This window comes from Aegilops tauschii, chromosome 3, assembly GCF_002575655.3.
Source record: "Aegilops tauschii subsp. strangulata cultivar AL8/78 chromosome 3, Aet v6.0, whole genome shotgun sequence".
Lineage (NCBI taxonomy): Eukaryota > Viridiplantae > Streptophyta > Magnoliopsida > Poales > Poaceae > Aegilops > Aegilops tauschii.
In genome coordinates, this window is record NC_053037.3 from 444,146,913 (window position 1) to 444,219,001 (window position 72,089).

Consider the following 72,089-nt stretch of genomic DNA (forward strand, 5'->3'; position numbering starts at 1 on the left):
CCTGAAGTACTGAGTGTCTTCAACACATCAGTGATGGTAGAAAGCCGCTCGCGAAGTGAAAACACTGCTTTCTGCACTGTTGTCATCACTGTAGTCATCTCATCCTGCTTGGAATTTGTGCCCTGTACTTCTTTCCGCAACAAATCCACTTCGCCACGGAGATCTGATGTTTCTTCACGATTTGCGAGCAATCTTCCTTGAGTTGCATGATTTCGGCCAGATCTGCCTCATCGATGCTTGGCTTCGAACGTCCCATGTTCAAATCACGCGAAGAAGAATTTTACCACCGCAAATTACGGCAACCCGATCCACGCAACCGAACCAGCCGCCTCCCACAAGATCGCCTCCAAAATAGCACCACTCGTGCACGTACCTGGGATTTTACCATTGAGACAGGATGTCCCAGTAACCAGCACTGTCGTCCGAGCTGCCGTCGAATTTCACCGCCGCCTGCGCCACCGGTAACCGCCGCCGCCGAATCAGGGTGGGAAAGGGAGGGAGAAAAAAAATCACCTACACCGATCGATCTCGCCGCCGAGGAAATGCCTTGCTCATGATACCAATTGTCACACCCTACTATCAGATCAGGGGGATTTGGGAGATGAACACGAACTAGGGTTTCGATCTGATCTGTATTGACTCGAATATGCTAGGTATATTCCTCACAGAGGGAGGTTTAATGTATACAATATTTTGGATTGATCTTAACTGGAATGAATCCTTACAAATGCACTGCGCTGGCTTATATATAGCCTTCTCAGAAATGGAACAGTAACGGCGACAAATGAAACGGTACAGTAACGGTGAGCGAATGCGAGCCGTTAGATCTTCATGGCTTGAGCTGCTTTCGACCGTACGATAACTGAACCCACTTGTGCTGAATCTTCTTAGGTCCTGACAGGCCAGGGAGGAGGCGCACAGGAGGAGGAGCTCGGGGTCGGGCGCTGGTAGTGGCGGCGGCACTCGGGCCTGGGCGGGCCAGATCTGGGCTCGAAACGTTTTTTTCTCACTTTAAAAAGGACCGCGGGTTGAATATCAAAAACCACAGGTGAAAGAACATGCGGTGCCCCCATGTTTGGTTTTGGTAATTGATGACAATCTCTATGGACTAATGGTTGCCTTGAGTTATATTTGAAGGATTTGTCCATAGGCATTTCTTGAAGTCCATGTGTTGGTTTCAAGGAGTTTATGTGGTGACCAAGGTGTTATTAAGGAATTATCCAAAGATTGGTCATGTGAGAGTAGAACTTATTGCAAGCATGTCTTGAAGAAGAAGATTGTGTGATCATTCATGTTTACCTTCAAGACATCATCCAAATGAAGAGAGTTGGAAAGAGTCAAGGTTGATCAAGACTAAGTCAAGAGTGAATCAAGTTGATCAACACACAAAGCGCACAAGATGTACCGAGAGGGATCAAGCGATCCCATGGTGTGGTAAGCATTGTCGATTACGCTTTGTGTACTAACCCATGATCTTCGTGAGAGTTCTTTGTGGGGTTAGGTTGCGGTGTGCAAGTTCAAGTGAAGCATCATGAAGAGATCAAATGCTTGAAGCTTGCCGTCCATTGTGGCGACAATGGACTTGTGAAGATGTTGCGGTGTGCAAGTTCAAGTGAAGCATCATGAAGAGATCAAATGCTTGAAGCTTGCCGTCCATTGTGGCGACAATGGACTTGTGAAGATGTTGCGGTGCGCAAGTTCAAGTGAAGCATCATGACGAGATCAAATGCTTGAAGCTTGCCGTCCATTGTGGTGACAATGGACTGGTGAAGATGTGCGGAAGACTGGCTCACCCATAGTGGAGTATGGGGGAGCAATCAACTAGTCTTCATCGAGCCAACACAACCAAGAAAGGTGGTCCAACTTGAGGGAGTCAAGATCGTCATCATCTAGCTCAAGTGGACCATGTGCAAGGCAAAGGTTTGCTCTTGATAGGTTTTCTATTTTACCGGTCTCATGATGGTAGTTGGGAGACCGGGTTATAGGATCGATTGCCGTACTATCAAGGGGGGCTCTCGATGAGTAGCTTGATCGTATCGTTCATAGAGAGCTCAAACCATTGCATCCTTGCATCATCTTTGTTGGTTCTTGTTTGGTTCTTCTCTTTGTGAGTTTTGGAGCTTATGGTCATCTTGATGACAAGCTCGAGTTCATCGAAAACGGAGTTCACTCGCATCTTCTATGATGTTTTCGATGTTGGAGGTTATGCCGGTTCTTCTCGGTTGGAGGTTTCACTCCTCTATTTTTTGGCATACCTCCCCTGCCTTCGCTGTTTTGATGCTACTCATCTTTCTCAATCCAACAAGCTTGAGTTTGCTCAATTCGGAGCTCATATGCAGAAGTTATGGCAGTTTTGGTTACCTAGTGGTAGTACCGCGGCAAGAGCGGCAGTACCGCTTATCACCCCAAGCGGTAGTACCGCTGTCCAAAGCGGTAGTACCGCCTATGGCCATAAGCGGTAGTACGGCTACGGTTCCGCGCTGGTACCGCCTCGATTTTGGGTCTTGCATTTTTCTTGTCGAGTTTTGCAGTAGTTGCACGGCAGTAAGGCACGACAGTTCCACCTATAAGCGGTAGTACCGCCTATAAGCGGTAGTACCGCTCCGGTCGGGCGGTAGTACCGCTACTGTTTTTTGGTCCCGTGTTCTGCTCCTCCAGCGGTAGTACTGCTGGGGTGCGCGGTAGTACCGCTTATAAGCGGTACTACCGCCCCAAGGTTCATGTTTGGTTGCTCCTATTCCCTGCTTCTTCCGCCAGAGCGGTAGTACCGCTCGTGGAGCGGTAGTACCGCTCGTGTGCGGGCTGAGCACATAACGGTTGGATTTTTCCCCTTCTATAAAAGGGGGTCTTCTTCCCCATTGAACCTGATCTCTTGAGCTCGTGTTCTTCCCCCATTGTTGACCTTCTTCGAGCTTGCTAACTCTCAATCCCTCCATGGATTCTTGCTAGTTTTTGAGGGAAAAGAGAGAGGAGATCTAGATCCACATTTCCACCAATCACTTTCTCCTCTATGTGAGGGGAACTCCTTGGATCTAGATCTTGGAGTTCTTGGTGTTCTCCTTCTTGTTCTTCCTCTCATTTTCTTCCCTAGCATTAGTTGCTTCGGTGGGATTTGAGAGAGAAGGACTTGGGCACTCCGTGTGCCCTTGCCATTGCATTTGGTGCATCGGTTTGAGTTCTCCACGGTGATACGTGGAAGTTACAAGTTGAGAAGCTTATTACTCTTGGGTGCTTGGTGCCCTTGAGCTTGTTCCTCTTGGGTGCTTGGGCGCCCTAGACGGTTGGTGGTGTTCGGAGCTCAATCATTGTGGTGTAAAGCTCCGGGCAAGCATCGGGGTCTTCAATTAGGTTGTGGAGATCGCCCCGAGCAATTTGACGGGTACCGGTGACCGTCCCCAAGGGTTGCCAAAGTGTACGGGTTCGGTGACCGCCCCCAAGGGTTGCCATTTGTACGGGTTCGGTGGCCGCCCTCAAGGGTCCCTTAGTGGAATCACGGCATCTTGCATTGTGCGAGGGCGTGAGGAGATTACGGTGGCCCTAGTGGCTTTCTGGGGAGCATTGTGCCTCCACACCGCTCCAAACGGAGATTAGCATCCGCAAGGGTGTGAACTTCGGGATACATCGTCGTCTCCACGTGCCTCGGTTATCTCTTAACCGAACCCTTTACTTACGCACTTTACTTTGTGATAGCCATATTGTTTCTTGTCATATATCTTGCTATCACTTAGTTGATTATCTTGCTTAGCATAAGTTGTTGGTGCACATAGGTGAGCCTAGTTGTTGTAGGTTTTGTGCTTGTCAAATTAACCGCTAGGTTTATTCCGCATTTGTTCAAGCCTAAACCGTAATTATTTTAAAGCGCCTATTCACCCCCCCTCTAGGCGACATCCACGATCTTTCAACAGGGACTTTTCTGCAAAATTGGCACGACGTACGACCAGAAGCAATAGCTGGTTTATTATTAATTAGGGGAAGATTAGGTAGAGATTTATGCTGTAAATATTTTACACACACTAGCAAAAGAGCCCGAGCGTTGCAACAGGAGAGAAAACATAACACACGCTCTTAACCCAACAACCATCACTCAATAGGTCCATCTCCTTTATTTTTGTGAGGCATCATATTTGTGTTGCCGCTTATCCTCCTTCTCACCCTCGCCGACGATGGCCTCGGTGTTCACACAAAACAATAAAAAACGTGTTTGAATATAGATAATCCTAAGGCGCCTCTCTCTCTCTCTCGCGATGAGAAATCTGTTGTTTTCCCCTACGACATATTTCAGAGGTATGCATGTGTAGTTATCGATATTTTCTTTTTCCTATATGGTTATAGTGGGGTGTTTATTTGCAATCCGAATCGCCGCCGGTACGAAAAAAAACGGATCTTGCGCTATAAATTATAAGTTTGCTTTCAAAATAATATTTTAAAAATATTTAACAGGTAAAATTAACATCATATTTAGATTCCACACATTTTTCTAATAAAATTTCATATATAATATGTTAAAATCGAAGTTACGCTTTAAAAGATACGGATAATTTAGAAAATCATTTGTTTGATTTAAATATATTCAAAATAACATTTAAAAATACTTAACAGGTAAAAATAATCTCATATTCATATTCTACATATTTTTCTAATCAAATTTCATATATAACATGTTCAAATCGGAGTTACGGTTTAAAAGATATGGATGATTTAAAAAGTGTTTGTTTGGCTTAAATATGATCCGCGAATGAATTACCTAAAACGTCAGGGAGGGTTTCGAAAAACGTAAAATAACGGTTGGGGTGTGACTTAAATCCGGACGGCGGGTTGATTTTAAGAAAACACAGGGACTTTTGTGTAAAATATGAAAAAACGATTCGTTTTGACTTAAAACAGGACTGCGGGTTGAATTCTCTGAAATAGAGGGACTTTTTTGAAAAATGCCATGACGGACGAACAGAAATCCAATTTGCTTTATTATTAGGTAAAGATTGTATAGTTTTCATATACTACATCTAAATCATTTTTATACACATTTATTATTGTTTCAAATACATGATAACTTTAAAAAAATATATGCTTTGGTGTCTACTTTTTTTTCATACACATTGTAGTTTTTGTATACACTCAAAACATTATTTTTATACATGTTATCACTTTTCATATTGACAATAATATTTTTTCAAATAGATGTTTTAATCATTTATCCTATTTTGTGTTAAAAAATTTCATATACACGTGTAAATATTTAGTTAATGCTACGAAATCTTAAAAATAATAATAATAAAGTAATTAGTTTACAACTTTTCTTGAAAATGTCACAAATATATTTTGAATCCTGCGAACATTTTTTGAATTGCGCATATATTTTTTGAATCATACATTTTTTTATTACGTGATTTGTTTTTCATTGAATAAGCTTTTTAATCTCACTTAGATTTCTCTTATATTGTGAACATTTTTTAAATTTCACAAACATTTTGTATGAATTTTATCAACATTTTTTATAAATTAAATTTAGGTTTGGAATATATTTCTTTAGTATATGTTTGGAAATATGAAGAAAAAATAAAGGAAAAAACAAATTAACCCGCCATACTACTTGGGCCAGCCATTAGTAGCGATGTTGATGCGACACGCTCCCGTTTTTACTCTTGGATCTGAGGCTCATGGTAACCAACTATAGGTGGACGGCATGTGGTCTGATTAGGCCCATATACTATTTCTGCTTTTTCTAAATTTGTAAAAAAAGATCTTAGGAAGTGTGTAAATATAGCAAAAGAAATGTTCTCAAAATCGTACTAGAAAAAAAATTATATTCATCACATATGGTAAAAGTTTTTTTTGTGGAATCACATATGATAAAAATTCATACAAAGTAGTCTTGTACACATCACATTTCAACATAAACATATGTCACAAACTTGACATTAACATGGGCTTTTAGGAATGAACACATTTGAAAAGTTCAAACATTCGCATCAAAATCATCTACGACTTCATAAATAATTAAACACCCATTGCACATACACACATATAATCTACATTGATTTCACACTAACAAATCAAGTGAAAACACACAAAATAAACTATACCTCCAGACCAGATGTCAAGGTTGTTACAGGGGACACAGTGGGGGAGATGGCATGGACAAACAAGGCTAGGAGGGCTTGGGGCGGCCAAAGAGGCAACGTGACTGCTGCGGAGATCAAGACAGGCACAAGGAAATGGGCGGCGAGGGAGGTCAAAGGGGAGGCGCAGAGGGTGTGGGATGGTAGTGGCGGTGCGAGTGTGCCACTCCGTTCTAGGGTTGGTGCAATGACAGAGGAGGCACGGGAAGCGGGATCAACTTCTTATCTTTGAAGAATCCTACATCTACACTTTCAAAATATTCAGTTAAAGCCTCACCATATTGTTTCGTCCTCAACAATTGTTGTGTGATGTCGATCTCATATTCAACTGACAAAGATCTCTACCTGCCGCTTCATATCAAGGGATTGACCTAGTCGACGTTGATCTCCGATCCAACAACCACCACTCATTAGTGGGTCACTATTCAAAATCCGACAACATCTCTTGTTCCATGTCTTGTTTTTCCCTTGCTTTCCTTCGTGGTAATGGCTAAAGCCTCGAATCCTTATGGGGAGCATCATCTGTATTATAAGTGGGTTCAAACCATAGCCGCCTTTGCCCTGACTAGCTTATAGGCATGTCTTAAGTTGCCAAAACCCTAGCTAATTCTCCTTCCAAAGGTCATACATTCAATCTGTATTCGCTTATCTACAACTTAACTCACAGTTCAGTAACTACACACCTACCAAAAACATGTAAGATATACTCCCCAGTCCCAAAATAAGTGTCGTGGGTTTAGTTCAAAAGTAATTGTCTCGAAAGATATACTCCCACCGATCTCCGACTTTCTAGACGGAGGGAGTACCATCTCTTACGAGAGCGTGCTAAGGGCATCTCCAACGCCGACCCGTAAATCTCCGGCAACCTCCCGGACGGGGCTGTTCGGACTGTGAAAGCCATCCAACGCCGACCTGTATCGGTCTGCGGGACGGTCCGTACGCGATTTCTCCCGCAAATTGGAGACAAAAGTGGGGGAGGTTTGCGGGAGTCTGGACACCCGAAACGTAGGAATCCGACACCCCCGGCCCACCCAATCCCCCCTCCCGGTCCCATTTCCTTCCACTCCGCTCCTTCTCCCCCCTACTTTGCATCCGCATCCTCCACCTCCACCACCGCCGTTGTTCGTCTCTGGCCGCCACAAAGGCATTGCCGGACATCCGCAACCAGCACTGACATGCCCACTTGCCGTTTCGACGGAGCTTTCAGCCCTGAAGCCGTTTGTACCCAGGTACACTCCGTCCCCTGCCGATGACCTCCATGGCAGACACCACGCCCGGCAGGTGTTCGGTCAAATGTCATTGAGCTTATTTTCAAATGCTATGTCGTTTTTAGAGTACGAAGGATGGTGAGCTACTCGACCATGGAGGATGAGTTGTTGTGCGATGCGTGGCTGGTCGTATTCGCGGATTTCATAGGCAGGATCAGAGGGCCGCCCTTCTGGGGCAAGTGCATGAAAATTTTCACGCAGGAAAGCACACTGCGCCCTACGATGTGTACATCATATAACAACGCAACGTGAGGTTGTTGTCGTATCGCTGGCATGCTATCCAGGCCAGTGTCATCAAGTACTGCAATTTGGTCACTCAGCTCGAGCCAAGGTGGCCATTGCACGCGGCATGGAGGAGATGGTAAGTTTTACTTCCTCTTTCTAAACTTATTGATTGATTCATTTACTCAATGTTGGTCTACACATTATATGTAGCCCGCACGCGCCGCCGTGCTGTATCATAGGTCGATGGGACGCCCATTTACGTGCACACACTACTAGGTGAAGCTGAAGGGAAAGCATGTGTGAGAGGACATGATCCCTTTCTGACAAATTGCTGGACATCCGGGATCTAGTCGAATCTGAGACCTTGTTATACTAGATTTAATTTGCATGCTATGTATGGATGATTTATGTTATTTTCTATCTGAATTTTGATGAACATCAGCCGGTTTACATGAATTTCATCTGGTTAGTTAAAATGTGGTTTGAAATGTATGCGGCTAACATTGGATAGCCGCATCCCGCATCCGTTTCCGCGGATTGGTCCCTCTGTTCGCGGATGGCTGCGGGAGTTTTTTACGGAGATGCCCTAACACACCGTGTGCATTGAGTGAACTAAACAAAGAAAAAACTTCGAAAACTAGATAAATTTGCGATATTAGTGCCACGAAGAATCCTATCGTGGTCAGAGGGCTGCAGGCAGGCAGTCAAAGCAGGTGTGATAGAGGATTAGTTTAAGAGCATGCAACGGAACAGAGGGAGCAACTCCCCCGCGATCCGTGCACCAAGGTTCCATGATCCGTTGCCACTTGCAGCTTGTGTTGATCGGGCAGTTCTCAAATCCTGTGGTTCACGTCCGTGTATCTCATATCCGATACCTTATATTTATACTAAGCATGCAACGTAAATAAAAACAACGTAGATCGCCGACGGACGTTCAAAAGATCGCCAAAATTCACATAATTCACATACACGACGGATAAGTTTAAACTAGATTACTAAAAACTTGAAATTGAAGATGGAGACAGCGGACACTTCCTCGCCGACACTTTGCCCTTCCGGTCGCCGGCGCAGCTGTAGGTCTCGGCGGCTGGTGGCGGATCGTTCGAGTCGTCGGACGAGGAGCCGTGGTCGTCGTCGTCGTCGAAGGTGTCGGAGAGGATGATGAGCCCTTTCAACTGCCGGACCTCCCCATCCTGTTACCGCTTGAGCTTCACGAGCCGAGCTGCCTTGTGCTCGGACTGCTCAATGGCAATCCGCAGTGCCTTGACGTTCTTCCGGCGGAGCCGTTGCGCGTCCGTCTCCGCGGTCGTAAGCGACTGGCGGTAGACCCATTCGAGAAGCCGCGCGTCCTCATCGGGCTCCGCCTGCATCCCACGGCGGCGGCACACGGATTGCTCTGCCTCCTTCCTCTCCCTTTCCTGCCGCCTCTCGCGGCGGGCGGCGCGCGCCTCTGATTCTGGCGTGCGCATCCGGACCGGTGGGCCGGGCACAAGCACCCACCGCTGCCACGTGGGGGAGCAGCGGCCGGCGGGGGCAGGGGACGACGTAGGGGAGGCGCGGATTGCGCATGCCGCCTGTCGAAACTGCGCACGGGCCAGGAGGTGCCAGCGCCGGCGTCCGAGCTGCGCCGACGGGGAAGCTGCGTCAGCGGCGACGTTGCAGATCCGGAGTTGCCCCCGGTCTCCACCTTGGACCGCTCCAAGGCGATGCGGAGGGCAAGCTCATAGTCCGTATCCACCTTGGAGTCGAAGCGGCGGCCGGAACTCGACATTGTGCCGGATTCGGTCGGAATTGATGCGGGGAGAGGAGAGTGTGAGTGAGCTAGGGTTTTGGAGCGATTAGCCGGATGGGGTTTTTTGTGGGACAACCGTGGGGTCGATGGTGGGCCAGGCTTGTGAGACGGGTGCGCCCGGGCGTGCCCGGGCCACCCCATATCCGACCCATATTTGTACTGGATATGAAAGGTGCCGGTCAGCCTGGGCGTTTGAGGCCCGTTTGAGACTTCCTTCTGGGTAAAAAAATTGTGATTGGTCAGTGACCGGACGGGCCATCCGGACGTTTGAGGCCGGTTTGGGGCGTCCGGCTGTAGATGCTCTTACCAGGTAAATTCGCTGCATGAAATTTCTTTCCTTTTTTTAACACAGTACACGCAAGCGTTCATATACACGCGCATACACTCACACCTATGAACGCACACACGCACACCCTACCCTATGAGCACCTCCGAAAGACTGAGCCGGCATATCATCTTAAAATTTATGAAGTCACCGTAGGCACCTTGTCATCGACGGAAACGTCTCCTCCCACTGAATGCGCATCGCCGAAAATTCTGAAATAAATCCATGAATAAATGCGAGCACCAGGATTTGAACCCTAATGGCTGGGGATACCACGGTCCCTTTAACCATTCAACCATAAGTTGGTTCGCCATGAAATTTCTTTCATGGGCCCTTCAGAAAGAGTCACCGGCGTTTCTGAAACTCTAGAGCTATATAACTTGAGTTACTGTGCTAAAAAGAAAAATATAATTAGACTTGTTCCTTCAAAAAAACATGTAAAAAAGATAGAAGTCTGGACTAAAGAATAACTCTCTGTTTTCTTCTTCTTACTCCAACGCCTAAATTTTCTCACTTCGTTTGCACTATAATGCCAAAGCTATCGTCGATTACCGCGCAAAACCAAAGTGATCGTCGGTTAAGCCGTGTCTTCAAACTGTCAGTGGAATCCTCGCAAAGAAAAAAAAATGTCAGTGGAAATTGTTTAGGGCATCCGTAGTGTACGCGTGAAAGGCAAGGTCTACTGCGACGCACGTGCATGCGCACGTAGCACCCCTTGTCCTCATGTCCATAACAAATCCATGTCTTTCCTCAAAAAATAAAAAAACAAATCCATGTCTTGGTGAACTTTTATCTCCATCTCATATTACCAGCCCCCACGCGACGTATTGCTATTCCAAGAATTACCCGGAGTAGTAACTAGCATGGGCAGGCCTAGCTAGGACTCACGAGTCACGACCCAGGTGTGGTGTGCTTCATTTATGTTCATGATCAGTAATTCCATTTCGGTTCTCCGTGAAGAGTGGTATCGCAGACATGGAGTGGGTTCAGATCAGTGGAGAATTGCATAAGCAGGAGAACTTTTTTCTTGTCAATTTTGTACAAGAGACTATACTGAACGTCTCACTGATGTTCTCAGCGAGCACAAAAACTCCAAATTTTACGCTGGAAACACGCAAGTCAGCTGACGCAGAGGCTAGTGGATATTCTTCTCTCTTTTTTTGTAAAAAAAAGGATAAAACTCCTTCGTAGGACCTCCTCCTCCACCAATGAGGATGCTGCCTCCTCCACGACCTCTGCCATAGCGGGAGGATATCTGGTGCTACGAGAGCACCTAATCTTAGGTGTGTTGGGTAACGTAGCAGAAATTCAAAATTTTCTACGCATCACCAAGATCAATCTATGGAGTTTACTAGCAACAAGAGGGAAGGAGTGCATCTACATACCCTTGTAGATCGCGAGCGGAAGCGTTCAAGAGAACGGGGTTGATGGAGTCGTACTCGTCGTGATCCAAATCACCGATGATCCTAGCGCCGAACGGACGGCACCTCCGCGTTCAACACACGTACGGAGCAGCGACGTCTCCTCCTTCTTGATCCAGCAAGGGGGGAGGAGAGGTTGATGGAGATCCAGCAGCACGACGGCGTGGTGGTGGAAGTAGCGGGATTCCAACAGGGCTTCGCCAAGCGCCGCGGGAGGAGAGAGGTGTGTCACGGGAGGGAGAGGGAGGCGCCAGGGCTTAGGTGTTGCTGCCCTCCCTTCCCCCCACTATATATAGGGCCAAGGGAGAGGGGGCGGGCGAATCCTTGGCGCTTCCTCCAAGGAAGGGTGCGGCCAGGGAGGAGTCCTTCCCCCCCAAGGCACCTCGGAGGTGCCTTCCCCCTTTAGGACTCTCCCTTTTCCTTATCTCTTGGCGCATGGGCCTCTTGGGGCTGGTGCCCTTGGCCCATATAGGCCAAGGCGCACCCCCTACAGCCCATGTGGCCCCCCGGGGCTGGTGGACCCCCTTGGTGGACCCCCGGACCCCTTTCGACACTCCCGGTACAATACCGATAAAGTGCGAAACTTTTCCGGCGACCAAAATAAGACTTCCCATATATAAATCTTTACCTCCGGACCATTCCGGAACTCCTCGTGACGTCCGGGATCTCATCCGGGACTCCGAACAACTTTCGGGTTACCGCATACTAATATCTCTATAACCCTAGCGTCACCGAACCTTAAGTGTGTAGACCCTACGGGTTCGGGAGACACGCAGACATGACCGAGACGACTCTCCGGTCAATAACCAACAGCGGGATCTGGATACCCATGTTGGCTCCCACATGCTCCTCGATGATCTCATCGGATGAACCACGATATCGAGGATTCAATCAATCCCGTATACAATTCCCTTTGTCTATCGGTATGTTACTTGCCCGAGATTCGATCGTCGGTATCCCGATACCTTGTTCAATCTCGTTACCGGCAAGTCTCTTTACTCGTTCCGTAACTCACATCATCTCGTGATCAACTCCTTGGTCACATTGTGCACATTATGATGATGTCCTACCGAGTGGGCCCAGAGATACCTCTCCGTTTACACGGAGTGACAAATCCCAGTCTCGATTCGTGCCAACCCAACAGACACTTTCGGAGATACCTGTAGTGCACCTTTATAGTCACCCAGTTACGTTGTGACGTTTGGTACACCCAAAGCATTCCTACGGTATCCGGGAGTTGCACAATCTCATGGTCTAAGGAAATGATACTTGACATTAGAAAAGCTCTGAGCAAACGAACTACACGATCTTGTGCTAGGCTTAGGATTGGGTCTTGTCCATCACATCATTCTCCTAATGATGTGATCCCGTTATCAACGACATCCAATGTCCATGGTCAGGAAACCGTAACCATCTATTGATCAACGAGCTAGTCAACTAGAGGCTTACTAGGGACATGGTGTTGTCTATGTATCCACACATGTATCTGAGTTTCCTATCAATACAATTCTAGCATGGATAATAAACGATTATCGTGAACAAGGAAATATAATAATAACCAATTTATTATTGCCTCTAGGGCATATTTCCAACAGTCTCCCACTTGCACTAGAGTCAATAATCTAGTTCACATCACCATGTGATTAACACTGACACGTCACATCACCATGTGACCAACATCCAAAGAGTTTACTAGAGTCAACAATCTAGTTCACATCACTATGTGATTAACACTCAATGAGTTCTGGTTTGATCATGTTATGCTTGTGAGAGAGGTTATTAATCAACGGGTCCGAACCTTTCGGATCCGTGTGTGCTTTACGAATATCTATGTCATCTTGTGGATGCTACCACGCGCTATTTGGAGCCATTTCAAATAATTGCTCTACTATACGAATCCGGTTTACTACTCAGAGTCATCCGGATTAGTGTCAAAGTTCGCATCGACGTAACCCTTTACGACGAACTCCTTTTCACCTCCATAATCGAGAAAATTCCTTAGTCCACTACATACTAAGGATAAGTTCGACCGCTGACATGTGATCCATTCTCGGATCACTATTGTACCCCTTGACCAACTCATGGCAAGGCACACTTCATGTGCGGTACACAGCATAGCATACTGTAGAGCCTACGTCTAAAGCATAGGGGACGACCTTCGTCCTTTCTCTCTCTTCTGCTGTGGTCAGGTCTTGAGTCTTACTCAATACTCACACCTTGTAACACAGCCAAGAACTCCTTCTTTGCTGATCTATTTTGAACTCTTTCAAAATCATGTCAAGGTGTGCGTTCCTTGAAAGTATCATCAAGCGTCTTGATCTATCTCTATAGATCTTGATGCCCAATATGTAAGCAGCTTTTATCCAGGTCTTCCTTCGAAAAACTCCTTTCAAACAACCCTTTATGCTTTCCAGAAATTTTACATCATTTCGATCAACAATATGTCATTCACATATACTTATCAAAAATGTTGTAGCGCTCCCACTCACTTTATTATAAATACAAGTTTCTAACAAACTTTGTATAAACCCAAAAACTTTGATCACTCCATCAAAGCGTATATTCTGACTCCGAGATGCTTGCTCTAGTCCATGGAAGGATCGCTGGAGCTAGCATACCTTTTAGCATCCTTAGGATCGACAAAACCTTTCTGATTGTATCACATACAACCTTTCCTTATGAAAACTGGTAAGGAAACTTGTTTTGACATCCATCTGCCAGATTTCACAAATGCAGCTAATGCTAACATGATTCCGACGGACTTAAGCATCGCTACGGATGAGAAAACCTCATCGTAGTCAACTCTTTGAACTTGTGAAAATACTCTTTGCCACAAGTCGAGCTTCATAGACGGTAACATTACCGTCCACGTCCGTCTTCTTCTTAAAGATCCATTTATCTCAATGGCTTGCCGATCATCGGGCAAGTTCACCAAAGTCCATGCTTTGTTCTGATACATGGATCCTATCTCGGATTTCATGGCTTCTAACCATTTGTCGGAATATGGGCCCACCATCGCTTCTCCATAGCTCGTAGGTTCATTGTTGTCTAGCAACATGACTTCCAAGACAGGATCACGTGCCACTCTGAAGTAGCACGCATCCTCGTCGTCCTACGAGGTTTGGTAGTGACTTGATCCGAAGTTTCATGATCACTATCATAAGCTTCCACTTCAATTGGTGTAGGTGCCACAGGAACAACTTCCTGTGCCTTGCTACACACTAGTTGAAGTGACGGTTTAATAACCTTATCAAGTCTCCACCATCCTCCCAATCAATTCTTTCGAGAGAAACTTTTCCTCGAGAAAGGACTCGTTTCTAGAAGCAATTACTTTTGCTTACAGATCTGAAATAGGAGGTATACCCAACTGTTTTGGGTATTCTATGAATATGCATTTATCCGCTTTGGGTTCGAGCTTATCAGCCTGAAACTTTTTCACATAAGCGTCGCAGCCCCAAACTTTTAAGAAACGACAACTTAGGTTTCTCTAAACGGTGTCGTCTCAACGGAATTGCGTGGTGCCCTTTTTAAATTGAATGCGGTTGTCTCTAATGCCTAACCCATAAACGATAGTGGTAATTCGATAAGAGACATCATGGTATGCACCATATCCAATAGGGTGCAGTTATGGTGTTCGGACACACCATCACACTGTGGTGTTTCAGGCGGTATTAATTGTGAAACACTTTCCACAATGTCTTAATTGTGTGCCAAACTCGTAACTCAGATACTCATCTCTATGATCATATCACAGACATTTTATCCTCTTGTCACGACGATCTTCAACTTCACTCTGAAATTACTTGAACCTTTCAATAATTCAGACTTGTGTTTCATCAAGTAAATACACTCAGCATCTACTCAAATCATCCGTGAAGTAAGAACATAACGATATCCACTGCATGCCTCAGCACTCATTGGACTGCATACATCAAAATGTATTACTTCCAACAAGTTGCTCTCTTGTTCCATCTTACTGAAAACGAGGCCTTTCAGTCATCTTGCCCATGTGGTATGATTTGCATGTCTCAAGTGATTCAAAATCAAGTGAGTCCAAACGATCCATCTGCATGGAGTTTCTTCATGCATATATACCAATAGACATGGTTCGCATGTCTCAATCTTTTCAAAAACGAGTGAGTCCAAAGATCCATCTACATGGAGCTTCTTCATGCGTTCTACACCAATATGACTCAAGTGGCAGTGCCACAAGTATGTGGTACTATCATTACTATTTTATATCTTTTGGCACGAACATGTGCATCACTGCGATCGAGATTCATTTTAGGTGCAAGACCATTGAAGGTATTATTCAAATAAACAGAGTAACCATTATTCTCCTTAAATGAATAACCGTATCGCGATAAACATAATCCAATCATGCTCAACGCAAACACCAAATCTCGATGGTAGAGGGAGCATGCGATGCTTGATCACATCAACCTTGGAAACACTTCCAACACACATCGTCATCTCACCTTTAGCTAGTCTTCATTTATTCCGCAGCTTTTATTTCATGTTACTAACACTTAGCAACCGAACCGGTATCTAATACCCTGGTGCTGCTAGGAGTACTAGTAAAGTACACATTCATATAACGTATATCCAATATACTTCTGTCGACCTTGCCTGCCTTCTCATCTACCAAATATCTAGGGTAGTACTGCTTCAGTGACCGTTCCCCTCATTACAGAAGCACTTAGTCTCGGGTTTGGGTTCAACCTTGGGTTTCTTCACTAGAGCAGCAACTGATTTGTCGTTTAATGAAGTATCCCTTCTTGCCCTTGCCCTTCTAGAAACTAGTGGTTTTACTAACCATCAACAATTGATGCTCCTTCTTGATTTCTACTTTCGCGGTGTCAAACATCACGAGTTGCTCAAGGATCATCATATCTATCCCTGATATGTTATAGTTCATCATGAAGCTCTAATAGCTTGGTGGCAGTGACTATGGAGAACCATCACTATCTCATCTGGGAGATTAACTCCCACTCGATTCAAGTGATTGTAGTACTCAGACAATCTGAGCACATGCTCAACGATTGAGCTTTTCTCCCTTAGTTTGCAGGCTTAAGAAATTTGTCAGAGGTATCATACCTCTTGACGTGGGCACTAGTCTGAAATCCCAATTTCAGTCTTCGGAACATCTCACATGTTTTGCGACGTTTCAAAAACGTCTCTGGTGCCACAATTCTAAACCGTTAGCATTACACACTGAACTATCACGTAGTCATCAAAACGTGTATGTCAGATGTTTCGTAACATCTACAGACGACGCTGAGGTTCAGCACACCGAGCGGTGCATTAAGGACATAAGCCTTCTGTGCAGCAACGAGGACAATCCTCAGTTTACGGACCCAGTCCGCATAATTGCTACTACCAACTTTCAACTAAATTTTCTCTAGGAACATATCTTAAACAGTAGAACTAAAGCGTATGACATAATTTGTAAAGACCTTTTGACTATGTTCATGATAATGAAGTTCATTTGATTAATGAACTCCCACTCAGATAGACATCCCTCTAGTCATCTAAGTGATACATGATCCGAGTCAAACTAGGCCGTGTCCGATCATCACGTGAGACGGACTAGTCATCATCGGTGAACATCACCATGTTGATCGTATCTACTATACGACTCATGTTCGACCTTTCGGTCTCTTGTGTTCCGAGGCCATGTCTGTACATGCTAGGCTCGTCAAGTCAACCTAAGTGTTTCGCATGTGTTCCGAGGCCATGTCTGTACATGCTAGGCTCGTCAACACCCGTTGTATTCGAACGTTAGAATCTATCACACCCGATCATCACGTGGTGCTTCGAAACAACGAACCTTCGCAACGGTGCACAGTTAGGGGGAACACTTCTCTTGAAATTTTAGTGAGGGATCATCTTACTTACTACCGTCGTTCTAAGCAAATAAGATGCATAACATGATAAACATCACATGCAATCAAATAGTGACATGATATGGCCAATATCATTTTGCTCCTTTGATCTCCATCTTCGGGGCACCATGATCATCTTTGTCACCGGCATGACACCATGATATCCATCATTGTGTCTTCATGAAGTTGTCACGCCAACGATTACTTCTACTTCTATGGCTAACGCGCTTAGCAATAAAGTAAAGTAATTTACATGGCGTTATTCAATGACACGCAGGTCATACAAAAAATAAAGACAACTCCTATGGCTCCTGCCGGTTGTCATACTCATCGACATGCAAGTCGTGATTCCTATTACAAGAATATGATCAATCTCATACATCACATATATCATTCATCACATCTTCTGGCCATATCACATCACATAGCACATGCTGCAAAAACAAGTTAGACGTCCTCTAATTGTTGTTGCATGTTTTTACGTGGCTTGTATAGGTTTCTAGCAAGAACGTTTCTTACCTACGTAAAACCACAACGTGATATGCCAATTTCTATTTACCCTTCATAAGGACCCTTTTCATCGAATCCGTTCCGACTAAAGTGGGAGAGACAGACACCCGCTAGCCACTTTATGCAACTAGTGCATGTCAGTCGGTGGAACCTGTCTCACGTAAGCGTACGTGTAAGGTCGGTCCGGGCCGCTTCATACCACAATGCCGCCGAAACAAGACAAGACTAGTAGCGGCAAGAAGAATTGACAACATCGACGCCCACAACTACTTTGTGTTCTACTCGTGCATAGAAACTACGCATAGACCTAGCTCATGATGCCACTGTTGGGGAACGTAGCAGAAATTCAAAATTTTCTACGCATCACCAAGATCAATCTATGGAGTTTACTAGCAACAAGAGGGAAGGAGTGCATCTACATACCCTTGTAGATCGCGAGCGGAAGCGTTCAAGAGAACGGGGTTGATGGAGTCGTACTCGTCGTGATCCAAATCACCGATGATCCTAGCGCCGAACGGACGGCACCTCCGCGTTCAACACACGTACGGAGCAGCGACGTCTCCTCCTTCTTGATCCAGCAAGGGGGGAGGAGAGGTTGATGGAGATCCAGAAGCACGACGGCGTGGTGGTGGAAGTAGCGGGATTCCAACAGGGCTTCGCCAAGCGCTGCGGGAGGAGGGAGGTGTGTCACGGGAGGGAGAGGGAGGCGCCAGGGCTTAGGTGTTGCTGCCCTCCCTTCCCCCCACTATATATAGGGCCAAGGGAGAGGGGGGGGGGCAGCCTTGGCCCTTCCTCCAAGGAAGGGTGCGGCCAGGGAGGAGTCCTTCCCCCCCAAGGCACCTCGGAGGTGCCTTCCCCCTTTAGGACTCTCCCTTTTCCTTATCTCTTGGCGCATGGGCCTCTTGGGGCTGGTGCCCTTGGCCCATATAGGCCAAGGCGCACCCCCTACAGCCCATGTGGCCCCCCGGGGCTGGTGGACCCCCGGACCCCTTTCGGCACTCCCGGTACAATACCGATAAAGTGCGAAACTTTTCCGGCGACCAAAATAAGACTTCCCATATATAAATCTTTACCTCCGGACCATTCCGGAACTCCTCGTGACGTCCGGGATCTCATCCGGGACTCCGAAAAACTTTCGGGTTACCGCATACTAATATCTCTATAACCCTAGCGTCACCGAACCTTAAGTGTGTAGACCCTACGGGTTCGGGAGACATGCAGACATGACCGAGACGACTCTCCGGTCAATAACCAACAGCGGGATCTGGATACCCATGTTGGCTCCCACATGCTCCTCGATGATCTCATCGGATGAACCGCGATATCGAGGATTCAATCAATCCCGTATACAATTCCCTTTGTCTATCGGTATGTTACTTGCCCGAGATTCGATCGTCGGTATCCCGATACCTTGTTCAATCTCGTTACCGGCAAGTCTCTTTACTCGTTCCGTAACTCACATCATCCCGTGATCAACTCCTTGGTCACATTGTGCACATTATGATGATGTCCTACCGAGTGGGCCCAGAGATACCTCTCCGTTTACACGGAGTGACAAATCCCAGTCTCGATTCATGCCAACCCAACAGACACTTTCGGAGATACCTGTAGTGCACCTTTATAGTCACCCAGTTACGTTGTGACGTTTGGTACACCCAAAGCATTCCTACGGTATCCGGGAGTTGCACAATCTCATGGTCTAAGGAAATGATACTTGACATTAGAAAAGCTCTGAGCAAACGAACTACACGATCTTGTGCTAGGCTTAGGATTGGGTCTTGTCCATCACATCATTCTCCTAATGATGTGATCCCGTTATCAACGACATCCAATGTCCATGGTCAGGAAACCGTAACCATCTATTGATCAACGAGCTAGTCAACTAGAGGCTTACTAGGGACATGGTGTTGTCTATGTATCCACACATGTATCTGAGTTTCCTATCAATACAATTCTAGCATGGATAATAAACGATTATCGTGAACAAGGAAATATAATAATAACCAATTTATTATTGCCTCTAGGGCATATTTCCAACAAGGTGCTCCAGGAGCTTTTCAACCGTTAGATCTGAGATCCGAAGGCCGAGGAGAGAGCTCACGCTTTTATTCAAAGAACACCCCCAGAAATTTGGTATTGCAAATTAGGTCCAGCGCATCTATAGATGACCGTTGGATTTCAGATCCAATGGCCGAGAAGCTCTTGGAGCACCTAAACTTAGGTGCTCCCGTAGCACCTGATATTTTCCCCTGCCATAGCCATCAGGTCACCCTGCCCCTCCTCCTCTGAACTCGGTTGCATGAGCTCGGAGGCAGGGACGGAGCCATGAATTTGATATTGGGGGGGGGGTGAGTTCCACACTTGAATTTTTACAGACTAATGGGGCATCGATCCAGGCATAAAACATTTAGACCGTGAAAGAGGCCTACACTGAAATCATGTTTTCATTGATGTATAAATACTAGAAGAAGACTACCAAATTGTCCATCTTTGACAAGGCAGATCTGTTTTTAAATTAGTATAGCAAAATTAGGTACATTGTAGTACCTAATAATGGATTCTAATCCAATTTTCATGTGCATCAACCAACGATCATTCATGTTAGACAAACAAATTTAGAGATTTGAAAGTTGAAGTTGACGGGAGGTCGTACCATGGAGCATAGAAGACGTCATGTTCACATAGCTGAGAGCATGAACCAATTGGCTTGGAAATTTTATGAATTGATTCGGCTATCTTCCTCTTCATGTCTACAGAAACACAATTGGACAATCGAAGAAATTCTAATTAGTTTTCAATGTCTGTAGTTCTACATCTCTAAGACACAAACTAATCTAATCTTGAAAATAAACTAACCTTTTTTCCTCGTCTGTGTGGCCGGCCAATGCGCCTGTGAATCAGCGTGGCAGCGCTTCCCTGTCACCTTCCCTTCTCGATGGTAGACGATCTACGACGGCTGACTGCAGCGAGCTGGTGTTTCGGATCGCAAGAATACGATGGTTGACGACGGACGCATATGCGAACTTGGGTTCGTCAGACAACGGTACGACTTGGACGGTGGAAGAAGGGGATTGTAGGTAGGTTTTTGGGGTGTGGCCGGTCGTCTTTAAAATAGCCGGGGCAGGACGAACGGCGAAAACGTGAATGCGGGTAGCCGGAGTTGTTTTCTCAGTCACCACGCTGGCGTGAATGCGAGTAGGCGGACGGCCAGTCACGTGTGTTGTGAACGCACGAAGGGTTCTAGAGCCGGACGCCGTTTGGGGTGGGTCCGGGTCGTCGAAGTACGGCATGGCGGACGTACAGACTCCCCCAGAGCCCCCTCCCCCCCCCCCCGCGCCACCGATTTGGGGACGGCCTCTGGGATTTTGAACATCTTAACAAGCCTGGGCTGAATTTGTGATCCGCGTTGGAGGCCTAAAAATGTCCGAACGGTTAGGTCTTGTCATTTGCAAATGTTTTGATGGTTCGCGTTGGAGATTCCCTTAGTCTTTGCTGCTTGTAACTTTAGGATTATTCTTCGGCCATGAAGGCTTTGAAATTTATGTGAATTGTGTGTGTGTGTGTGTGTGTGTTGAAATCACACTTTTTTGCACTAGTGAAACTAAACAAATATTGTTTTTTTATTAGGACCATATTTCATAGGTTTGGAGGAACACTGAGGATTCTACCTAGCGCCGCACGTAAGGGTTATATATGAATATCAAGATGGTACCAAATAAACTTATGTTCTACAACGACACAATATCAGTGCCAATTCGAGACTACCAGATGCACACAGCCAAGTCGTCACCAGAGAAAATTTGCGGGCAAGCATGTATGTTTCCCGAAGATGGTGGTGGCATGACTTTCTCCTGGTGTTGCACGCGGGTCAGCATGTGATGCACTTATGCCCGTCGCTCTGGCTCTTAAGACATCGACCACAACGACGGGTTGGGGTAGGTCTGGCCACCCTCAGCGGTGGAAGCAGTACTCGGTGCTTTAGTGAGCATATCTGCGGCGCAGGCTGTGGAGGGGACCCACAATCCATCCGCGTTGGAGGCGTAAAAGTGTCTGAACGGTGCGCTTTGATGGTCGCGTTGGATATTCTCCTAGTCTTTGCTGCTTGTAATTTTAGAATTATTCTTCGCCATGAAGGTTTTGAAATTTCTGTGAATTGTGCGTGCGCGCGCGTGTGTGTAGAACATTGCACTTTTTGCACTAGTGAGACTAAAAGAATATTGTTATGAGGACCATATTTCATAGGTTTGGAAGAACACTACGGATTCTACCTAGCCCCACACATAGGGATTATATATGAATATCAAGATGGTACCAAACAAACTTATATTCTACAGCGACACAATATCAGTACCAATTCAAGACATCTAGATGCACACAACCTAGTCGGCAGCAGAGAAAATTGGTAGGCAATCATGTGTGTCTCTCGAAGACGGTGGTGGCATGACTTTCTCCTGGTGTTGCACACTGGTCAGCATGTGATGCACTTATGCCCATCGCTCTAGCGCTTAAGACATCGACCACAACGATAGGTTGGGGCAGGTCTGGCCACCCTCAACTGTGGAAGCAGTACTCGGTGCTTTAGCGAGCATATATGCGGCGCATGCTATGGAGGTGTGCCACAACTGGTGGCACGTGGAAAGGCATATAGGAGGGATGGGTGGCTTCAAATTGGTTCGCTCACCTATAGTCGGTGTCAAGAGTGCTCCAGTCTTGGATGAGTTTCGCTCCCTATCCTCCCTCCTCTTCGCTTGCATGGTGCCTCCGTGTCTCATATCAAACATAGGTTCAAGATGTGCTCACCAGAGATGGCCTGGTTAGATCTGGCAGGTCTTTGGGGGAAGTCCTAGGGCGCTATCACGGTTGGTGGGCTTGTTGGCCGGTGTGATGCCCCAGATGTCTTGAAAGGTATTTGTTTTCCTCGTGCTTCGTGGTGCAGGGAGTTTAGATGCAAGGCGTCGACCTTGTTTGGTGGGAGCCATGGAGAGTTCGAATGCAGGGTTGCGACCCTGTTTGGTGGGAACCTTAGGGCTCGCGACTTAGGTGACGACTAGTAGACAGGGTCGTAAGGGTGGCGTAGTGGCTGGAGCGTGACGTTCGGTGGCGGTGGAGTGGTGGTTACCTTGGTGGCCATCCATGCCCAGGTTTGGAGAGGATAGTTCTAGCCGGGGTAAAACCTTGGTCTAGCATTTTCCGGTGCCACGACTACTCTCTATCCTTATTGGTGCTCCAAGTGAAAACTCCAGATCCTTTAGATCAGGCGATGATGACGCTCCTGTGTCGTTCCCTTCTTGGAGGCGCCGCCTTGATGTGGATTGCATGGTGGTAGTGGTGACTTTATCTGAAGGTGGCGATGCTTCCTATGGTAAGGTTTTCTTCTCGACTGGTTAGATCGCTCGTCTGTCCATCGACTTGAGTTCTTGTTGAACTAGGGCATGGTTGAATCGGGTCTCTTATCGGTAGGGGATGTGGGATTCTCTCCAGTGACATAATCTGTCGGCGGGACGAAGTGTTCCTGTCGGATTTGTGATGGCCTGCTGAAAGAACATGTGGTGCCCCATGTGTGATTTTGGTAATTGATGACATTCTCTATGGACTAGTGGTTGCCTTGAGTTATATTCGTAGGATTTGTCCATAGTCCTTTCTTGAAGTCTATTTGTTGGTTTCAAGGAGTTTATGTGTTGGCCAAGTTACTTTTCAATGGAATTATCCAAAGATTGGTCATGCGAGGTTTGAGCTTATTGCAAGCATGTCTTGAAGAAGATTGTATGAACATTCAAGTTTACCTTCAAGACATCATCCTAATGAAGAGAGTTGGAAAGATTCAATGTTGATCAAGACTAAGTACAAAGAGTGATTCAAGTTGATCAACTCACAAAGCATAGAAGATGTACCGACTGGGATCAAGTGATCCCAGGTATGGTAAGCAGTGTCCATTACGCTTGATGTACTAACCCATGGTCTACGTGAGAGTTCTATGTGGGGTTAGGTATGTTTCCATGGGCTTGTGTCAAGAGGAAGATCTCATACATCCTATGGAGGATGACATCAAGTGGTGATCGTCATCAAGATTGCGGTGTGCAAGTTCGAGTGGAGCATCACGAAGAGACCAAGTGCTTGAAGCTTTCCGTCCATTGTGGTGGCAATGGACTTGTGAAGATGTGCCGAAGAGTGGCTCACCCATAGTGGAGTATGGGTGAGCAATCAACTAGTCTTCATCGAGCCAACGCAATCAAGAAAGGTGGTCCAACTTGAGGAAGTCAAGATCGTCATCATCTAGCTCAAGTGGACTATCTGCAAGGCAAAGGTTTTCCCTTGATAGATTTTCTATTTTACCGGTCTCATGGTGGTAGTTGGGAGACCGGGTTATAGGATCGATTGTCGTTCAATCAAGGGGGACTCTCAAGTTAGTAGCTTGATCATATCGTTCGTAGAGAGCTCAAACCATTGAATCCTTGCATCATATTTCTTGGTTCTTGTTTGGTGTTTCTCTTTGTGAGTTTTGGAGCTTATGGTCATTCTCTTGACAAGCTCGAGTTCCTCGAAAACAGAGTTCATGTGCATCTTCTATGATATTTTCAATGTTGGAGTTTATGTCGGTTCCTCTTTCATAGAGGTTTCTCATCTCTATATCTTAGGCATATCTCCCCTGCCACTTCTTACTATAACTAGTCGCTGTTTGGATGCTTCTCGTCGTCATCTATCCAACAAGCTTGAGTCTGCTCAATTCGGAGTTCATTTGCAGAATTTGTGGCAGTTTAGGCTTTATTGCATCATCTGTTTTCTCTGTTGTGTTCCTGAAAGCCTCAAGCGGTAGTACTGCTCTCTTGAGCGGTAGTACCGCTTGTAAGTGGCACTACAACGACCTTGTGCCGTGCGTAGTACCTCTGCTTCCGGGGATGTGATTTTTCGTGTCGAGTTTCGTGGTAGTAGAGCGGTAGTACCTCTTATAAGCGGAAAGCAGTAGTACCTCTTATAAGCGGTAGTACCTCTTCGAGCGGTAGTACCTCTTGGTACTACCTCTCCGGGCGGTACTACCTCTCCCCTGAGCGGTACTACCTCTCTGGCACAACTACAACTCATGTTTTCTGTCTTGTTGGGCTGTTTTGACCGTGCTAAGCGGTAGTACCGCTCGTCCGAGCGGTAGTACCACTTGTGCACGACCTGAATGCATAACGGTTGGATTCGGGGGTGTCTATAAAAGGGGGCCTTTTTCCCCAATGAACCTTATCCTTCTAGCTCGTGTTTTCCCCCATTGTTGACCTTCTTCGAGCTTGCTGTCTCTCAATCCCTCCATGGATTCTTGCTAGTTTTTTTTGGGGGGGGGGGGGGATAGAGAGGAGATCTAGATCCACATCTCCACCAATCACTTCCTCCTCTATGTGAGGGGAACCCCTTGGATCTAGATCTTGGAGTTCTTGGTGTTCTCCTTCTTGTTCTTCCTCTCATTTTCCTCTATAGCTTTCGTTGCTTTGGTGAGGGACTTGGGCACTCCGTGTGCCCTTGCCATTGCATTTGGTGCATTGGTTTGAGTTCTCCACGGTCATATGTGGAGGTGAAGTTGAGAAGCTTGTTACTCTTGGGTGTTTGGGCTCCCTAGAGCTTGTTCCTCTTGGGTGCCTTGGTGCCCTAGACGGTTGGTGTTGTCGGAGCTCAATCATTGTGGTGTAAAGCTCCGGGCAAGCGTCGGGGTCTCCAATTAGGTTGTGGAGATCGCCCAGAGCAACTTGACGGGTACCAATGACCGCCCCCAAGGGTTGCCAAAGTGTACAGGTTCGGTGACCGCCCCCAAGGGTTGCCATTTGTACGGGTTCGGTGACCGCCCTCAAGGGTCCCTTAGTGAAATCACGACATCTTGCATTGTGCAAGGGCGTGAGGAGATTACAGTGGCCCTAGTGGCTTCTTGGGGAGCATTGTGCCTCCACACCGCTCCAAACGGAGATTAGCATCCACAAGGGTGTGAACTTGGGATACATCGTCGTCTCCGCGTGCCTCGGTTATCTCTTACTCGAGCCCTTTACTTATGCACTTTACTTTGTGATATCCATATTGTTTCTTGTTTTATATCTTGTTATCACTTAGTTGTCTATCTTGCTTACCATAAGTTGTTGGTGCACATAGGTGAGCCTAATTGTTTTAGGTTTTGTGCTTGGCATATTAAACGCTAGTTTTATTCCGTATTTGTTCAAGCCTAAACCGTAATTATTTTAAAGCGCCTATTCACCCCCCTCTAGGCGACATCCATGATCTTTCACCAGCAAATGCACGGGGTTTAGTTGTAGCCTTTTCGAAGTAAGAGTATCGATCCCACAAGGAGCACAGGAATCAACTTTTTGCCTCTTGTAGTGAATTATGTATTTTTATGACTATGGATAATTGTAGACTTAAAGCAAAGTGAGGGCGGTAATAAATGGTGCTTGAGAAGTTGAACAAACTTTGAAGTAAATAGCATAAAAGTAAATAGAGAACAATGACTAAATTAACTGATGAAACCGCGGAGAAGTAAGGCGTTCCCAGGGAGTCCAGAATTCCCATTGGTATGTTTCTAGCGCATAGTATGAGATGGATACTTGAGCCACTGTTGACGATTATGCTGACCGGGGCTGGGTACAGTATATGTTCTACTCAAAGAAGACTTCGTGCCACACACGTCACCATCATAGTCTCCCTCATAGGGTTACAACTCATGATAATTAAGGTTTACCCCATGGACGCGGCCTTTCTAAGGGTTCTCCGTAATTCCCCTATCAATTGCAAAAGTTAGGAGAAAAAGGCTTTTACTGTCACCTCGAATTACCTTCACATCCTAGTCTTTTACAACGACAGTGATATACTATGTGGCCATAAGGCACAAATGCTGAGTGGGGCCCCTTCACAACATTCATGAAGTTATTAAACTAATCATTCAACAGGGAATCTCATATCCAAAATAACGTTTCAGATCCTACACATACCAAAGTTCATCCATATCCCCGAGAACTAGGGGTCTACTCACACATGGAGACAACGAACATCATACAAGGGTGATGGCATATATGGATGAATTATTCAAATAACACATAAGATGATCCCCTAGGGTTCTTGATTTTACAATGATAAGGACGTGATGATGATGACGATGACAGTGGTGATGACGATGACAGTGGTGATGATGTTGTAGCGCCCTTGTGTCCGATGAGGAAGATCCCTCTCTTCTCCTTGCCAATCCATCCTCCAGACGAACTCCGGAGGCTAGGGTTCTGCCCTCTAGATGAGTTTCTGGTCTCTCTGGGCGTCTGATCCACGATCTGATGTCACGGGGTGGAAATAGTTGATCCGGTGGTGGTGCTGGCACTCCATACGATCGCCACTCCATACAACCGCCCGTACGAGCGGGCGCGGTCGTATGGAACGTCATCTTTTGCTGTGGAAGCACAACGGCGATTTCTTCTTCTGCCTTCTTGCTTGATTCTTTTATGGTAGGTGACTATCACTTTAAATACGTGATTCCACTACCATTTATGTGTATTTCTTCCATAATATGCTAAATGTTCCAAAAAGTGTTACATGAGGGATTATCAACAAAAAGAGATGCGCGAACGCAGTAAAATTCCATAAAGACCACCATGTAGGTACAAAATACTTAGTAAAATTATTATATAATTTGGACTCATCAATTTGACGTTCCATTCTTCGCACAGACGAACGATGCTAATTTTTCTTTGTGTTTTCCTTCATTGACTCATAATGTAGCATCGAGGGATACAATCATAACGAGCACACACTGATCTCTGCATAATTAGGATGCACACAATGAACACACGCAAAGAATTACGCTGGCTAATAGCAAAGTCAAATAAGAGTGAAGCTATGCCTACACGGATCAATAAAAAGAAGACAAATAATCTCGAAAGCGATGAAAATAAAGATCGATGACATACCTCACTGACTATTCGCACCAACCATCTTTTGACAACACATATACCATGAGAAAGGTTCCCCAAAAGTGACGCATCCAAGAAGGGAACGACACGCAACTGCCGCCGTCGTTGGATCCAACCATCGAGGGTGGGATCTTAGGTTTTCACTCTGGATATCACGTTCAACCAAACTCCAAGCAAAACCTTCATCAAGGTAACGATGCAAAATACGACGACACTGCCAATTATAACCAACAAGGGTCAGATTTAGGTTTTTCACCCCAGAGCTCGAAATCTGGTACTTGAGAAGCAACACCCATCTGAAGTCATCATATGATGTCACGTCCACTTGCCAAAATCCTAGCAGTTCAATGCATGTGTTGTCCGAGAGATGACCACGCTTGGGCGAGCAGATACTCGAGCCGCGCCAAAAGCTACTCGTTGCAACACAGTAAAGTCATCGGCAAGGGAGGAAGGTCGCCGGTACTTTCAAAATTCCAAGTCCAGGACAATCCAGAGTCCCCGCACTGTCCTTACAAGTGGCGGCCAACGGCTGACCAAAATCAAACGAGACCACCACACGTTGCCGTGCCATCCACACTTGCGGCTCTTGGTCTACGTCCTAGTTTAGTGATGAAGAAAGTGAAGGTTATATCGTGCACAACCGCTACCTCCTCTTCTCCAAGAAAAGAAGACCGGGGTTTCTGTACCTCCGCTGGTTGTTCACCTCGTCTCCGGTCTCCGGTGGCCCTAGGGCCATGGAGGCATGGTGGACCCCGGCCCTTGCCGGGGGGAAGGATCTTATTACTTTTTTAGGTGTTTTTATGAGTTTGTTTTGGGTTTGTGTCATGCTCAAGAAGACTAAGCGGTTGCAGCTTCTTGAAGATGAAATAAGGTTTTCCTCATCTAGTCTTTCGGTGATTCGTTTAGCGCCGTCAGAGGTCATGTGGAGGCGTGTCTCCAGCGGATCTCACAGGATTTGGTTGGCGCTGGTCTTCGGTGGATTTGTTTGGATCGAGTCTTTGTTCGTGTGTCTATATGTTAGATTCTTTCGATCTATACTTCTTTTCATGGGTGATGGTTGTTGATCTAGTGCTTTGGTCCTATGAGTCTTTAGCACGATGACTTCCCAACTGTGTAGTACAACAAGTTTGGACCGACTCCGGTGAGGGAGGAACGATGACGGTGCCGCGCCTTCGGCTTGCTCTAGTGATTGTAGTTGTCGCTAGGTGGACTATAACATTGTTGTATTTTTTTTATTTATATGCTCTTTATATTGTCATGGCATGATAAATACATGGGAAGTTTTCTTGGACAGAAATGATGTTCTGATGAAGAAAGGGAAAGATGCTTGCCACTTGAGCGGGCATGCCATCTGTTGTCATCTTTTGTAAACACCCAGCTCCTCCGAATCCACGCGCGCACTGATCTCTAGGCACTGTGCTGGGTTTAACGGAAGAATGGGCAAGACACCGGTATTGACTTTTTGTTGTTGTTTTGGCGTTGTAACACTGTACTACTGTTGCCTGAGCATGGAGTATAAGTATACTGGGTATATACAACTACTGTTGCCTGAGCATGGAGTATAAGTATACAGTGTATATACAACTACTGTTGCCTGAGCATGGAGTATAAGTATACTGTGTATATACAACAGGTTCAGGAGGCTACGATTAGTTTTTGTGTGCGTGTCCAAAACTAGTCGCGCAATGTGCAGGAGCAGCAGGAGTACATATTGCGGTGACCAGTCGAGTACAGAGCTCCGGTTGGTTGACCTACATTTGACTAGCTTCATTTGTGAACAACCAGACCGACTAATCCCCTTGGGCCTGCTTGTCTGCTCGTCTGTTAATTATGGCCAGTACACGCAGAGTCGCAGAGTGTAATTCAGAAGGGAAGAAAAGGCTGTGCGCTTATTGCCCGATGTAAGCTATGACTTTAGATCTGTGGGCAATACATAGGCAGATGCCACTTCAGACCATAGTCGCTGACACAGTTTGCAGCCCCCTCTGACATTTTAAAAGAAGGGATAAGCTCACTGTGATTTGAGTTTAGCATTCAACCTTAAACTCCAATGCTACTCCCTCCGTCCCATAATATAAAAACATTTTCTACACTAGCATAGTGTTAAAAACGCTTTTATATTATGGGACGGAAGGAGTACTTCGGATTGACCCTTGCTCGACCTAAGACAAGAAGGTTTTGGCTCACACCGCGTATACATGTAAAAAAAGTTAACAGAGGACCCGTGACAGTAAGGCATCTACAAGATCATCCATCCATTAACACACACACACTATGTATCTGTGGCTAGTCGGCGAACACGGATTCGGAAGCCGGTCATTCAACCATCTCCCCTAAACACATGTCTCTGTTTTTTTTTTAATTCTACAACACTCAAAATAATTACAGGAAAAAACATAATTCATTCATAAATAGCTTGCAAATATTGCTAGTAAAACAATAGTTCAAATGTAAACATTTCATCCGAGATAACCGGATGTTCAACAAGTTTTTTTGAATGCGTCGATTTCAAATTCAACAATACCTGATTCAGAATTGGCACAAGTCCTCCCACACACTGTTGCCCTTAAACTTCATCATACAAAGTATTCCCTCCGTCCGGTGAAGAGTGTACATTTGGCTTCAAAATTTGTCCACAAAAGAATGTACTTCTATCTTCCCAATGCACTTTAAAGTAGAAAAAATACTTCTCTCTCATCACATGGTAATCAAGACCAATAACAATCTACACATGGTCTTCTTAATTTCTACATACACTTAGCTCATTGGAGGTTGGGTAATTAAAGAGGAGAGAGATGATGGCTTGCACATTTCCAATGCATTTTTTACTTCACTCAATAATTTGTCCTAAAATCTCCAAATGTACACTCTTCACTGGACGGAGGGAGTATGAATGTAAATGACCCGCCCTCCGTCCTGTAGTACATCACAACAGTGCGTCTGGGCTATACAGTGTGATGATTATCAAGTTGAAAGATTGAGTGAATCTTGAATTGACCAGCATAGCAACAAGAAGCAAAACTTACGATCTCCATGGTTGATGAGCCTGATGGCCACACTGTCTCCACTCAAGCAATCGCACCGTAAAACTTCATGATGGCGTTGGAGATGGTGTACCACCAATAGGCTAGCAACTTCACATTGCGAACATGCATCATGTGCAAGTCGTAGGGCGCGAAGTGCTTTTCCTCAAGAAACGAAGCACACACGGTTTGCCAAAACAGCGAGCCCCCTTGCATCATGCCTACAAAGTCTGCAAATACAACCCTCCTCTCATCGCACAACAACCCATCCTCCATCTCCGAGTACCCCGCGATCGTGCTTACTCTAGAAAACAACAAGTTGAACAAAAAGGCTCTATGACATTTGACCGAACACCTGCCTAACGTGGTGTCCGGCATGGACGGTGTCGACGAGGAGGGGGGAGGGGGAGCGTACCTGGCTACGGATGAATCCTGGGTGGACAGCGGTGTAGTCCAACACGGGCAAGCATGTGGGTGGGGTTGCGAACGTTCGAGGATGCCTAGGCGGGTGCAGATGCAAAGGAATGTGGGCGCAGGGGCAGAGTGCAAGAAAAGTGCATCAGGAGGGTGAGTCCTACGTGACGATGGTCCAAACTCCCACAAAGCCCCCTCAGTTTTCATTTGGTTTGCGGGAATTCGGACAACTAGATTGTCTCGTGGACCAATGGGGTACCTTTTGGATGGAAAATTGAATCCGGACAACTTGGTCCGGACGGTTGCGGGCGTTGTGAGGGTCCACGCTGGAGATGCCCTTAGTTACTTTACGAAACAACGCAGTCAAACGTTGCACAAGAACCACCAAAGGAAAAAAAGTACAGATTCAACCTTGCAACTTATGATGAGGATCCCAAAACAGAAAGGAAAAACAATCCGATCTTGCCAAACAAAATCAGTTAAAGACCAAAGGCACCGTCGCCGGAGACGAACTACTTGGAGCGGTGGCTTCGCTGCACCATCTCCACCACAACACCAAAGGAAACATCGTCACAAGCTTGGCCAGTGCTGGGCTCACAGGACTGCCTGATACGTCTCCAACATATCTATAATTCTTGATTGTTTCATGCTATTATATTACCAATCTTAGATACTTTATATGCAATTTTATATCATTTTGGGGAACTAACCTATTAACTCGGTGCCCAGTGCCAGTTGCTGTTATTTGCTTATTTTTGGCTTTTAAGAAAATTAGTACCAAACAAAGTCCAAACATGATGAAACTTTACAGTGACTTTTTATGGACCAGAAGGGACCCTAGAGCGTTTGGGAGGAGGCCAAAAGATCTACGGGAGAGTCACCAGCTCACCCGGCGCGCCCCAAGGGGACGCCCCCTGAGCTCATGGGTCTCACGCAGCTCTATTTGACCTAATTCCAACTCCATAAATTCCCAAATATTCTCAAACCAACAGAGAGCCACCCGAAACACTTTTTCCGCCACCGCAAGCGTCCGTTCTTCTGCGATCCCATCTGATGCCTTTTTCGATACTCCGTCAGAGGGGGAATCGATCACGGAGGACTTCTACATCATCCTTACTGGACCTTGAATGACGTGTGAGTAGTTTACCACAGACCTACGGGTCCATAGCTAGTAGCTAGATGGATTCTTCTTTCTCTCCGATCTTCAATACAAAGTTCTTCATGATCTCCATGGAGTTCTATCCAATGTAATCTTCTTTTGCGGTCTGTTTGTTGGGATCCGATGAATTGTGGGTTTATGATCAGATTACAAGCTAATTGAAAGTAATTGAGTCTTTTCTCAACTTTATTATGCACGATTGTTATAGTTGTGTATTTCTCTCCGGTCTATTCGTTTGGTTTGGCCAACTAGATTGATTTATCTTAAGTGGGAGAGGTGCTTTGTAATGGGTTCAATCTTGCGGTGTCCTCACCTCGTGACATAAGGGGTAGCGAGGCACGTATTTGTATTGTTGTCATTAAGGGTAAAACGATGGGGTTTACTCATATTGCTTGAGTCTATTCTGTCTACATTATGTCATCTTTCTTAAAGCGTTACTCTGTTTGTGATGAACTTAGTACCATAGATGCATGCTGGATAGCGGTCGATTGGTGTAGTAATAGTAGTAGATGCAGAATCGTTTTGTTCTACTTGTCACAGATGTAATGCCTATATACATGATCATTGCCCTGAATAACATCATAACTATGTGCTTTTCTATCAATTGTCCAACAGTAATTTGTCTACCCACTGTATGCTACTTATTCAAGAGAGAAGCCTCTAATGAAAACTATGGCCCCTCGGTCTACCTTTATCATATTACAAAAATCAAAAATACCTTGCTGCAATTTACTATCTTTTATTTTTTTACCATTTATATATCTACCACTACCAGATTTTATCCCTGCAAGTAATGAGTTCAAGGGGATTGTCAACCCTCTTGCCTGCGTTGGGTGCAAGTATTTGCTCTTGTATGTGCAGATACTGTTCACTAGGTTTTGCGTGATTCTCCTATTGGTTCGATAACCATCGTTCTCACTAAAGGAAGTACTTATCAGCTACTATATTGCTTCACCCTTCCTCTTCGAAAAAAATTCCAACGCGGCTCACAAGTAGCACTGACTCCCATCAGGAATGAACATCAGCAAAGATGCTCCTGCAAGTCGCCCTTTGATGACAAGAAGCGGGGAGTGACAGAGGCTTAGTAGGCGCCCTGAAGCGGCTGGCCTCCACCAACAACGCGCCGGTCGTGCGGGGGACGAAGAACAGCGACAACCGCCTGTGGTGGGGCAACCCCGGCCACACGCTCCACGCCGTCCTCCATTGACGTACCCTGCCGCCCCGGTCCCGCGCCGGAGCGGCGGCCAATGGATGCTGAGGAGGACCGGTTCCTCTTCTTCCTCCTCCCGCTCCTCCGCCCGCTCCTCCTCCCACTCCTCCGGGTCACCGGCGCTGTTCAGCGTCAAGGACAAGCCCGCGGAGACGCCGCTCAGGCGGCGCACCCGCAGCGCTGGCATCGTCATCAACGAGGGCGGGCGCGCCTCCTCCTCGGCTCCTCCCCGCGTCGTCAAGCCGAAGACGGAGCCGGGGCTCGCCGCCGTGAAGACGGAGCTAGGGCTCGCCGGCGTGAAGATGGAGCCGGGGCTCGGCGACGCGGCGGCCTTGAAGTGGGCGTGCAAAGACTGGGCGCGGACGGAGCTGGAGAGTCAGTGCCGCGCCCTAGAGCAGATGGCCGCTCGGCGCCGTGGCCGCGACGAGGGAGGCGTCGTCGTTCTCGACGACGACAGCGACGACGATGCACCGCCACCGGTCCGCCAGGGCGACCCTGGGCACGGGTCCAGCAGGGGCAGCCGCGTGAAGGAGGAGAAGGACGACGAGGACAACAGCGGCAACGACGACGGCGGCCACTTCACCGCGCTCAGCCGTTCTTCGGCCTGTAGTTCCGGCCTTTTTTAAGTATTTACCTTCGCTATGTAAAAAAACTATTGAAGTCGCCTAAGTAATGTCATGTTTGCCGAATTTTAGCCGAATCTTTGTCCCTTTGGCCGAATTTTAGCCGAATCTTTGTTCAAAAAACTTTAAATAAGGCATCTGGGGCGACGCTGGGGCCGGCGGCTGGGAACCAGATCGACCCCAAGTCTATTTTAGCGGCGATTTTACGAGCCCCCTGGGGGGCCAACTGCTGGAGATGCTCTTAGCCCCCTCTACATCACATGTTCATTCACCACGCTAGGAAGAAAACACACACACAGACACACAGAGGCCGAATCCCGACTTTGAGATCTGTTGCAACCATAAGGGTGATTTATCGCCATATCGGCTGATTTATCGGTCGATTTACCTCATCGGTGAGACACCGGTAAGCGATATCGGCCGATTTATCGGAATATTGGAAGATATCTTGAACAGTGGTTGCAACAAAGAAGCTTATTCTTGGAGCAACTGGCGGTGACTCCCCTCCGGCTCCGACCACCGGAGCACTACAAGGTGCACATCAGCCACCGCAAACCCCATACGTGGCCCACAAGCTCTAGCTAAACAGTCAAGCAAACGAGCTTATTCAAGGGATCACGAGTGTTATAGTCACCCTTGACGATAACCTGAACAATCACTAGCAGCCACTGCATGTAGCTTGTAAATGGCGGCGACACGACAAGGAATTTTTTATCAACATGACCAAATTCAGCAATAAAATTCAAATAATAAATAAGATAAAAAATCAAAAAAGTTCATCAATAATTTTGAGGAAAACAAAATAACAGAGAAATCATTAAAATGGGAGTTTAAGAAAATTGGTGGTGGTCCCCCTCGGCCCCCGCGTCGCTCCCAGGGGGGCGACTCGGGTGGCGAAACCCTAGCCGCCGCCCCAAGCCCCCCTCCTCCCCTCCCTCCCCTCGCCGTCGCCGGAGGATGCTGGCGGGCGAAGCCCTCGCCGGTGGACGGCGGCGACGGGGCCCTTGTTCGTGGGTTCGCGCACTGCTCTTTGGTGTGCTGGAGTGGCGGGAGCGCGCGGTGGCGAGGCAGGCGGTTGTCTGTGCTCAGGGGAGGTCGTGATGATGTGGATTGCGCGCGCGGTGGCGGCAGAGATGAGGGTGCCCAAATCTGGGCCGCGCGGGCCCGCCCTGGCCTGCGATTCTCTTTCTGCCCCAACCCACCCGTCCCCCTCCCGGCCGCCGCCGGTGGTAGCCGCTGGGTGGGTGTGCACGCGCGCGGCGGTTCTTGATGGCTGTTGTTTGCTGTGCCCGGCGGTTCCTGGCGGCGGATGCCGCGGGCCGGCGCGGCGTCAGCGCGGTGCAGGTGGCTGCTGTTGCCTGCTCGTCGCGCTCCCGGCGGTGGCCGGCCTGCTGGCGCTGCGTCGGTCGGTGCTCCTCCTGTGACGACAACGCTCCTAGGCATCCCTCCATGTGTGCTGGTCTTCTCCGACGTTCTTCGCCAAGTCTGGTCTGCCATTGCATCTGAGGTCTTTGTTCATGGGTCGGAGCGACCCGCGCGGCGACGGCCTGCGCTGTCAAGGGCGACGCCCGAGGGTGTCGTCACCTCCTTGGAGGCGTTGGCATGACCCTGACCAGATCTCCTCCTTGAGCACCAGGAGAAACCCCAGGTCCGGCCTCCCGGACCGGGCAGCGGCGGCGTCTCAGCGCCGTTCCTCTTTTGAAGGCGCTGCTTTGGCTGCAAGTGGAGTTTGATGCGGCAGATGGAGGCTGGTGATGCATCGCGCTGGCGTAGACTGCTACACAGGGAGCAGATCACAACGTACACCAGCGCCCATGCTTCCCCAACTATTGTTTCACCCGTTCCTGTTAGGCCCTGCCCTTCGCCCGCCGACTCTCTAGGCACATGGGTGCGAGGTACGTTGGCCTGGGCAGTCCTGGAGATGCAATCGTCCCTGGAGGCGTTTGGCAATGACGCTGACGCTGCCCTGCTGGGCGAGGCCTAATGTCGTTGCGTGTCTGTAGTTGAGGGCACCTCCTCACCTAGTTGTAGTCGCTTGGTGAGGACGGTCGTGTATGTGTGTGTGTGTGTCCCTCCTTTCTGGAGGTTCTACCCCCGATGTCTTCCTGTTAAATGAAATGAAACGCAAAGTCTCTTGCGTTTTCTCGAAAAAAATTGGTGGTGGTGGTGGTGGTGGTGGTGGTGTGTGTGTGTGGGGGGGGGGGGGGGGGGCTGAGAAAGGATTGGTGCGAATCCGAAAAGGTTCAATTCTTCCATGAAAATAATGACGCAACTCCAAAATATTTCAAAAGACACCCCACACAAGATATTTGATAAATTTTTGTCATATTTACCTACCATTTCATATTTGTATGTTCTTTATTTCATTTTCATAATTTCCCTTTATTTGTAGAATTATTAAAAAATTGAATTGCTTGTTTTTATGTTCCCACATTTTATGATTTTAGTTGACTCTGAATTCGTGTAGAGAAGAACGACAATCGACCAATTTCTGGATGACATGTCCATTATGCTAGTAAAAAAATAACATGTAGAAATCAAGTTTGAACATTGGACGCCGACATGGAAGTTCAAGGACGTTGCCTACAAAAAAAATCCGAATTGCTTGATTTTTGGGTTCCCTCGTTGTATGATTTTGTTTAGCTTGTGCAAATATCTCATGTATGATAGGTATTTTAAAAAGGACCCGCCTATAGTTCATTCACATTTTATTCTTCTAAATTTGCAGTTGGTTTGTTGTAAATGTTGGACAATTGTGCAAATATCTCACCAAAAACATCTCCTGTCAATCTTCCCCATCTTCTTCTGCTAGTGACCCACCCTATCTGGCCAACAAGTTTTCTCCTTTGCCGTCACCTTGTGCCTCGGCTGCTTGCCTTGACCTAACCAGCACGACCGATGGTCCTGTTGTCGGCCTAGGCCATTCCCCGACATCGAAGCTCGCCCATTCCCCAACTCTAACCCCCGCAAGGCAATCAAAACTCTACCATTGCCTCTAGTTTCACCGCCAATCCGCATTGCCAACGCCTCGGCGCCCGGCCCATGCTCGCCTCGTCTTAGGTGCCGTTACATCCACGATGATGCTCACATGTGGCCGTCGCGCTTTAGAGAAAAAGCAGTCCTCTGATGTATAACAAATGCATTAGAAAATTTCGATGTCCGCATTCTGCAGTGTCATTCTCTAATTTTCGAATAAGAGAAAAATGCCATTCTCTTGTTTCAAGGCATGTTAAAAAATGTTAAGAGTTTCATACATTCTCTCTGAGCTAGCATTTTCCCTGCTTCTTCAATTTAAAAAAAAGCTAGCATTTCCCTACAACTTTTGCAATACATTTCTAATAACAATTGAAACAAAAGAACTGCAAATTCCAAATTTCCGAGGATGCCGGGGAAGAAACAAAATTTCCTCGGTCGTCCCAGTTCGCCAAACCGAGGAACAGCCTCTCCATGCCTTCATGGACTGGTACGGGGGAGAGAGGAAAATAAAGCCGGGCATAGAAGGGTATGGGGGACCCGGCAGAGCCGCTTTTACTTTTGGCTGCCATCTTCTGGGCCGCCAACGCAGGGAAGAAAACATAGGGTGCCGTGTGCGACCGCAGTGACTGGCCTGGCTTGGCTACCCCCTCAGACTCAGAGCAGAGCGCCTTTCGGTTTACCCTCGCCCCCTGCCCAAGTTAAAAACAGCAATTAGAGAGAGACAGGCCAAGGACTGCGAGACAGACCGAGAGCCTCTGCGTGAGAGAGAGGCAGAGAGAGGCAGTAGGAGTAGCTCGCCGAGCGAAGCTACTAGCCCGCCCGCAGTCCCTCTCTCTCTCCCCACGGGGAGAAAAACCCAAGAAGCGATCAAAAAGAGCCTCGGCCGGGTAGCTAGAAGGCGCGCCCTACCACCCCTAGCCTAGCCTCCCGAGCTCCGAGCGCGACCACAGCATAGCTAGCCAGCACAAGGGTTTTTACGACGCCCGCCTTTGCCTGCCTTGGTAAGGGAGGTGAGGGGAGGGGGAAAAATGGTGGGCTCGGGGGCGGCAGGAGGGGGAGGAGGGGATCATGCGCGGAGCAAAGAGGCCGCGGGGATGATGGCGCTCCACGAGGCGCTCCGCAACGTCTGCCTCAACTCGGACTGGACTTACTCCGTCTTCTGGACCATCCGTCCTCGCCCGTATGTGCCTCCTCTCTCTCTCCCCCGCAACCAAACTTGTTCTTGCCTCTCTTATTAGTCTCTCCGCCGCCGTAAGCATCAGAGAAACACGCCGCCAATCTATCATGCACCACAGTGGTTGGCGCACCGATTAACTTTCTATTGATTCATCCTGCTCCTAGGCGGTGCCGCGGCGGCAACGGGTGCAAGGTCGGCGACGACAACGGCAGCCTGTGAGTGCACTCCCTTGCTCCTCTTATTACCACTATTAGCCTGATTGATTGGTACAGTCAGGACATATGTGATCGGGCCGGCGTTGATTGCTGCGGTGCGCGCGTGTGTGCAGGATGCTGATGTGGGAGGACGGGTTCTGCCGGCCGCGGATGGCGGAGTGCCTGGAGGACATGGAGGGCGAGGACCCGGTGCGCAAGGCCTTCAGCAAGATGTCCATCCAGCTCTACAACTACGGAGAAGGGTGGGTACTGGGTAGGTGCAGTCGTGTGCAGTTTTCCCCCCGCCGGTCCGGTCGTCGCTCGCAGCCCCTACCCACCTAGCAGTCCCCTCCCCTAGCCCACCATCCATATCCATACCACCACCTCTAATTAAGCCCCGCGTGTTTTCGTGCAAGTTCCCGTCACGTCCGTCCCCTGTTCTCCGATTAGGACCCGCTCGAGGCTGTGCGCCATTGATGACCCACAGTTCCTCCGCCAGTGACGACGCGCGCAAGTCCAACCCCAACCCCAACCCGAGTGAGGAGGAGGGTGGTGAGAGACAAAGAAGGGTAGGAGGGAGGGAGGAAAGGGGAGGAGGGGATGGGATGGGTGCGTGCGCTTTCATCTTTTCACTTTGTTCTGAATCTACCGCGCCCAGGCCCAGCTTTTGGGCCTTGTTAATTCGCGCGGCACTGACATGGCGGTACCATCACGCCTAATTAATCTCTGGGCTCTGGGTTTTTGGTTGGGTTTGGTCTGACCGCGCGTGGAGGGGGGCTGTGATTATGCCGGGAGCGGGAACGGGGAGAGGGGAGGGTGGGTAAAACGGGCGCGTAGGATTGAATAACGGGTGCCATTCAAGTCAGTCGTGCGTGTCTTTTGGGCGAGGACCAAGGACGGGCGCCGTCACGTGCGGCACGTGAGCTGGAGTGGGGCGGTGCCTCGTTCCGCATAAACAAACCCCCGCGCGTCAGTGGGTTAATTGCGAGGTTTATCTCGGATTAACAACGCCCTCACGCTACACGCACACGCACATGCTACACAACATAGTAGTATGATGAGTTTGGGACTTGTGGAAGTTGCTACTGGTTAGTAAAACAGATATACGGTTTCAAAAGCATGACAGCACTTTGATTCTCTCCTCAGCCATTGAATTGTTTTCACTAATTAAGCTGCGTGAATTTGTTCTGTTTTTCACTCATTCAGTGAAGTCTCTCACTAATTAAACCGTGCTACATGTTTACTAAGCTTGTTACTAACGAGTAGTAATATACAGTGTAATAGATAAGAGTAAAGACACATTAGAGAGAGTTCTCCGGGGTTGTGACTGGTTTGTGTGTGCGTTATTGGTGGTCTCTTTCACTTTTGTTCTACTGAGCTTTTGAGCATGATTTGCCAAGTCGGTTTTGATTTGATTTGGACGCGTTGGGTTGCAGGCTGATGGGAAAGGTGGCATCTGATAAGTGTCACAAATGGGTCTTCAAGGAACCTTCTGAATGCGAGCCCAACATCGCCAACTACTGGCAGAGCTCTTTTGATGCCGTATGTACCATCATCAACCCTGCCCCCACCCCACCCCTTCCCTTCTTTCTCTTCCTTTCTGCAGTCCATGCTTTGGATTGGGTTGGGGGAGACCCCTGCTTAGCAGTACACCACATTACTGCTCACGCAGTGGTAGGTTTCCTTCAAGTTTTTACTCACTCCATGGAGAAAAAACATAGAAAGATCGATCGAGAGACATCTCAAGCTTTGAATCAAATCAAATCTGCTCCACCAAAGAACAAAAATCTGCTCCCAAAAAGAAGAGAAGAATTGGATGCTCAGGAGCATCCGCGGCTATCGGCAAGAACAAACGCCGCGATCGCAGTCACGGCCAGCCTTTATTCCTCTGCACTTACACATATCCCTCTCGTCTTTTTCTTTTGCAGCTTCCTACGGAATGGACTGACCAGTTCGCCTCAGGCATCCAGGCAATGCCCCACCCTCATCTCTACCCTTCATCTTTAATCCACTTCCTCTTCTTAGCTTAGCTTAGCCAGCAGCGTGCAAGAGTAAGATTAAATTAGTTTTCATAAACTTATTATTCCGTTTGATTTGCAGACAATCGCTGTGATTCAAGCTGGCCATGGCCTCCTGCAGCTGGGTTCCTGCAAGATCGTAAGTGCAACGCACCCTCGCAAATTTCAAACCTTTTGCCCTTTACTACATGCATCATTTTGTCGTTTTGGTCGTCAAACAAGCACGCCGACGTTGACGTGCCAACGCTAAGCGATGTGTGTGTGCCACTGTGCGTGCGTGCGCAGATACCGGAGGACCTGCACTTCGTGCTGCGGATGCGACACATGTTCGAGTCACTGGGCTACCAGTCGGGCTTCTTCCTCTCGCAGCTCTTCTCCTCCTCCCGGGGCGCCTCGTCCGCGCCGTCCTTCCCGCTCAAGCAGCCGCCGCCGGCGCGCCCGCCCCCGCAGCTCTTCAACTGGCCGGGCCAGCCGCAGCTCTCCCACGCCGCCGCGTCGCCCCTGTTCCCGCCGGGGCCGGCCGCGTTCCACCCGTCCGCGCGGTCGTCGATGCCGCATTACCCGGGCGGCGGGGGCGGCAAGGACGAGAGCCACATGTACCACCTCGCGCCGTCGCAGCATGGCAAGCCGCCGCACATGGACGAACACCACCAGCACCAGCAGCAGATGCAGCCCGGGGAGACGCCCGACGGCGACCTCAAGTGGCCCAACGGGCTGTCCTTCTTCACCGCGCTCACCGGGCGCTCAGATGACTCGAAGCTTTTGTACGGCGGCCCCGGCGGAGGAGGAGGCGGCGCAGACGATGGGAAGCCAGCGCAGGAGGCGCAGACGGGGCACGGCGGCGCGGAGAACGTGGAGGAGTACCTGAGCCTGGAGAGCCACTCGAACAAGGCGAGGAGGATGGAGAACACCCAGAGCGCCAAGTTCAAGAGGAGCTTCACGTTGCCGGCGAGGATGAGCTCGTCCAACTCGCCGTCCCCGTCGGTGTCGGCGTCGACGGGGCCGGCGCCGCAGCAGCAGCAGCAGCAAGGGATGGAGTACCGAGCGCAGCACGAGGGCAGCGTCTACTCGGACCTCATGGAGACGTTCTTGGAGTAGCAACGCAACGCAACGCATGCATGCATGCGTCGATCGATCATCCTCACGACGACAAACGTACGGACTTTACGTTTTCTTGTTCCCACTTTTTGTTTTGTTCCAACCAACCAGGCTATGTTCAAGCTCTTTTAGCGTCAGGTTTGGAGTTTGCTTCGGCTTAATTAGATCATGTAAACCTTTTTTTTTCACCTTCTAGCTTCGTACGTGTCTCGATCGATCTGGTCGTAGTAGCTAGCTAGCTCGTAGTGCAAGAACTGATACATGCATGCATGCAGAGATGGGCATGAGTTTGCTTCCATGATGGCTGGCAAGCTATATGGTGCAATGATGGTGATGTACAATAATATGCAACACCCAATAATACGCTCCTTTTCCTTCCGAAAGCTCGCTTGCTGCACTGTTGCCTACTTATGGCGCGCGCAGGCCGCCTTTTTTGAAATTAGACTGTTTTTTGGTCGTGCCAGTTGCATCATGCATGCACAGTAGGAGTACAACAATCCCATTCACCAGGTAGTCCTCTGAAATTCAACCGTGTTGGACTGTTTCAGTTCTTATGTGTGATGCATGGCATTCCATCCTTTGCTTTGCTCGCTGAAATGTCGTTCCTACATTTGTGCTGCACGTCATGATACGTACGGTACTACTGCCAGTATGTGCCGACGATGTACTTGTATGATTACACGCTTGGCATCGGGGACCAGGACGACGTACGACGTACTACCTTCATGAGACGTCGCGTTCCAAGAAATGATTAGTAAGAAGTTGGAGTGTGCAAGGAACTGGACAGGTAGTTTCTGAAAGGACAAGACAAAGGGAGGAAAGGAGCTGGGACGCATGCTCTGCACGCGCCACGCGACACGGCCTCAGAGAGTGAGAGTGGGAGTGAGAGTGCAAGCTATACTTGATAGCCTCGTCTGCGTATGTTTGGCAGGCATCGGCTGCGAGCAGCTTTACGGTTCACGGATGGAAGAAAAAGAAAAGCGTCAGATATACTCCCCGTCCCAAACGTTCATATATTATACTCCCTCTGTTTCTAAATATAACTTTTTCTAGAGATTTCAATATGAACTACATATGAATATATATGCACATATTTAGAGTGTAGCTTTACGGTTGGGACTGTCTATTTGGCATTCGACTGATTTGTAATTAGATATCATTCAAATTTTCCAACCAATCAGCTGTTCACAGCTGTACGTTGAAAAAACAATTGTCTGTATGTATGTTTTTTCTGAAGAAGACGGGTCTGAAAATCTGACCCGTCAAGCAACTAATAACAACAAACAAATGTAGAACCGATCGGGCCCACAATCCTTTCCTTTTCGTGGAGAACAAAAGCACCTGAGAGGGGAAAAACACAACGCATCAGGAAACAAACTGACGACTCTCCTTCAACTTGGAACCCATGAAAAGCCCCCCCACTCTACCCCCCCCCCCCCCCCCCCCCCCTCTCATATCTCATCTAACACACAGTCGGAGAGGGGGAAAGAAGGAGATAGAACAGACGCCATGGGAGAGGGGGAGGAGGGGAAGAACATGGACCTAACATACAACAAACACCATGGGAGAGGGCTGGAGAGAAGAAGAGGCATGGCAGAAACGCAATTACCTGGAAGAACACAAGCAGTCACTTGGGGATCACAACAAGATCATCCCAGAGACAAATCGCAGGTACATGAAAATATTCAACTCCTCAAGCTACAGCAGAACTATTCCACCTCTGTTTTGAGTGCCTACATTAGGTCCAATTAGAAACAAGAAAACAAAAACATTTCAGGAATGAATCAGGGGATTGAACTTACTGATAAGATGAAATCAAATAGGAATACACTGTAAAAAAATGCTCCTCTGAGAACATACATCTAGTGAAATCCTATAATGTTTGCCGGCGTTTCCATTTTCTCCTATATTTGGGCATACATCTGTTGGTATCTAGCTGCATGTTTGGCATGGTCAGAGAAAAAACAAAACTGAAAACTTCACTAGATAAAAATAGCATTTCAATATCCTCAAAAAGAACAATACAGGATACACCAAAAAAGAAAAGAAAATGCAGTTACCTATCTCTATACAAATACACTGTACAATCTGAAAAAGAATTACTACTAACAAAATGAGCATTGCTAAGAAATTCTACCAGTGTTGTTCTTCATTTTGTTGCTATTGTACTGACACCTCATACTAAATGTGAGTTACAAATGCCCAGAAATAACAAACAAAAATTTAACCTTTGAAACTAGAAAAATATAGGGCTGAGAAGTTGACAATCAAAATGAATTATTGTAGGAATCATTTTCGTTTACTGCGCTCCTACAATCAGACATCATATACAAGGTAACAAGCAACAACTACAAAATAATGCGAAAAAAGCAAAGATCATTCAAGGTGCTATGGGGGTAATACCTGAAAATGGAACTATCCCGATGCTTGCATGTACACTCAGGGAATGGACCTACAAACATGAATCACCAAAATGAGGGGAACTCCAGCAAAGAAGCAGAAATCAGCTACAACTCAGGAAAAGACACAAAATGTAAGTAAAATTCATGTCTGAAACAAATACAAAACAAATAAGGGTATAGAAAATAAGAGAATAACAAAGCATAAGTTGAATTATTTTGCAGACATGGCAAGAAATGCATGAAGATGATTCAACAGGCGAAGAGGCAGCAGCGGAAGCTAATCCCTGGGAGGCAGCCCTGTTTGAGAACATGAACATACAACATGAGTGAGAGAACTTAAGGAAAAAGATTGCTAAGCACAATAATTTATTTGTACTATGAGGGCAAGCATTGTTTGCTACCTACTAACTATCAAAAGACCACTTTGATAGGCATGTATTCCATGCATTGTTTGTGCCTTATGGACGAAAGTTTAAGATTCCAAGCGTTTAAGATTGCTTGGTTGAGTTTTAAATACATTAGGAAAACTAACAACAAAGTGCAGCGAAAGGGGCTTAGAGAATACAATTGAGAACAAAAGAAATAGCTGAGTAATGAATTACCTTTGTAGCCACTCAAAAAGATTTAGTTGTTTGAAAGATTCTTCAAGAACTTTAGAACTATAAAACAACACTACAACAAATAAGAAGAGACAACAAAATTAAAAATAACAGAATGCAAAATGACAAATAATAAACTGCAAAAAAGTAACTATAAACAATTATTATACGCTGAGAAATAAAGATGATGAAGTAAAAACTTACTTAGTACCAGTCGTTAGCTTGCTACAACAAAATCACAATAAAGAAGACTGCACAAACGAACGAATCAATGGACTACACAATCATTCACCTCAACAAACTAAAATCCGATACCCAAAGATATAGTGCAACACAAAACTAAAAATCCAGAATATCTAGTGAATGTCAAACAAACGGGGAAATCAGAAGATCGTTTCTGCCTCTACAGAAAAACATAATAAGAACTACATTAATAATGCAAAATAAACTAAATATACGTAAGGGAAACCCCGTCGAAAATAACATCAAACAAGCAACCAAAAGAGAAGAAGGTACAACAAATAAAACACAAGAAGAGAAAAGAGACTTACAACATTCCTTCTACTAGCAAATGATAATTTCCTCTTTAGGTACTTGACTTTCTGTACAAAGCAAATACAAAAACATCAAACCAACATAAAAAGGATAGATAATCAGAAAAAGATAAACAAGAAAATAAAACTAGATCAGGAAAAGACTTACACTATTCACATAGAAATTGTATAGAGCTTTATCAAACTCTTCATCATCACCAGAACAATCCTGAAAAAACAGACAACAAAGCACAAAAATTAATAAAATGAAAATAGAAAAATATAAAGGAAAGTGAAAGAAGATATAAGAAGACAAAAATAACTACCAAAGACAGAGCATTAGAACCATCATCAGCAAAATCACTAGGCACGAAAGGATCTTTTAAAGAATCAGCACTCTCAACTGAAGAAACTAGCGGAACATCCTTGGGACAGATGCCGTACTCTACCCATTAAGAAACTAGCTGAAAAACAACAAAGAAATGGGGCTCAATTATAAAGATATGGAAGATAAAACTAGGCTTATAGACTAGGACAAAAAAAAGAAAATAAGCATGAACTAGGTACCGAAAAATGTGGTGAATATGGGAAAAAATATACTGGAAGTGCAATTATGGGGAATTACACTGTAAGAAAATATGTGGGGTTACAGTGTAACTACAGTACAAACTACACAGTAATTATGGGTAAAATTACACTGTAAAAGGGCATATGATTACAGTGTAACTACAGTACAGACTACACAGTAATTATGGGTAAATTTACACTGTAAAATGGCATCGGATTACAGTGTAACTACAGTACAAACTACACAGTATTTTGGGTAAAATTACACTGTAAAAAGGGCATCGGATTACAGTGTAGCTACAGTAATAACTACACGGTAATTATGGGTAAATTTACACTGTAAAATGGCATCGGATTACAGTGTAACTACAGTACAAACTACACAGTAATTAAGGGTGAATTTCACTGTAAAACGGCATCTGACTACAATATAAAGCAGTTCAAACTACCCAGTAATTAAGGGTAATATTACACTGTAAGAGCACATCAGATTACAGTGTAAAAGCAGGCCAAACCATGCAGTAAATATGGGTAAATTTACACTGTAAAAACGCATCAGATTACAGTGTAAAAGCAGGTAAAACTACGCAGTAATAATAGAGAAATTTACACCACTAAATCAAGAGAAATTACATTGTAAGTGAAGTGAAAATTGCACTATTAACACCACTAATTACACTGCAAATATGCATCGGATTACAGTGAAAAAACAAAGACAAATTACACAGTAATTATAGAGGGATTTACGCCGCTAAATTAAGAGAAAATTACACTGCAACTACAGCACAAATTACAGTGTAATTATACATGTGATTATAGTGAAATTACACCGCAAATTAGGGGGGAATTACACTGAGAAAGAGTGTGAAACTATAGAACAAATTACACATTACCTATGCGGGGATTTACACCACAGTAAATAGGAGGGTGGGGGTGGGGGGGGGGGGGGGTTTACACTGTGAAAATGCAGGGTTAGAAAAGCAACTAGGGATATATTACATCCAAAAAGTTCAGCAACAAGCTACACTGAGTACACTAAACTAGGGGTTTAATACGGGGGAAATTACACCATAAACTAGGGGTTTAATACGGGGGAAATTACACCATAAACTAGGGGTTTAATACACTCAAAAAACAGGAAAAAGCTACATACAGACTACTGAAAAAAATTACACTGAAACTATGGCAAAAACACTGAACGCATGAGGTTGCAGTGAAGCTCTACAAGACAAGGTATAGTGAATCTATAGGGCAACTAATAGGGTTAAAAATTGCACAGCAGAACTGCATACGGATACTCTTTATATCTGGGTGTAACATACACTCCTATTATAGGGGAACACTGAAAAACAAGCATGAAAATTCAGGAAGTTGCAGAAAGGAAACATTCGGAACATAGAAGTTCAGTAACCAGCAGGATGAACAAACATCAGGGAACAAATACATTACAACATGACGAAATTCAGGGGCTAGAACATCAAAACAAGAGCAGCCAACTACAACTACAACTACAACCCCAAACAAGACACCAGAAGATGGCAAAATCTCCCCAACAAACAACCAGAACTCGATCTTCAGAGTCAAGCTACGTCATCCACCGCTGAAAACTAACGCCTACTACACCTACCTCCACATCAACAACAGAGAAACTTACATCAACAGCAGAACACTGCCCCAGGATTTGGCATACGGAAGCCTAACCGGGCGGGATTTGGCCTACTTCTACAACAAAAACAGAAGACTACGGCATGGCAGACTACGCATGGTGTGCTGCAAGCTCTAACCAAAACTCCGGCGCACAACCATGGTGGACTAGAACACCATGGCGGCAACATGCACATCCCGCGATAAAAAAAACACCTACCGCGGATCCACGAAACCCAAAATCACCTGGATCTGGAACTACAGAGCCAGGAAAAGCACGGGCAAAAACGGGAGAGACAAGGACAACCAACCAGGGCAGCCAAGGGAGGAAGAGGAAAATGAGAAGAGATCAAAATCCTGCAGTGGAAGAGCTTGGAATCGCCATGAACAGAAGGAATTGCCTCCCCCACCTCCGCCGCTCGAGCACTCTCCCTCTGCCTCGAAATGAGAAAGGGGAATGACACCCCGCTCCTAAATTCAAAAATGACAAAAACCTACAGTGCCAGCCGGGGCGGGACCGGGTCGAGGAAAACGGGCTGAAGTAGAAAACCGCACCCGATAGAAACCCAACCCGAAAACCAGCACAAACGGAACAGGACCGAGCGCGAATCTCAGGGTGATATCGGACGGACACAGATTTGAATGAAAGCGAATTGAAAAACAGTCGACTGAAAAATAGCAAACCCGTTACGGTTTCACGGAGGGAAGAGGCAAACAAATGAGCGTCGGACGTACACGAACCTCTCCCGCATATGCATGTCCAAAACCAACTTGTAAAATTCTTTGGCAAATAGAATTAGCTCTGTCACGGACTGAGCACAGTTCAGATGGTTAGATTCCCTTGTGTGGTAGACTTATGCCACTAGGATTCAAGTCCTAAATTTAGTACTGGTGCTCGCACTTTTCTAGATTTATTTCAGTTTTTCTGGCGATGTTCGTTTCTGGAAGGACAAGTTTTCGTTGACTATGAGGCATCTAAGATGCAGAGGCCGGTGGCAATCCTCATTTTTCAAAAAAGAAAAATGCGGCATCTATGATAACTTCGTCAATCTCAAGATGTTGTGGCAGTATCTTAGAGGTACTCATAGGAGTACGGTGTGTGTGCATTCATATGAGTGAGTGTATGTGAGCATCTGCCATTGTACCGTGTTAAAACATATTAGCTTTGTCCGTATTTTATTTTCAACCATTTGGTTTTCATATTGCGCCATAACACTAGGATGGTCTTCTTCCACCTCGATTAGCTGCTGAGCGGCATCCTGATAAGAAGCTCCTTTAAAGATGGTTGGGATTATTACCCACTGGGTACTTAGAATTATTAGAAAATATATGCGAATAGATCATTGTAGAAAATAGATGAAGAGACAATATTTGTTAACAAGGTTTATTATCATGTCTACATCACTAAGCCATGCTTACATGCACTTCTCTCATAACAGAGCATGCACAGGTCCACGACAAATCCGCTGAGGCCATCGGACGCATCTCGACCATTGTGTCACGACAGGTCCGGAGACCCTTGCTATGGGCATGTAGGCTGTCACCTTCTTGATTGTATGTAGCCTACCAGCTTCGTCTATTTTTCAGGTGGTGCCTTTATATAATTGTATCAGGTTACTCAAACAGCCGAACCCTACGCATACTCTAAGTCTAACAATATCCCTATACACATATTCAACACATTTTTTACAAGTTTTACCTCGCCATGCTTGTTGTCGACCTCAACAACTCTCCTTCATCCTTCTCCATTCGCTTTACTACCGCTGACTTCTCCATCTCCTTGTTCCTTGATGTTTTTTAAATTTTAGAAGGACAAACCAACACCACTTTTGAATAGTCGTATGAGCGTCGCTTGCCACAGTAGACGAGAACCTAATATCGCAAGGCAAGATATCGAAGCACTATTCCATCACTATATTATCCACAAATAAGAAGAAGAGCACAAAGGAGTGAGGACAACCACAAATTACAACAATTTCAAGAGTTGCAGCTTCTCACCCAGAATATACAACCCTCTGATAATTTTGATAACTGGGTGTACTCTTGGGGATCAACTTTTTCTTCCATCAAGATGTATAAATGCTTATCAAAGAAAGACCCCACGCCCCCTCCTATTTTCAAAAGGATTTGGAAGAATGCTGCTATGTTAAGATACAAGATTTTCTTTTGGCTTCTCCTGCATGACAGAGTGAATTCAAGGAACCTTTTGAGCAGAAAATCTTTCCACCTACCCTCATATAATTGTGAGCTCCGTCAACAACACACTGAAGAAACAACTTTACACTTATTCTGGGATTGCGAATCCACTCAAGACTGCTGGAGTTCCATCTTGGGTCAATGAAGAAGGGTCATTTCAATCTTTGATGAGATCATACTACTTACTGAAGCACTTCCCCCAAATATTGCAATGGAAATTTCGATCATGGGCTGATGGAATATCTGGATGCAGCGTAATGGGAAAATCTTCATATCACAGCCTCCTGCCATTCAAGTTTGGATAAGGGCACTTAAGACAAATCTCCTCCTTCTCAAGCACCGTATCAAGAATAAATTCGAAGCTTTGCTTTCGAATTGGGTTGATCAGTTCCTAGCTTAGTTTACCATGCCGCCTTTTGGGTTTCATAAAACTGGAGTTGGCTGACTCCCTATAGAGGATTTATTTGTACATATTGAACTCCTTTTATTTTTAATATATATACACCATAGACCAATTGTTCTACGTTTTTTCATAATACGTGTCTCATTAATAAAATAAAGATTCAGTTACAAGCCACGTAAACATCGACATTACATGACTGAAAAGATAGGATAATCCTATGCAGAAACCAGTGTCTATCTCTCTCCACAAAGGAAAAGGAGATAGATCACCTCTTCCTCGAGCTCGACACGGCTCCATCGCTGATCAGCAGCTTTACGGACCTCCAAAGTAGTTTGCTTGAAGCAAAACCATTGCCGTTGAAAGAATCAGACCAGGGCAACATGTCCCCGGACACGCTATCGGACTCCAAAAATTGACACCCCAGCACGACTATGACGCCGGAGGAGGAAACCAGAACTGACAACCTTCAACCACAAACCCAACACAAGATGCACCATCTTCCAGTTGTCACTTGCGTAGACAACCGTCTGCGCGTACTCCTGGACGACAAAACCTTCCTGCTCCACCATGACGTCGGAGACAACGCCGTAGGAACGGGGACAGAGCAGAAGGAGAGACACACCTGATGGAGTCACCGCCACCGCCTCGCCGACACCATCCATGAACCCTAACGCCGCCAATCTGAAGGATCGGCAAACACACAATGTCATCAAATACAAGACGCCGCCCATGATGAGCACCGCCAGTGTGGGAGTGGAGTTGAGGCAAATTTATTCGCCCGGGCGCCGCTCCCACCACCCCAATGACGCACCACGACCTACAAATCCAAATCATAACTACAAAGCGGAGGAACGTGAAAGGACATGCGGTGCCCCCATGTGAGGTTTTGGTAATTGATGACATTCTCTATGGACTAATGGTTGCATTGAGTTATATTTGAAGGATTTGTCCATAGGCATTTCTTGAAGTCCATGTGTTGGTTTCAAGGAGTTTATGAGTTGACCAAGGTGCTATTAAGGATTTATCCAAAGATTGGTCATGTGAATGTTGAGCTTATTGCAAGCATGTCTTGAAGAAGAAGATTGTGTGATCATTCATGTTTACCTTCAAGACATCATCCAAATGAAGAGAGTTGGAAAGATTCAAGGTTGATCAAGACTAAGTACAGAGAGTGATTCAAGTTGATCAAAACACAAAGCATAGAAGATGTACCGAGAGGGATCAAGTGATCCCATGGTATGGTAAGCATTGTCCATTACGCTTTGTGTACTAACGCATGGTCTACGTGAGTGTTCTATGTGGGGTTATGTATGTTTCCATGGGCTTGTGTCATGAGGAAGATATCATACAACCCATGGAGAGGATGACATCAAGTGGTGATCGTCATCAAGATTGCGGTGTGCAAGGTCAAGTGGAGCATCACGAAGAGATCAAGTGCTTGAAGCTTGCCGTCCATTGTGGTGTCAATGGACTTGTGAAGATGTGCCAAAGAGTGGATCACCCATAGTGGAGTATGGGGGAGCAATGAACTAGTTTTCATCAAGCCAACGCAATCAAGAAAGGTGGTCCAACTTGAAGGAGTCAAGATAATCATCATCTAGCTCAAGTGGACTATGTGCAAGGCAAAGGTTCACCCTTGATAGGTTTTCTATTCTACCGGTCTCATGGTGGTAGTTGGGAGACCGGGTTATAGGATCGATTGCCGTACTATCAAGGGGGGCTCTCGATGAGTAGCTTGATCGTATCATTCGTAGAGAGCTCAAACCATTGCATCCTTGCATCATCTTTATTGGTTCTTGTTTGGTTCTTCTCCTTGTGAGTTTTTGAGCTTATGGTCATCTTGATGACAAGCTCGAGTTCATCGAAAACAGAGTTCACATGCATCTTCTATGATGTTTTCGATGTTGGAGGTTATGCCGGTTCTTCTCTGTTGGAGGTTTCACTCCTCTATTTGTTTGGGATACATCCCATGCCTCTTCTTACTTTTACCAGTCATTGTTTGGATAGTACTAGTCGTCATCTATCCAACAAGTTTGAGTTTGTAGATTTCGGAGCCCATTTGCAAAAGTTGCGACTGTTTCGGTCCTACCTGCTTCTTTTGTTTTGCTTGGGCTATTTTTCGGCATTCGAGCGGTAGTACCTCTCAGTACCACGGTAGTACCGCTTGCGGTACTTCCGTTATGGACTACCGCAGCCACTGCCGCTTGGGAAAAGTCTTATGTGCATGTTTCCGTTGCCTGTTTTCTCTAAGTGGTAGTAGAGCGGTAGTAGTGCGGTAGTACCGCTCAAGCGGCAGTACTACACCCCCGAGCGGTAGTACCGCTTGTGCTTCAATGGTTGTGCTTGTTTTTGTTGCCTATTGTCGGGGGTTGGGTGCGACATATGCCAATGGATGGCTTATCATGGTGGGAGCGAGTAGAACGTCGCCGGTGCCTGGAAGCGGGATGAGGCGTAGACACGAACGCCGGCGCACTTTACCCAGGTTCGGGGCTCTCCTAGGAGATAACACCCCTAGTCCTGCTCTGCGGGGTCTCCGCATGATCACTAAGGCACTAGTGAGTACAATGGTGCTCCTCGAGCTGTATGCTAGAGGTAGAAGAAGGCAAGGCTTGCTCTCCTCTCCCCCTAGGTGTGAGTCTAATTCTAACAGGTTGGAACCCTTTGCATGGGTGCCCTGGGGGGTTTATATAGGCCTACCCCCAAGGGATACAATGGTAATCCGGCCGGGTGTAGGACCCGGCTGTCAGTCTCTCTGGTCGCCGGCTTCTCCGCCGGCTGCTGGGGCCCGCCGCCTGGTGGGTCCCGCCATCTGGTCTGGTACGGAGCCGACAGGCCGCTCCCGCCGCTCGCGGGTCTTGCCGGCTGCTGATTACTGTAGCTGAGATGCTAATGACGCAGGCCTGGTCTGGGGAGTGTGGCTACAGTCCCGCCGCCTGGTGGGAGATCACTGTAGCCACTGCGGGTCTTATCTTGTTAATGGTGCACGGGCCCCGAGGAAGGAACGGGCCGCCTGCTAGGAGCCGGCCTCCCTTGGGTCCGATCGGTGAGGCTTCCGCCGTCTTCCGGGCTCTCGCTGCCTGGTAGGGCCCGCCGTCTTCAGGCCGTACCGACAGGCGGTCGTGGGAGGAGGGCTCCGCCTGACAGGAGTGACGTCAGGGGCGGAATGGCAACAGTGCCGCACCGGGCGGAGATCTCCGCCTGTACGGAGCACTGTGGCCACGCCTGGTCCTGGATACGGGGGTGATGGGCTGCACTGTAGCCTTGCACTGTCTTGTTTTCTTAATGGGGGCGCAGACTTTGAGGGCGCCGTGGGCCGACTGCTAGGAGCCGGCCTCTTGCTACCTCTTGAGCACTGCGTTGGTTTTCCCTTGAAGAGGAAAGGGTGATGCAGCAAAGTAGCGTAAGTATTTCCCTCAGTTTTTGAGAACCAAGGTATCAATCCAGTAGGAGGCCACACACGAGTCCCTCGCACCTACACAAACAAATAAATCCTCGCAACCAAGGCAATAAAGGGGTTGTCAATCCCTTCACAGTCACTTACGAGAGTGAGATCTGATAGATATGATAAGATAATATTTTTGGTACTTTTAAGATAAACATGCAAAGTAAAGAAAGCAAAATAAAGACGACGCTAGAAATAACTTGTTGACGGGAGATTAATATGATGGAAAATAGACCCGGGAGCCATAGGTTTCACTAGTGGCTTCTCTCAAGAGCATAAGTATTACGGTGGGTGAACAAATTACTGTTGAGCAATTGACAGAATTGAGCATAGTTATGAGAATATCTAGGTATGATCATGTATATAGGCATCACGTCCGAAACAAGTAGACCGACTCCTTCCTGCATCTACTACTATTACTCCACACATCGACCGCTATCCAGCATGCATCTAGAGTATTAAGTTCATAAGAACAGAGTAACGCTTTAAGTAAGATGGCATGATGTAGAGGGATAAACTTATGCAATATGATATAAACCCCATCTTGTTATCCTCGATGGCAACAATACAATACGTGCCTTGCTGCCGCTACTGTCACTGGGAAAGGACACCACAAGATTGAACCCAAAGCTAAGCACTTCTCCCATTGCAAGAAAGATCAATCTAGTAGGCCAAACCAAATTGATAATTCGAAGAGACTTGCAAAGATAACCAATCATACATAAAAGAATTCAGAGAAGATTCAAATATTGTTCATAGATAAACTTGATCATAAACCCACAATTCATCGGTCTCAACAAACACACTGCAAAAGAAGATTACATCGAATAGATCTCCACAAGAGAGGGGGAGAACATTGTATTGAGATCCAAAAAGAGAGAAGAAGCCATCTAGCTAATAACTATAGACCCGAAGGTCTGAGGTAAACTACTCACACATCATCGGAGAGGCTATGGTGTTGATGTAGAAGCCCTCCGTGATCGATGCCCCTCCGGCGGAGCTTCGGAAAAGGCCCCAAGATGGGATCTCACGGGTACAGAAGGTTGCGACGGTGGAATTAGGTTTTTGGCTCCGTATCTGGTAGTTTGGGGGTACGTAGGTATATATAGGAGGAAGAAGTACGTCGGTGGAGCAACGTGGGGCCCACGAGGGTGGAGGGCGCGCCCAGGGGGTAGGCGCGCCCCCTACCTCGTGCCCTCCTGGTTGATGTCTTGACGTAGGGTCCAAGTACTCTGGATCACGTTCGTTCCAAAAATCACGTTCTCGAAGGTTTCATTCCGTTTGGACTCCATTTGATATTCTTTTTCTGCCAAACTCTGAAATAGGAAAAAGACAACAATTCTGGGCTGGGCCTCCGGTTAATAGGTTAGTCCCAAAAATAATATAAAACTGTATAAAAGCCCATTAATGTCCAAAACAGAATATAATATAGCATGGAACAATAAAAAATTATAGATACGTAGGAGACGTAGAAAGAATCCCCAAGCTTAATTCCTGCTCGTCCCCGAGTAGGTAAATAAAAACAGAATTTTTGATGTGGAATGCTACTTGGCATAATTTCAATGTAATTCTCCTAATTGTGGTATGAATATTAAGATCCGAAAGATTCAAGACAAAGGTTTAATATTGACATAAAAGTAATAATACTTCAAGCATACTAACTATGGAATTATGTCCTCTCAAAATAACATGGCCAAAGAAAGTTCATCCCTACAAAATCATATAGTTTAGTCATGCTCCATTTTCGTCACACAAGAATGCTCTCATCATGCACAACCCCGATGACAAGCCAAGCAATTGTTTCATACTTTAGTAATCTCAAACTTTTTTCAATCTTCACGCAATACATGAGCGTGAGCCATGGATATAGCACTATGAGTGGAATGGAATATAATGATGGGGGTTATGTGGAGATGACAAAAAAAAGGAGAAAGTCTCACATCAACGCGACTAATCAATGAGCTATGGAGATGCCCATCGATTGATGTTAATGCAAGGAGTAGGGATTGCCATGCAACGGATGCACTAGAGCTATAGATGCATGAAGGCTCAACAAAAGAAACTAAGTGGGTGTGCATCCAACTTGCTTGCTCACAAAGACCTAGGGCATTTGAGGAAGCCCATTGTTGGAATATACAAGACAAGTTCTATAATGAAAAATTCCCACTAGTATATGAAAGTGACAAACAAGAGACTCTCTATCATGAAGATCATGGTGCTACTTTGAAGCACAAGTGTGGAAAAAAAGGATAGTAGCATTGTCCCTTTTTATTCTCTTTTTTTGGGCCTCCCTTTTTTTGGCCTTTCTCTTTTTTATTTTTTTTGTGACAATGCTCTATGAATGATGATCATCACACTTCTATTTATTTACAACTCAATGATTACAACTCGATACTAGAACAAAGTATGACTCTATATGAATGCCTCCGGCGGTATACCGGGATAGCAATGAATCAAGAGTGACATGTATGAAAAATTATGAATGGTGGCTTTGCCACAAATACGATGTCAACTACATGATCATGCAAAGCAATATGACAATGATGAGCGTGTCATAATAAACGGAACGGTGGAAAGTTGCATGGCAATATATCTCTGAATGGCTATGGAAATGCCATAATAGGTAGGTATGGTGGCTGTTTTGAGGAGGATATAAGGAGGTTTATGTGTGAAAGAGCGTATCATATCACGGGGTTTGGATGGACCTGCGAAGTTTGCACCAACTCTCAATGTGAGAAAGGGCAATGCACGGTACCGAAGAGGCTAGCAATGATGGAAGGGTAAGAGTGTGTATAATCCATGGACTCAACATTGGTCATAAAGAACTCACATACTTATTGCAAAAATCTACAAGTCATCAAAAACCAAGCACTACGCGCATGCTCCTAGGGGGATAGATTGGTAGGAAAAGACCATCGCTCGTCCCCGACCGCCACTCATAAGGAGGACAATCAAAGAACACCTCATGTTTCAAATTTGTTACATAACGTTTACCATACGTGCATGCTACGGGACTTGCAAACTTCAACACAAGTATTTCTAAAATTCACAACTACTCAACTAGCACAACTTTAATATCACTACCTCCATATCTCAAAACAATCATCAAGCATCAAACTTCTCTTAGCATTCAGCACACTCATAAGAAAGTTTTTTTACTAGTCTTGAATACCTAACATATTAGGATCAATTTCCCAATTTAAGCAAATTACCATGCTGTTTAAGACTCTCAAAATAATATAAGTGAAGCATGAGAGAATAATAGTTTCTATAAAACAAAACCACCGCCGTGCTCTAAAAGATATAAGTGAAGCACTAGAGCAAAAACTATATAGCTCAAAAGATATAAGTGAAGCGCATAGAGTATTCTAATAAATTCCGAATCATGTGTGTGTCTCTCAAAAGGTGTGTACAGCAAATATGATTGTGGTAAACTAAAAAGCAAAGACTCAAATCATTCAAGACGCTCCAAGCAAAACACATATCATGTGGTGAATAAAAATATAGCTCCAAGTAAAGTTACCGATGGAAGTAGACGAAAGAGGGGATGCCTTCCGGGGCATCCCCAAGCTTTGGCTTTTTGGTGTCCTTAGATTATCTTGGGGTGCCATGGGAATCCCCAAGCTTAGGCTCTTGCCACTCCTTGTTCCATAATCCATCAAATCTTTTACCCAAAACTTGAAAACTTCACAACACAAAACTTAACAGAAAATCTCGTGAGCTCCGTTAGCGAAAGAAAACAAAACACCACTTAAAGGTACTGTAATGAACTCATTATTTATTTATATTGGTGTTAAACCTACTGTATTCTAACTTCTCTATGGTTTATAAACTATTTTACTAGCCATAGATTCATCAAAATAAGCAAACAACACACGAAAAACAGAATCTGTCAAAAACAGAACAGTCTGTAGTAATCTGTAACTAATGCAAACTTCTGGAACTCCAAAAATTCAGACAAAATAGGAAGACCTAGAAAATTTGTTTATTGATCAGCAGCAATTTGAATCAATATTTTATCACGTTCTGATGATTTTTAACAATTATTTTCGTGAACAGAAAGTTTCTGAAATTTTCAGCAAGATTAAATAACTATCATCCAAGAAGATCCTATAGGTTAAACTTGGCACAAACACTAATTAAAACATAACAACAAATCTAACCAGAGGATAGATCAAATATTTATTCCTAAACAGAAGCAAAAACTAAAAAACTAAAAATAAAATTGGGTTGCCTCCCAACAAGCGCTATCGTTTAACGCCCCTAGCTAGGCATTGATAATTTTAATGATGCTCACATGAAAGATAAGAATTGAAGCGCAAAGAGAGCATCATGAAACACATGACAAACACATCTAACTCTAACATACTTCCTATGCATAGGAATCTTATAGGCAAACAAATTATCATAGCAAGCAAAAACTAGCATATGCAAGGAAGCGGAAAGAAACAATAGCAATCTCAACATAACAAGAGTTAATTTATTATCATGAAAATTTCTACGACCATATTTTCCTCTCTCATAATAATTACATGTGGGATCATAAGCAAATTCAACAAAATAGCTATCACATAAAATATTTTCAACACGATCCACATGCATGCAAAGTTGACACTCTTCCAAAATAGTGGGATTATTATTAACTAAATCATGACCTCTCCAAACCCACTTTTATCAAAAAATTCATAAGATTGAACATTCTCCAAATACGTGGGATCTAAAGTCGACACTCTTCCAAACCCACTTTCAATATTATTGCAAACAATATTATCAATCTCATATTCATCATGGGGATTAAATAAATTTTCAAGATCATAAGAAGAATCACCCCAATCATGATCATTGCAACAAGTAGTAGACATAGCAAAACTAGCATCCCCAAGCTTAGGGTTTTGCATATTATTAGCACAATTGACATCAAGAGAATTTATAGTAAAATCATTGAAATCTTGCTTTTCGTCGAGGGAACTATCAAGCATGGGTGCAATAGCAACAATCTCATTTTTAACATAAGGAACTATAGCAAATTCGTCTTCATAAATATTGGCATCATGGCCACAAGAATAGCAAGCATCATGTTCATCAAGGGATATTTCAACCAAATCATCAGAATCATCATTATCTATAGATTCATGCATATCATTATTTTCTTCCAAAGCAACGGTCATTCTTTCAATAAATTCTTGGACATAGACATTATGAGCAAAGTTTTCATTGCAATATTTAAGTATGACGGAATTTTCAGATTTGTTGAGAGTAAAATCATACTTTTCAATCAAAGAAGCAACTTCATGAGCACCCTTAAAAACGACAAATTCTTCAATTTGTTCGATATCATAGTAGCTATAAACACCCTTTGCATAAGAAGATAAGATTTCATTATCATTAAACTCACATAGGCAGGGAAGGTGTTTTTTAGGGTTCTTAGAGCAACAAGTAAAATCACAAATTTCACAAAGATTCCAAGCATAGCATAGCAAACTATTTATATGATACCATAAGAGCTTCCCCTTTTCAGACAAACGATGACGCACAAAATGAGCATGCTCATCTAAAGATTTCCCATCAACTAGGCTAGTCGGGGTTTCAGCACGAGCGCATAAGGATCGAAGATGATCCAAGTAGAACACTTTAAGTGGATCCATATCAATAGATTTTCAGCAAGCGAAGATGCAAGCATATAGAAGGCACAAGGAAACACAAACAAACATACATACGGGAAGAAGGCGAACGAAAAAGAGAGGGCGAATAAAACGGCAAGGGTGAAGTGGGGGAGAGGAAAACGAGAGGCAAATGGCAAATAATGTAATGCGGGAGATAAGGGTTTGTGATGGGTACTTGGTATGTTGACTTTTGCGTAGACTCCCCGGCAATGGCGCCAGAAATCCTTCTTGCTACCTCTTGAGCACTGCGTTGGTTTTCCCTTGAAGAGGAAAGGGTGATGCAGCAAAGTAGCGTAAGTATTTCCCTCAGTTTTTGAGAACCAAGGTATCAATCCAGTAGGAGGCCACGCACGAGTCCCTCGCACCTACACAAACAAATAAATCCTCGCAACCAACGCAATAAAGGGGTTGTCAATCCCTTCACGATCACTTACGAGAGTGAGATCTGATAGATATGATAAGATAATATTTTTGGTATTTTTATGATAAAGATGCAAAGTAAAGAAAGGAAAATAAAGACGACGCTAGAAATAACTTGTTCACGGGAGATTAATATGATGGAAAATAGACCCGGGGGCCATAGGTTTCACTAGTGGCTTCTCTCAAGAGCATAAGTATTACGGTGGGTGAACAAATTACTGTTGAGCAATTGACAGAATTGAGCATATTTATGAGAATATCTAGGTATGATCATGTATATAGGCATCACGTCCGAGACAAGTAGACTGACTCCTGCCTGCATCTACTACTATTACTCCACACATCGACCGCTATCCAGCATGCATTTAGAGTATTAAGTTCATAAGAACAGAGTAACACTTTAAGTAAGATGGCATGATGTAGAGGGATAAACTCATGCAATATGATATAAACCCCATCTTGTTATCCTCGATGGCAACAATACAATACGTGCCTTGCTGCCCCTACTGTCACTGGGAAAGGACACCGCAAGATTGAACCCAAAGCTAAGCACTTCTCCCATTGCAAGAAAGATCAATATAGTAGGCCAAACCAAATTGATAATTCGAAGAGACTTGCAAAGATAACCAATCATACATAAAAGAATTCAGAGAAGATTCAAATATTGTTCATAGATAAACTTGATCATAAACCCACAATTCATGGGTCTCAACAAACACACCGCAAAAGAAGATTACATCGAATAGATCTCCACAAGAGAGGGGGAGAACATTGTATTGAGATCCAAAAAGAGAGAAGAAGCCATCTAGCTAATAACTATGGACCCGAAGGTCTGAGTTAAACTACTCACACATAATCGGAGAGGCTATGGTGTTGATGTAGAAGCCCTCCTTGATCGATGCCCCTCCGGCGGAGCTCCGGAAAAGGCCCCAAGATGGGATCTCACGGGTACAGAAGGTTCCGGCGGGGGAATTAGGTTTTTGGCTCCGTATCTGGTAGTTTGGGGGTACGTAGGTATATATAGGAGGAAGAAGTACGTCGGTGGAGCAACATGGGGCCCACGAGGGTGGAGGGCGCGCCCAGGGGGGTGAAGGAAATATGCCCTAGAGGCAATAATAAAGTTATTATTTATTTCCTTATATCATGATAAATGTTTATTATTCATGCTAGAATTGTATTAACCGGAAACATAATACTTGTGTGAATACATAGACAAACAGAGTGTCACTAGTATGCCTCTACTTGACTAGCTCGTTGATCAAAGATGGTTATGTTTCCTAGCCATAGACATGAGTTGTCATTTGATTAACAGGATCACATCATTAGGAGAATGATGTGATTGACTTGACCCATTCCGTTAGCTTAGCACTCGATCGTTTAGTATGTTGCTATTGCTTTCTTCATGACTTATACATGTTCCTATGACTATGAGATTATGCAACTCCCGTTTACCGGAGGAACACTTTGTGTGCTACCAAACGTCACAACGTAACTGGGTGATTATAAAGGTGCTCTACAGGTGTCTCCAAAGGTACTTGTTGGGTTGGCGTATTTTGAGATTAGGATTTGTCACTCCGATTGTCGGAGAGGTATCTCTGGGCCCACTCAGTAATACACATCACTATAAGCCTTGCAAGCATTGTAACTAATGAGTTAGTTGCGGGATGATGTATTATGGAATGAGTAAAGAGACTTGCCGGTAACGAGATTGAACTAGGTATCGAGATACCGACGATCGAATCTCGGGCAAGTAACATACCGATGACAAAGGGAACAACGTATGTTGTTATGCGGTCTGACCGATAAAGATCTTCGTAGAATATGTGGGAGCCAATATGAGCATCCAGGTTCCGCTATTGGTTATTGACCGGAGAGGTGTCTTGGTCATGTCTACATAGTTCTCGAACCCGTAGGGTCCGCACGCTTAACGTTGCGATGACAGTTATATTATGAGTTTATATGTTTTGATGTACCGAAGGTTGTTCGGAGTCCCGGATGTGATCACGGACATAACAAGGAGTCTTGAAATGGTCGAGACATAAAGATTGATATATTGGAAGCCTATGTTTGGATATCGGAAGTGTTCCGGGTGAAATCGAGATTTTTCCAGAGTACCGGGAGGTTACCGGAACCCCCCGGTAACTTAATGGGCCTTAGTGGGCCTAGGTGGAAGAGAGGAGAGGAGGCCAGGGCAGGGCCGCACGCCCCTCCCCCCTAGTCCGAATAGGACAAGGAGAGGGGGGCGGCGCCCCCCCTTTCCTTCCTCCCCTCCACCTCTTCCCCCTCTCTCTCCTAGTCCAACATGGAAAAGGGGGGGAGTCCTACTCCCGGTAGGAGTAGGACTCCTCCTGGCGCGCCTCTCCCCTTTGGCCGGCTGAACCCCCCTTGCTCCTTTATATACGGGGGCAGGGGGGCACCTCTGGACACACAATTGATCATTGATCTCTTCGCCGTGTGCGGTGCCCCCCTCCACCATATTACACCTCGATAATATCGTAGCGGTGCTTAGGCGAAGCCCTGCGTCGGTAGAACATCATCATTGTCACCACGCCGTCGTGCTGACGAAACTCTCCCTCAACACTCGGCTAGATCGGAGTTCAAGGGACGTCATCGAGCTGAACGTGTGCTGAACTCGGAGGTGCCGTGCGTTCGGTACTTGATCGGTCGGATCATGAAGATGTACGACTACATCAACTGCGTTGTGTTAACGCTTCCGCTTTCGGTCTATGAGGGTACGTGGACAACACTCTCCCCTCTCGTTGCTATGCATCACCATGATCTTGCATGTGCGTAGGAAAATTTTGAAATTACTACGTTCCCCAACAGTGGCATCCGAGCCAGGTTTTATGCGTTGATGTTATATGCACGAGTAGAACACAAGTGAGTTGTGGGCGATATAAATCATACTGCTTACCAGCATGTCATATTTTGGTTCAGCGGTATTGTGAGATGAAGCGGCCCGGACCGACATTACGCGTACGCTTACGCGAGACTGGTTTCACCGTTGCGAGCACTCGTTGCTTAAAGGTGACTGGCGGGTGTCTGTCTCTCTCACTTTAGTTGAACCGAGTGTGGCTACGCCCGGTCCTTGCGAAGGTTAAAACAGCACCAACTTGACAAACTATCGTTGTGGTTTTGATGCGTAGGTAAGAACAGTTCTTGCTAAGCCCGTAGCAGCCACGTAAAACTTGCAACAACAAAGTAGAGGACGTCTAACTTGTTTTTGCAGGGCATGTTGTGATGTGATATGGTCAAGACATGATGCTGAATTTTATTGTATGAGATGATCATGTTTTGTAACCGAGTTATCGGCAACTGGCCGGAGCCATATGGTTGTCGCTTTATTGTATGCAATGCAATCGCCATGTAATTGTTTTACTTTATCACTAAGCGGTAGCGATAGTCGTAGAAGCAATAGTTGGCGAGACGACAACGATGCTACGATGGAGATCAAGGTGTCGCACCGGTGACGATGGTGATCATGACGGTGCTTCGGAGATGGAGATCACAAGCACAAGATGATGATGGCCATATCATATCACTTATATTGATTGCATGTGATGTTTATCTTTTATGCATCTTATCTAGCTTTGATTGACGGTAGCATTATAAGATGATCTCTCACTAAATTTCAAGATAGAAGTGTTCTCCCTGAGTATGCACCGTTGCCAAAGTTCATCGTGCCCAGACACCACGTGATGATCGGGTGTGATAAGCTCTACGTCCATCTACAACGGGTGCAAGCCAGTTTTGCACATGCAGAATACTCAGGTTAAACTTGACGAGCCTAGCATATGCAGATATGGCCTCGGAACACTGAGACCGAAAGGTCGAGCGTGAATCATATAGTAGATATGATCAACATAGTGATGTTCACCATTGAAAACTACTCCATTTCACGTGATGATCGGTTATGGTTTAGTTGATTTGGATCACGTAATCACTTAGATGATTAGAGGGATGTCTATCTAAGTGGGAGTTCTTAAGTAATATGATTAATAGAACTTAAATTTATCATGAACTTAGTACCTGATAGTATCTTGCTTGTCTATGTTAATTGTAGATAGATGGCCCGTGCTGTTGTTCCGTTGAATTTTAATGCGTTCCTTGAGAAAGCAAAGTTGAAAGATGATGGTAGCAATTATACGGACTGGGTCCGTAACTTGAGGATTATCCTCATTGCTGCACAGAAGAATTACGTCCTGGAAGCACCGCTGGGTGCCAGGCCTGCTGCAAGAGCAACACCAGAGGTTATGAACGTCTGGCAGAGCAAAGCTGATGACTACTCGATAGTTCAGTGTGCCGTGCTTTACGGCTTAGAACCAGGTCTTCAACGACGTTTTGAACGTCATGGAGCATATGAGATGTTCCAGGAGTTGAAGTTAATATTTCAAGCAAATGCCAGGATTGAGAGATATGAAGTCTCCAATAAGTTCTACAGCTGCAAGATGGAAGAGAATAGTTCTGTCAGTGAGCATATACTCAAAATGTCTGGGTATAACAATCACTTGATTCAACTGGGAGTTAATCTTCCGGATGATAGTGTCATTGATAGAATTCTTCAATCACTGCCACCAAGCTACAAGAACTTCGTGATGAACTATAACATGCAAGGGATGAATAAGACAACTCCCGAGCTCTTCGCAATGCTAAAGGCAGCGGAGGTAGAAATCAAAAAGGAGCATCAAGTGTTGATGGTCAATAAGACCACTAGTTTCAAGAAGAAGGGCAAAGGGAAGAAGAAGGGGAAATTCAAGAAGAACAGCAAGAAAGTTGCTGTTCAGGAGAAGAAACCCAAATCTGGACCTAAGCCTGAGACTGAGTGCTTCTACTGTAAGCAGACTGGTCACTGGAAGCGGAACTGCCCCAAGTATTTGGCGGATAAGAAGGATGGCAAGGTGAACAAAGGTATATGTGATATACATGTTATTGATGTGTACCTTACCAGAGCTCGCAGTAGCACCTGGGTATTTGATACTGGTTCTGTTGCTAATATTTGGAACTCGAAACAGGGACTACGGATTAAGCGAACACTGGCCAAGGACGAGGTGACGATGCGCGTGGGAAACAGTTCCAAAGTCGATGTGATCGCCGTCGGCACGCTACCTCTACATCTTCCTTCGGGATTAGTATTAGACCTAAATAATTGTTATTTGGTGCCAGCGTTGAGCATGAACATTATATCTGGATTTTGTTTGATGCGAGACGGTTATTCATTTAAATCAGAGAATAATGGTTGTTCTATTTATATGAGTAATATCTTTTATGGTCATGCACCCTTGAAGAGTGGTCTATTTTTAATGAATCTCGGTAGTAGTGACACACATATTCATAATGCCGAAGCCAAAAGATGCAGAGTTGATAATGATAGTGCAACTTATTTGTGGCACTGCCGTTTAGGTCATATCGGTGTAAAGCGCATGAAGAAACTCCATAATGATGGACTTTTGGAATCACTTGATTATGAATCACTTGGTACTTGCGAACCGTATCTCATGGGCAAGATGACTAAAACACCGTTCTCCGGAACTATGGAGAGAGCAACTAATTTGTTGGAAATCATACATACAGATGTATGTGGTCCGATGAATATTGAGGCTCGTGGCGGATATCGTTATTTTCTCACCTTCACAGATGATTTGAGCAGATATGGGTATATCTACTTAATGAAACATAAGTCTGAAACATTTGAAAAGTTCAAAGAATTTCAGAGTGAAGTTGAAAATCATTGTAACAAGAAAATAAAGTTTCTACGATCAGATCGTGGAGGAGAATATTTGAGTTACGAGTTTGGCCTACATTTGAAACAATGCGGAATAGTTTCGCAACTCACGCCACCCGGAACACCACAACGTAATGGTGTGTCCGAACGTCGTAATCGTACTATACTAGATATGGTGCGATCTATGATGTCTCTTACTGATTTACCGCTATCGTTTTGGGGTTATGCTTTAGAGATGGCTGCATTCACTCTAAATAGGGCACCATCGAAATCCGTTGAGACGACGCCTTATGAACTATGGTTTGGCAAGAAACCAAAGTTGTCGTTTCTTAAAGTTTGGGGTTGCGATGCTTATGTGAAGAAACTTCAACCTGATAAGCTCGAACCTAAATCAGAGAAATGTGTCTTCATAGGATACCCAAAGGAGACTGTTGGGTACACCTTCTATCACAGATCCGAAGGCAAGACATTCGTTGCTAAGAATGGATTCTTTCTAGAGAAGGAGTTTCTCTCGAAAGAAGTGAGTGGGAGGAAAGTAGAACTTGATGAGGTAACTGTACCTGCTCCCTTATTGGAAAGTAGATCATCACAGAAACCAGTTTCTGCGACACCTACACCAATTAGTGAGGAAGTTAGTGATAATGATCATGAAACTTCAGATGAAGTTATTACTGAACCTCGTAGGTCAACCAGATTAAGATCCACACCAGAGTGGTACGGTAATCCTGTTCTGGAGGTTATGTTACTAGACCATGACGAACCTACGAACTATGAAGAAGCGATGGTGAGCCCAGATTCCGCAAAATGGCTTGAGGCCATGAAATCCGAGATGGGATCCATGTATGAGAACAAAGTATGGACTTTGGTTGACTTGCCCGATGATCGGCAAGCCATTGAAAATAAATGGATCTTCAAGAAGAAGACTGACGCTGACGGTAATGTTACTGTCTATAAAGCTCGACTTGTTGCGAAAGGTTTTCGACAAGTTCAAGGGATTGACTACGATGAGACCTTCTCACCCGTAGCGATGTTCAAGTCTGTCTGAATCATGTTAGCAATTGCCGCATTTTATGATTATGAAATTTGGCAGATGGATGTCAAAACTGCATTCCATTTATGGACTGGTGCAAGCTCCAGCGATCCATTTATGGACTGGTGCAAGCCTCTCGGAGTTGGAATAAACGCTTTGATAGTGTGATCAAAGCATTTGGTTTTATACAGACTTTTGGAGAAGCCTGTATTTACAAGAAAGTGAGTGGGAGCTCAGTAGCATTTCTGATATTATATGTGGATGACATATTGCTAATTGGAAATGATATAGAATTTCTGGATAGCATAAAGGGATACTTGAATAAGAGTTTTTCAATGAAAGACCTCGGCGAAGCTGCATATATATTGGGCATCAAGATCTATAGAGATAGATCAAGACGCTTAATTGGACTTTCACAAAGCACATACCTTGACAAAGTTGTGAAGAAGTTCAAAATGGATCAAGCAAAGAAAGGGTTCTTGCCTGTATTACAAGGTGTGAGATTGAGTAAGACTCAATGCCCGACCACTGCAGAAGATAGAGAGAAGATGAAATTTGTTCCCTATGCTTCAGCCATAGGCTCTATCATGTATGCAATGCTGTGTACCAGACCTGATGTGTGCCTTGCTATAAGTTTAGCAGGGAGGTACCAAAGTAATCCAGGAGTGGATCACTGGACAGCGGTCAAGAACATCCTGAAATACCTGAAAAGGACTAAGGATATGTTTCTTGTTTATGGAGGTGACAAAGAGCTCATCGTAAATGGTTACGTTGATGCAAGCTTTGACACTGATCTGGACGATTCTAAATCGCAAACCGGATACGTGTTTACATTGAACGGTGGAGCTGTCAGTTGGTGCAGTTCTAAGCAAATTGTCGTGGCGGGATCTACGTGTGAAGTGGAGTACATAGCTGCTTCGGAAGCAGCAAATGAAGGAGTCTGGATGAAGGAGTTCATATCCGATCTAGGTGTCATACCTAGTGCATCGGGTCCAATGAAAATCTTTTGTGACAATACTGGTGCAATTGCTTTAGCAAAGGAATCCAGATTTCACAAGAGAACCAAGCACATCAAAAGACGCTTCAATTCCATCCAGGATTTAGTCCAGGTGGGAGACACAGAAATTTGCAAGATACATACGGATCTGAATGTTGCAGACCCGTTGACTAAGCCTCTTCCACGAGCAAAACATGATCAGCACCAAGACTCCATGGGTGTAAGAATCATTACTATGTAATCTAGATTATTGACTCTAGTGCAAGTGGGAGACTGAAGGAAATATGCCCTAGAGGCAATAATAAAGTTATTATTTATTTCCTTATATCATGATAAATGTTTATTATTCATGCTAGAATTGTATTAACCGGAAACATAATACTTGTGTGAATACATAGACAAACAGAGTGTCAGTAGTATGCCTCTACTTGACTAGCTCGTTGATCAAAGATGGTTATGTTTCCTAGCCATAGACATGAGTTGTCATTTGATTAACGGGATCACATCATTAGGAGAATGATGTGATTGACTTGACCCATTCCGTTAGCTTAGCACTCGATCATTTAGTATGTTGCTATTGCTTTCTTCATGACTTATACATGTTCCTATGACTATGAGATTATGCAACTCCCGTTTGCCGGAGGAACACTTTGTGTGCTACCAAACCTCACAACGTAACTGGGTGATTATAAAGGTGCTCTACAGGTGTCTCCAAAGGTACTTGTTGGGTTGGCGTATTTCGAGATTAGGATTTGTCACTCCGATTGTCGGAGAGGTATCTCTGGGCCCACTCAGTAATACACATCACTATAAGCCTTGCAAGCATTGTAACTAATGAGTTAGTTGCGGGATGATGTATTATGGAATGAGTAAAGAGACTTGCCGGTAACGAGATTGAACTAGGTTTTGTCTGAAACTTCGAGTGCCACGGTGGGAACTGGGTGGCGTGCTAGCTAAGCTTCTTGGCCTGTCGCCCATCATGGGCGCGCCATGTGGCGTCAGCCAGCCGGGCCAGCCTGCCAGCCCACGCGCGCGATGGGACGCGACCGCAGGCTGGGCCCGCCACCACCGGGCCTCGGCACGCGAGCGGATCCGCTGCGGCCGAGACGGGCGGTTGGGGTTCCCCGCGGAGTTACTGCGTGCAGTAACTTACGCGATAAAGGTGGGGACGTGGGGTCGTGGGCACAGTTAATCCCACGATCCCACGCCCGCCCCCTCGGCTTCATAGCCCGTAGGCTATAAGTAGGGGGAGGAGAGGGAGCGGCAGAGCACGCGCGCGCCCCTCCACCCTGCTCTTGCCTCCTTCTTCTTCCTCTCGCCGCAGCGCCCCCGAGCCACGCCGGAGCGCTGCCGCAGCTCGTCTTCATCGAGTTCGTTCGCCCCGAGCCCTCTCTGCCCCGCTCCACTCTCAGTTCCCCCGCCGCAACCTTTTCTTCGTCGAGCTCTCCATGGCGCGCGAGCAAGGAGGAGACTGGGACGGGTCGAACGTCAATGAAGACCATATCACTTTCCTCCACGAGACACGGTGTCTCCCCGGCGCGGGCTACGTGAAGGCGCGCGTGCTGCCGGAGGGAGAGATCTCGCCGGCGCCGGGGGAGGGCGAGCGGGTCGTCTTCCGCTCGCACTTCATCCGCGGCTTCGGCCTGCCGGCGAGTGGCTTTCTCCGCTCGTTTCTCGAGTTTTATCACCTCCAGCCTCATCACATCACGCCCAACACCGTGATGCTCCTGGCCGCCTTCGTCATGATGTGCGAAGGCTATCTTGGCATCCTCCCCACCATCGAGCTGTGGGGGGCATTCTTCTACACCAAGATGGGCACCTCCGTCCGGGAGGTGGCTGCCCAGTGTGGTGCCTTCGTCGCGGTTCGCGGGCCGTCGCCGAAGAACGCCTTCCCCACCATCAAGCTGCCACAGTCGGTCAAGATGTGGCAACAATCGTACTTCTACGTGGAGAACGTGGACCCGGTCGTCGACTTCATCAACCTGCCGGCTTATGTAGCCGGTCCGCCGGCTGAGCCTCGGGCCAGCTGGGGCTACAAGCCGAAGCCGGTATCAGCAGACGGCGCCACCGCCATTCAACGACTCCGGGAGCTGACCAACACTGAGGGCCTCAAGGCGTCCGACTTGGTGGTTGCCTTCGTCGCACGCCGGGTTCTCCCGCTCCAAGGCCGGCCGCACCTGATCAGCCGGATGAGCGGGCATCGCGACCCGTGCCGGCTGAGCACCAAGGAGATGCCGGCTGCCGAGGTCGCAAACTTGGTGAACGAGATCTCTGGCCTCAAGCTGGAGGGATCTTGGAGCTTCGGCAAGCGGCCATATTCCCACACCGACCCACCGCCTGTGGTAAGCTTTCCACTTCTTTCTTTTTGATACTCGTCTTGGTCTTGGTCTTGGTCTTGTTCAGTCGGCCTCTCACCACTTGAAACAGATCTATATGTTGGAAGCGACGACCGCCATCGTAGGGGCGGGTGGCGACTACGAACCGGACCGGGCGGCGAGCGACGTGGACGACCCCGACTTGGGGGCGGCCGCCTTGGAGGACACCACGACAGGCGGCGTCTATGAAGCAGGCGGCTCCGAAGAAGGCGGCATTGAGACCTGGCCCGATGATGATGAGGAGAAAGAAGAGCCGTGCCCTGCGCAGGGCACCGGCAGGGCGGACGCGGGCCGCTCCGTCGAGCCGACTGCTCGAGGCGGTACGCGAAAGCGTAAACAAGGCGCCGTCTTGTTTGGCAGCGCACCGAAGAAGGCCAAGAATCCGACCGCCGCGACCAGGCGGAAAGAGGCCGCAGCGAAGGAGGCCAAGTACCAGAAGCTCCCGAAGGCGCCTCCCATGGTGTCGGCGTAAGTATCTTTTCCTTGTGCTCTTCTTTCTTGTTGATTCTTTCTGAGCTTCCCCTCTTCGTCTTTCTTGACTTAGGGCCCCGCTCTCTCTTGAGAAGTCCGCCGCCGCCTCCATCGTTGGGTCGGCGGAGACCTCCAGCACCACCCGGCGAATTGATCCGGCCGCCGACCTCCGGGAGGCGTGGGAGCGAAACGCGCGGGAGGTGCGCGAGGAGCAGGAAGCCGCCCGCCTGGAGAAGGCGGAGGCGGACAAGGCGGAAGCCGCCGCCTTGAAGAAGCTGGTGGAGGCCGAAGCTGCCACCGCGGCGAAGAAGCAGGCTGAGGAAGCCGCACGCCGTCAGTCGGCGTTGTTTGTCATCCCCCTGAACTCTGCGCCGCCACCGCCAGAGTTTGTGGTGCCGACTGGGGGAGCTGGCGATGAGCACCCGATCATGGAGAGGGACGGCGGCGACGTCGTCATGCTGGACGTAATCGTGCCCCCGCCACCACCTTCTGAGGAGGCGCAAGACAAGCAGCCGACTGATCCGCCAGCGCCACCAGCCGGAGATGAGATGCCGACGGGCCCGACTCCCGAGATCCGCACACCCTCACGCCGCCAGTTCGCAAAGGCGGTTTCGGCGCCACGCCTGCTGGAGGCCACAGGCGCGAGCTCCTCGATCCCGGACGCCGAGGCGACCAGCGCCACACCCGCTGACTGGGTGCGGGGAGGCGGGACATGCCCTTTGAATCAGGCGATCCTCGACGTCCAAGGCAAACTCCGGGCCGAGGCCGACACCCTGAAGTGGTGCAACCAAGCATTCCTGGAGTCGCGAGCAGCCGTCCGGGTATGCTTCTTGGTTCTTCATTTTTGATTCTTGTATTTCTTATACTTCTCTGTGGGGGCACGCCAGCGCACCCACTGGGTGTAGTCCCCGAGTTTTAGGCCGGCTGCTGAGCAGGTGGCTCGGAACTTTAACTAGCAAGCTCCGAGTACTGACATCGTCTTATATCTTTACTGCCGGATTATCATTACCTTCGCACAGCCGCCTTCAACTCCAAAGTCCAGGAGCTGACTCAACTGATCGCCGACTTGTCAGAAAGCCGGAGTAAGTCTTTGTTTTCTGCGGGGGCGTGCTGGCGCACCCGCGGGCTGTAGTACCGAAGATTTGGGCCGACTGCTGAGCAGTCGGGCCGGATCTCCTCAGCAACTATTTCTCTCCTTGTTGATTGTTGATGTCTTTTTCTTCTACTACTTTTGCAGAGGCCAACACCACCCTGCAGCAGCAGTGGGCGAAGCCAACACCATGCTGCGAGCCAAGGAGGCGGACTGCAGCAAGCTGGCCGAAGAGCATGACCGGCCGGTCACGCAACTGGCGGAGCAGGCGGAACTTCTTAAGGAGACCCAGAAGGAGGCGGAGGACAAAGAGGCCGGTCTCCTTGCTGAGTTTGAGACCGAACACTCTGCCTGGACCGACAAGGAGGCCATGCTGACCGCCGGCTTCGGCGAGATTGAAGACATGGTCGATGGTAACTGCCTTCTTTACTCTTTCTTCAAGCCGCCGGCTTCTGATCAAGCCGGCTTCTTGTTTCTAATTTTGGCTTCTTTGCTTTCTGTTTGAGCAACTTCTTCCCCAGTCACTCTGGTGCTGCCAATCAGGCTATCGAGGCCGACCACGAAGGACGGAGGGCAGAAGGCGAGAAGATTGCTGCCGACGCCCCCCGCACTCTTAGCGAGCAGCTTCTCAGCATCCAGGCTCGTCTTCGGCCGGCTCATCGGATGCTGCGCCGCCTTCAGCGTGTCAGCGCCCAGGCGATCGCCGCCCTGTGGCCAGACATGCCGGCTCCACGCACACCCAGCCGGACTGCTGACTGGCTGGAGGTGGCGGCTGGTTGCCTTGAAGCTTGGAAGGGCTCCTCGGCCCGGGCTAGGGCACGCCGGGCCTTGGAGTTCGTCAAGGCGTGGTACCCTGGGCTAAATCTAGCCCAGTTGGCCACGCTTCGACTGGAAGCTCAAGAGGAGCTGGTGGCGGTGGAGCGTGACCTTGTCCAGCGGGCCGCGGCGATCGCCGAGTACACCGGCACCAGCGTCTTCGTTTCTGAGCTGGCTGAACCCGAAGGATGGCAAGGACTCGGCCGAACTGATCGACTCCAGCAATGAGGGAGAAGACGAGGAGGACGAGGGAGGTGAGGAGGAGGCGCCAGAGGTTGAAGCGGACGACCAGCCTCAGCTCGACCGCGCCTCCAGCAACGAGCCACGCCCGAGCGAGCCGGCTGCTGCTGAAGGTGACCAAG

The 72,089-nt window shown here is 46.5% G+C and overlaps 1 protein-coding gene, 1 long non-coding RNA gene and 1 pseudogene across 6 annotated transcripts; 2 read left to right on the plus strand and 1 right to left on the minus strand.

Annotated features, from left to right (window-relative positions):
- The first annotated feature begins 34,851 nt into the window (after positions 1-34,851).
- On the plus strand, positions 34,852-35,500 carry LOC109757923 (uncharacterized; annotated as a pseudogene).
- Positions 35,501-37,599: 2,099 nt separating this feature from the next.
- Positions 37,600-41,740, plus strand: LOC109757922 (protein RICE SALT SENSITIVE 3). Its single transcript, XM_020316770.4, has 7 exons — positions 37,600-38,050; positions 38,212-38,262; positions 38,376-38,504; positions 39,678-39,783; positions 40,170-40,211; positions 40,342-40,398; positions 40,545-41,740. The coding sequence occupies exons 1-7, from the start codon at positions 37,899-37,901 to the stop codon at positions 41,355-41,357; spliced, it is 1,350 nt and encodes a 449-aa protein (XP_020172359.1). The 5' UTR covers positions 37,600-37,898; the 3' UTR covers positions 41,358-41,740.
- A 743-nt stretch (positions 41,741-42,483) lies between these two features.
- Positions 42,484-47,574, minus strand: LOC109757927 (uncharacterized). 5 transcript variants are annotated; one of them, XR_012205281.1, is made up of 11 exons: positions 47,414-47,574; positions 45,218-45,355; positions 45,061-45,120; positions 44,910-44,960; positions 44,563-44,609; positions 44,362-44,431; positions 43,984-44,056; positions 43,761-43,809; positions 43,160-43,293; positions 42,967-43,090; positions 42,484-42,698 (listed from the first exon to the last, which is right to left on the minus strand). It is a non-coding gene; the product is annotated as an uncharacterized lncRNA (long non-coding RNA). The 5 variants fall into 5 exon arrangements; XR_012205282.1 differs by having other exon boundaries at positions 44,563-44,761; XR_012205279.1 differs by having other exon boundaries at positions 43,218-43,293; positions 44,563-44,806; positions 44,843-44,960.
- Positions 47,575-72,089: the final 24,515 nt, after the last annotated feature.

Coding starts and splice junctions, on each gene's coding strand:
- LOC109757922 (XM_020316770.4), top strand. CDS start 37,899: ATGGTGGGCTCGGGGGCGGCAGGAGGGGGAGGAGGGGATCATGCGCGG. Junction 38,051..38,211: donor TGGACCATCCGTCCTCGCCC/GTATGTGCCTCC, acceptor TCCTGCTCCTAG/GCGGTGCCGCGGCGGCAACG. Junction 38,263..38,375: donor GGCGACGACAACGGCAGCCT/GTGAGTGCACTC, acceptor GCGTGTGTGCAG/GATGCTGATGTGGGAGGACG.